The sequence below is a fragment of the Solanum lycopersicum genome, chromosome 6 (assembly GCF_036512215.1).
Source record: "Solanum lycopersicum chromosome 6, SLM_r2.1".
Taxonomy (NCBI): Eukaryota; Viridiplantae; Streptophyta; class Magnoliopsida; order Solanales; family Solanaceae; genus Solanum; species Solanum lycopersicum.
Window position 1 is genome coordinate 26,092,442 of NC_090805.1, and position 71,763 is coordinate 26,164,204.

The 71,763-nt window shown below is 33.4% G+C and overlaps 6 protein-coding genes across 9 annotated transcripts; 3 read left to right on the forward strand and 3 right to left on the reverse strand.

Annotated features, from left to right (window-relative positions):
• Positions 1 to 4,108: 4,108 nt before the first annotated feature.
• Positions 4,109 to 9,032, forward strand: APS1 (acid phosphatase). The gene is made up of 3 exons (NM_001247142.2): positions 4,109 to 4,525; positions 5,363 to 5,572; positions 8,496 to 9,032. The coding sequence occupies exons 1-3, from the start codon at positions 4,146 to 4,148 to the stop codon at positions 8,671 to 8,673; spliced, it is 768 nt and encodes a 255-aa protein (NP_001234071.2). The 5' UTR covers positions 4,109 to 4,145; the 3' UTR covers positions 8,674 to 9,032.
• Positions 9,033 to 9,771: 739 nt separating this feature from the next.
• LOC101250123 (uncharacterized) lies at positions 9,772 to 17,369 on the forward strand. Its single transcript, XM_004240715.4, has 5 exons — positions 9,772 to 10,110; positions 13,416 to 13,557; positions 14,433 to 14,659; positions 16,188 to 16,445; positions 16,829 to 17,369. Exons 1-5 carry the CDS (start codon positions 9,901 to 9,903, stop codon positions 17,144 to 17,146), a joined length of 1,155 nt encoding a protein of 384 aa, XP_004240763.1. The 5' UTR covers positions 9,772 to 9,900; the 3' UTR covers positions 17,147 to 17,369.
• Positions 17,370 to 17,673: 304 nt separating this feature from the next.
• LOC101249274 (uncharacterized) lies at positions 17,674 to 19,595 on the reverse strand. Its single transcript, XM_004240761.5, has 2 exons — positions 19,122 to 19,595; positions 17,674 to 18,907 (listed from the first exon to the last, which is right to left on the reverse strand). Exons 1-2 carry the CDS (start codon positions 19,510 to 19,512, stop codon positions 18,123 to 18,125), a joined length of 1,176 nt encoding a protein of 391 aa, XP_004240809.1. The 5' UTR covers positions 19,513 to 19,595; the 3' UTR covers positions 17,674 to 18,122.
• A 2,153-nt stretch (positions 19,596 to 21,748) lies between these two features.
• Positions 21,749 to 24,137, reverse strand: LOC101248980 (B3 domain-containing protein Os01g0234100-like). Its single transcript, XM_004240760.5, has 7 exons — positions 24,010 to 24,137; positions 23,872 to 23,925; positions 23,562 to 23,596; positions 23,330 to 23,480; positions 23,037 to 23,243; positions 22,747 to 22,837; positions 21,749 to 22,663 (listed from the first exon to the last, which is right to left on the reverse strand). Exons 1-7 carry the CDS (start codon positions 24,064 to 24,066, stop codon positions 21,921 to 21,923), a joined length of 1,338 nt encoding a protein of 445 aa, XP_004240808.1. The 5' UTR covers positions 24,067 to 24,137; the 3' UTR covers positions 21,749 to 21,920.
• An 882-nt stretch (positions 24,138 to 25,019) lies between these two features.
• LOC101249827 (8-amino-7-oxononanoate synthase) lies at positions 25,020 to 32,147 on the reverse strand. Of its 3 annotated transcripts, XM_004240714.5 has the most exons (11): positions 31,868 to 32,146; positions 29,702 to 29,841; positions 29,496 to 29,603; positions 28,489 to 28,727; positions 28,368 to 28,409; positions 28,002 to 28,089; positions 27,535 to 27,668; positions 26,786 to 26,874; positions 26,341 to 26,491; positions 26,190 to 26,258; positions 25,020 to 25,355 (listed from the first exon to the last, which is right to left on the reverse strand). In XM_004240714.5, the coding sequence occupies exons 1-11, from the start codon at positions 32,082 to 32,084 to the stop codon at positions 25,226 to 25,228; spliced, it is 1,407 nt and encodes a 468-aa protein (XP_004240762.1). In that variant the 5' UTR covers positions 32,085 to 32,146; the 3' UTR covers positions 25,020 to 25,225. The 3 variants fall into 3 exon arrangements, with proteins under 3 accessions (XP_004240762.1, XP_019070041.1, XP_010322011.1); XM_019214496.3 differs by lacking the exon at positions 28,489 to 28,727 and having other exon boundaries at positions 28,368 to 28,426; XM_010323709.4 differs by lacking the exons at positions 29,496 to 29,603; positions 29,702 to 29,841 and having other exon boundaries at positions 28,489 to 28,705; positions 31,868 to 32,147.
• Positions 32,148 to 38,054: 5,907 nt separating this feature from the next.
• On the forward strand, positions 38,055 to 46,966 carry LOC101249556 (autophagy-related protein 3). 2 transcript variants are annotated; one of them, XM_004240713.5, is made up of 10 exons: positions 38,055 to 38,453; positions 38,885 to 38,955; positions 40,061 to 40,177; positions 40,266 to 40,432; positions 41,336 to 41,421; positions 41,529 to 41,580; positions 42,697 to 42,762; positions 43,858 to 43,985; positions 46,585 to 46,701; positions 46,777 to 46,966. In XM_004240713.5, exons 1-9 carry the CDS (start codon positions 38,293 to 38,295, stop codon positions 46,679 to 46,681), a joined length of 945 nt encoding a protein of 314 aa, XP_004240761.1. In that variant the 5' UTR covers positions 38,055 to 38,292; the 3' UTR covers positions 46,682 to 46,701; positions 46,777 to 46,966. The 2 variants fall into 2 exon arrangements, with proteins under 2 accessions (XP_004240761.1, XP_069155230.1); XM_069299129.1 differs by lacking the exon at positions 46,777 to 46,966 and having other exon boundaries at positions 38,078 to 38,453; positions 46,585 to 46,725.
• The last annotated feature ends 24,797 nt before the right edge of the window (positions 46,967 to 71,763 follow it).

The window sequence follows — 71,763 nt, forward strand, 5'->3', positions numbered from 1 at the left end:
GCCTTATTAGTTTTGCATATTGAATTTTATAAAAACATTCATTCATAGTATATTTTTCTCAAATTCTTGATGGTTTGTTGATATTTACTCGTCAATTTCTACAATTGTTAGCTTATGTTTGATCGCCTCTTGTATTGTTATTCAATTTTATTTGGGGTTTTAATTTTGAAATTGAAGGTTATATTTAATTTAGGTAAAAAATTATGTAATAGTAATTAATTGTGGGTATGAATCGTCGTGTTTTAGAAAGTTTTATTCATAAAATAGGAATTTTGATTCTAATTTTGTGGATTCTCCATCCATAACTCTAAATTTTATAGCCATGTGAGTTCTTCTCGTTATCTGATTCGACTTGTGTGTTTTAGATCGAGCATTTCATATGTTATTAGCAATCCTCATTTTATAAAAAAGAATCTGGAATGTATACAAATTTCGAGAAAAATGAATACATGGATATGCATACATGATCATGATTAAATTTATTTTTGTCTTAAGTCATATGTGGCCCCTTAAAGTTGTTTGCATAATTTATTTAGACATCTCAACTAGGGTTTGTACCTATTAAACACCTCTACCCTTTAATACATGTTTCTATTTAATACTTTTTGATAACATGACATTGTAAGTGTAATACACATTTAAGATGCGCGTGAAGCCAAAAAAATCTTTTTTTGGACCAATAAGAAATGAACATGTCAACAAAAGAAAAATCATAATATGAACTTTTTAAAGAAAAAATTGTTGGCAGTACTTTCCAAATTCATCTTTTCCGATTGGACTTTTCAGTTCAATACTATTACCTAGAACACTCTTCCACCATTCCTTTCCCACCATCGACACACCCCTTTCTCAAATAATCCCTCATACTTTCTTTTGGACATCATTCCATCATCATCAATATTGTCGTTGTTGTTATCGTCATCGAAAAAACATCAATTAAATATATAACATGTCAAAACACAATAAATTAAAAGAGTTTGTTGATAAAGATTTCCATTTAAGTTACGAAAGAGAATTTCATCAAAAACAAAAATCAAATTGAGTTAAAAATAATTCTGACGAAATTTCATTTTTTCCGACAAAACTATTACGAATATGAAATTATTTTCTTTAAAATATTTAAAGATTCATAAGTGGAGTGAGGATGATTATCGGAGTGCAAGTAATTTTGACCCGCGAGGATTTTGTGTGTTCGAACACAAAAAAAGGGAGAAGAATGGACATCGGAGGTGGGTGCGTTGTTTTGGGCATATGCAAAGAAGAAAAGGGAAAGAAAGCCTTTTATTTTATTTTTTCTAAGGTAAAATGCATAAGTACCCCCTAAACTAAGATCGAAATCTCAGAGACACAAAACTAGAGTTCTATTACCACTCCCCCCCCTCCCGAACTAATTTAAAATGGAATAAATACACCACAAATGCTGATATATCATAGAGAGATGTGCAAGCTCTCTTGAAGGCAAGTGATGAGTGCACAAATTGGACACATGTTATTTTTTAATTGATCATTTTGTAATTTGTTAATGCACATATCGATTGATAATAAAACTTTTATATATATATATATATATATATATATATATATATATATATATATATATATAAAATTACTTTTGTTTTTTTCTTTGTAAAATATTTATTTTAATTTCTTTTCACTTTAACTTTTTTTCAACTAATTTATTATCTTTTCATATTTAATTATTTTTAATAAATTGTGTGTATTCAAATAAAAAAAATTAAAAGTGTATTTTAATTTAATGTGTTAATATTTTTATGTTTTATTTGATTTTCTTCACTTATTTTGACATCCATTTAAAATTAACTTATTTTAAATACAAGACATTTGAAATCGTATCAAAACAAAGTCAAAGAAAATAATAATTAATAGAAAAATAAACGAGAAAAAAATGAATGTAAGTAACAAAAAATTTATTTCTATACAAGGTAAACAAATGTTAACTTAATTTAAATAAAATATTAAAAATAAGAATATTTTTCATTATAAAAATTAAAATTCTTATTTTTTTAAAAAAATTATGAAATATTATTTTAAAAATATTACGAAATATTATTTTTAAAAAATTAAGAAATAGTTTTTGATTTTTTTTTAAAAAATAATTTTTAATTAAAAAAATTATTTACACACGTGGCGTGCGAGTGTGTACAAACACAACCGTCTTGGGTCGTTGCAGGTGCCACATCAGCACAAAAGGTGAACAAATAATACGAATAAAATGAGTTTGGGGGGAGGGGGGTGGGCGGGGAGGGGGAGGGGGAGGGGATGGGTAATAGGATCTTAGTTAAGTTTAGGTGTGTTTCTGAGATTTCGGTTAGGGGGTACTTATGCATTATCACTTTTTGTAAAACATAGTTTTTAAGTATTTCCTAATTTACTTTTACTAATTATTATTATGGCTCAATGCCACGTGTCAATTTTTCATTAGATATTATGCAACATCAGTGGCGAATGTATTACACACCATCTCTAATTTTGTTTATTGTCAAAAAAATGTTCGATATGTATTTGTTTAACTAATAAAGGTGTTCAATTAGAACAAACCTAAGATATGGTGTCCAAATAAAATATGCGGACAACTTTAATCGGCCACATGTGACTTAAATCTTATTTTTATAATGCAGTGTACACATATTATAAGGAATGAATACAGTAATTATTTAATTTTTCAATATGTATACACTGGAGGGGATAATAGAACTATAAGGGGTCGTTTGGTACCAACATTGATAATACAGGGATTAATAATGCATAGATTAGTAACACAAAGATTAGTAATGCAGGGATTAGTAGTACAGAGATTAGTAGCGCAGAGATAATTTTTTCAAGTGTTTGGTTTCCACTTAATTTTGTGTTTAATTTATAATTTCACAAAAAATTCTTTCTTATTATACCCTTGTGTTATTATGAGTGTTTATTTCATTTAGTTGGGTCAAGGTAGATAACCGAATACTTTTTTTAAAAGAATTATTTATTCCATTTCATTAGTTAAATCAAATATATATATACATAAAATTGTTAATTTAAGGTATGACGTACCCCTAAGAAGATCATAGACGACACAATGTATTTCTAATTTTTTGTTGGTCAAGTATATATCTTAAACTTAACATAGATTTAAGACTACTTATATTGTTCATACCTAAAGTTTATTTTTATCATAAAAACAAATAGTTCAAATGAATAATCGACAAACCATCTTGAAAATTAAAAAAATCAAAAAAAAAGTGAAGATCAAACGAATTTGGAGAATTTAAAAAGAAATTTATAACCATTCCAATATAAATAAAAAAAATTAAATTAAAAAAGAAATTTAGAAAAAAGAATAATGGATCAGTTTAGTCATTTAGGGGTCTTATCCAAGGTTTAACAAATCTTGGATTAGTTATCTCTCCATTTACTAGGGATAAGATAATATCACATATGATGGATAAGGAATTCATAGATTAAATTAAATGAAGTAACCAAACAATGTATTAAATGTATTAAATTTTAATCCATGAATTATTTTTTACCTAATACCGTCTGCCAAATGGATCCTAAATGTATACTAATACTAAGTGAATGAATACATCATTTATCTATTTATATAAAATAATCAAGTATGCAATTAAAATATTTTTTATTAACAAATAAAAAATATACGAAATTATATAATTTACGTTTTTAAGCGGTTATGTATTATATATATAATTTTGTATGTTTCCGTTATTTTTGTTGTTTAGTGATATAGATTATACGAGGGGAAAAAAAATATTAAACTGTCATTTACTAATTTCGGACATTTTGTGCTTATTTTTTCTCTCGCTAATTATGACTATTAGTATATATCATACTTTAAGGTACAAATTTCTAAAAATATAGTATTTTAATTTTTTTTTATCTTTACGAACTTTTTCACCAAATCTGACATTTAGAGACGTGGGTAGCATATGAGAATGAAGATTTTTATTGGTTAAATATTATTTCCCTTTTACCACGTGGTAAAGGAAATGCACGAATCACGCCAAAGCCCAATTAGAATTAAGTAATCCACCTACTCTTAACACAATTTCCTCTACGTATTCTTTATCTCTGGTATTTCATTGACTCCATTACTTCCCTACTATCATTCTTGAAGAATTTACTACATGAGGATTTTCGTGTTCTTGGCGTTGTTGACTGTTGCAATCGGAACTGAAAATCTCAATTCTCATGTGTTTCCAAGGCCATTGATTATTGAGTATCCTGAAAAACAATTGAGGGATGAGTTGAAGTGTACGACTTGGAGGTTTGTTGTTGAAACGAATAATTTAAGTCCATGGAAGACGATTCCAGAGGAATGTGCTGATTATGTCAAGGAATATATGGTGGGTCCAGGTTATGAGATGGAGATTGATAGGGTTTCGGATGAGGCGGGAGAATATGCCAAAAGTGTTGATTTGGGAGATGATGGAAGAGATGTGTGGATTTTTGATGTTGACGAAACTTTGCTTTCGAATCTTCCTTATTATTCTGATCATCGTTATGGGTATGATTGATTCTTCACTAAGTTTCTTTGTATTTTTTGTTAAATTTACTTCATTCTTGCACTCCTAAACTGTCTTGTTGGGTAACGCCAATATTGGGGTCAGAGTCATAATTGAACATGACCCTAGTTTGTTGGATTCAGTTAAAGAAATTAAAGGGCTATACCTTTTCGCATAAGCTCAACATGTCTACTAATGAAAATGTCCCCGTTGAGTCTGTCGAATAAGGGCTTTGGCCTAATTCATACCCCAAAAGCTGAGCTCAAAGGGAGGACGGTGGAAGATTGCCCAAATCATGTAAGGAGCCCTCAAGTCCAGATTGGGACATTCTTTACCCGGGGTTTCACTGTTTGATTTGATGTGCAACTGTCTAGGATCCTGAGTACCCACACATTGGATCGGGTGTGGATTTGATACCACTGATAGGAAAAACAGATTAGAGAAGAAAAGTGAAAATAGAGTAGACAAAGAAGTGGTGAATGTGAAAAGAAATTGCTTGACTAATTTCAACTATGCTGCAACTGCAGTTGCTTTTTATAAGCAAAAACATAGCAAACTAAAGCTAAAAATTTAGCAATTACCCCATAACGTTTTCTCCTATAGACTAGATAATGAACCACATCAAACTACATTTTCTAAAGACTAGAACAAACCTAATCACAGTCTTAATCCATCATGTAAAAGGAGATAGATTGAGCATCATTTTTGTTAATATCCATTTTGAAGGGGATTTTCTCTGTTTTACTTGGAATTGTAGTTCTGCTTCATATTTCTTCTTAGGCATTATACTATGTGTAATAGTAAGCTAATGGTGATTTATATTGATCTCAATATTGTAGATTGGAGGTATTTGATGATGTGGAATTTGATAAATGGGTTGAGAAGGGAACGGCGCCAGCCTTGGGGTCCAGCTTGAAGCTTTATCAAGAAGTTCTGAAGCTGGGATTCAAAGTTTTCTTGCTGACTGGGCGCAGTGAAAGACACAGAAGTGTTACTGTGGAGAATTTGATGAATGCTGGATTCCACGATTGGCACAAGCTCATTCTAAGGTGAGTAAATGAGTATGGTTTTATGAATAAAGTTTGTTGATTTCATTCCTGGTGTTACCGTGATAAAAATGGAAAACATATATGAAACATTCAGAATGAAATTTGTTTAAAATCTAAATGTATGCTCTGAGTATTGTCACGACCCAAACCGGGTTGCGACTGGCACCCACACTTACCCTCCTATGTGAGCGAACCAACCAATCTAAACCCTAACATTTCAATGTAATAACAACAGAAAATAATGCGGAAGACTTAAACTCATTAATAAAACCAATTCAATAACTATTATTCCCAAAACCTGGAAGTCATCATCACAAGAACATCTACTTTAAACTACTAATTCTAAGAGTTTCTAAAAGCTAAAAATACATAAGAAGCTAGTCCATGCCGAAGTTTCAAGGCATCGAGACATGAAGGAGAAGATCCAGTCCAAGATAGACGCGTTAGCTCACCCTGAAGCTCCGATGTGACGAAGACTGGCTTGAGTTACTATTGAGTCGAAGATGACGGCACGTTTGCTGCACTCCACAAATAACAAGAAGAAAAACATAAAAGTAGGGGTCAGTACAAACCACGGGTACTGAGTAGATATCATTGACCAACTCAAAATAGGGAACAGTATGTATTAAGCAATATCATAAAATCAACTAATATCCTTAACATGCAGCATTTATAGTTACCATAACCCTTGGTTACAATACCAAGCACATCAATGAGGACTCACACCTCCTCATCACACTCATTTGGGAATTTAGTTCATTAGATTGGATATATTATCATATTTCAAGATTCATTATCTTTATTCCCCTCGTGTCGGTACGTGACACTCCACTCCTCAATATACTATCCTGGTACCGGAACGTGGCACCCGATCCATATTCTATACTGGTGTCGGAACGTGACACCCGATCCATATTCTATCCTGGTACCGGAACGTGGCACCCGATCCATATTCTATCCTGGTGTCGGAACGTGACACCCGATCCATATTCTATCCTGGTGTCGGAACGTGACACCCGATCCATATTCTATCCTGGTACCGGAACGTGGCACCCGATCCCCTAATCTCACTACTTTCATTCATCAAGCCTTCTTTCATACCAAGGCATCATCATTATCAAAGTAGATTAGGGTTTCTTTTCAAGATTTGGGATTCAATAGCTTCATCATGCTTATTTATTCATAATTACATAATCACATCATTCATGCAAGCATACAATTAAGCATATAGAAGGTTTACCATACTACTAACACATATCATTCGCTATTAAGAGTTTACTACGAATAGCATGAAATAACCATAACCTACCTCCACCGAAGAGTTGAATCAAGCAAGAATTTTCCCAAAGCTTTGTTTCTCCCTTCTCGTTCGATTCCCTCTCTTTCCCTTGTTCTTTCTATTTTCTTTATTCAAACCCTCTTTCTTTTACCCTAATTAGTATATAATTACGAATAAAAGATGGCAATAATACCCCACTAATTAACTTAGGGTTACCTCTTTTAACCCCTTAAGAATTTTAGTTATTAATATAACCCCACGAAATCTATAATTAAGGAAAGAATAGTCAAAAACGTCCCTTAAAACTTAACCAGAAATCCGACTCCAACTGGGATTATGCAAACTGTGACGGGCCGTCGTGCCTGCGACGGTCCGTCCTGCAGGTCGTCGCAGAGTTCAGAGACCCAAATTTCCACCAAGGGTCTGTGACGGTCCGTCACACCTGTGACGGTCTGTGACGGTCCGTCCTGCCATTCCGTCACAAAGTTCAGAGAGTCGATTTTTAGTACCCAATTTCAGATTTTCTAAGTGTTTTGAAACGAGACCCTGCGACGGTCCGTCGTGCCCTTGACGGTCCGTCGTGGGGTCCGTCGCTTTTGCTAGTTTTTTCCAGAATTGAAGTCTGTTGCCAAAACGACTAAACAGGTCGTTACAAGTATACTGCTCACTTACTTGTATGTGCATATATTTGCTGCAAAATCATACTTCATTCAGTAGTTGCCAATGTTTTTCAATGTGTTTCTCCAATCACAATGTGATTTCACATTGATGAACATTGGCAAGTAGATCTAAGTAATGCATTTTTCATGTTGCTGTACTGCAGATTGTTCTTGTAAAGTTCATTTTTTTAATTTAGTCGGGTACATTTTACTTATCTCACCTATCCATGACATGTCTGATGCCAGATGATGATTGATTAGTGTTGCAGATGCATTAATCTTTCTCATTTTCTTCTTGCTGAAAAACACATGATCAACTCATTTTGTCTGGATCTTTAGATTTGTTCAAAATGGAGTTTGAATATGTTTGATATACATCATATTCATGATTAGTTATAGAATGGGACATATAACTCAGAGAAGGGAATGTTTGTGGACTCTGTAAATCTCCATGGTTATGCTTAGTATTTGAACACATCTCTTGTTTTTTCCTCGTCTGACTCTGTAAATCTCCATGGTTGTGCTTATCCCAGTCTGGGGACTCTGTGAATCTCCATTGTTGTGCTTACTATTTGAACACCTCTTGTTTTTTCCTAATCTGGACACAAATCAGTGCTAATGTAACTACGATATCATGCCGGGGAAATACTAACTACCCCTCAAACTAAAACCGAATTCTCAACTACACCAATTATGCTTTGCGGGGGTGGGGGTGGGGGGGAGGCGGTCCTACTACCCCAGATTTAAAAATAGAATTATTACCAACCTGAAAAGCCACAACCAGATGTGTGTTACATGAGTGATATACACATGCTTTACACGTTTACGTTACTGCTTTAACTTTTTTTTTTAGTACTTGTTTTGCTTATGCTTCTTTTTGTAGCTATCTTCCAGTGTGTTGTTGAAAATTCAATCATAATTAGAAGAGGTTACTTTTGCCTTTTCACCATAGTGAAATTTTGCTAATGATTCTGATTCTATGCAGAGGCTCGGACGACCATGGCAAAACAGCAACAACCTATAAATCAGAGAGACGAAATGAGATGGTAGAAGAAGGTTTCCGCATAGTGGGCAACTCAGGAGACCAATGGAGTGATCTGCTAGGCTCCTCTATGACTTATCGCTCATTCAAGCTTCCAAACCCGATGTATTACATTCTTTAAAGTAACTAATAGGTTTGGTAGTCCATGTTGATGCAACATGCCAATGATTATTTCTTTTCACTGCAATGGAACTGTAATTCTTATAATCCCTTAAACTGGAGATCATTGATGATTCAATTAATGTATGCCGTAGCAGCAACAATTGTGCATAACCACCATTTCCGTCTGTGACGACTCTTTTGTTTCTAAACCACTCTTTTAGTGTTTTGTTTAGTCCCACTGCCATATCATAGCCAAGTTATGGGGGCTACTCATAAAAAGGTTTCCTACTTGCAAGACTAATGGAGAGATATAAACGAAAGGTAAGTAATATTTGTACAACGTTGACAAAAATAAAATATCGTCATTTGATGGTCCTGTGTTTGTAAATTGTAAATACTTTTCAGTATACAAATTTTATACTCTTCTCACTTTTTTTTTCTAATTACTTGTTCACTTTTAAATTTTCACATCTATTAAGAAAATAACTAATGTCATAATGAATTTACTATTTTACCTTTATTAATTATGAAGTGAATGAAAAATTCTACATATTTTAAAATAATTAATATAAGTAAAACAAATTTATCCATTTTTAATTTATTAAAATAGATAAATAATTAAAAACATTATAACAGAAAAAATGGAGAAGAAGTTTAAAGGACAGAGGAAGTGTATATGACTAATGGGATATTTTGGGTGTAATACACAATTAATTGAGTACCAAAAATTGATAATAAACTATTTTTTTATGATCTTTTAAATATTGATATATAAAGAATAAGGACAAAAATTTAATATTTTTTTAAATTTGTTTTGGCATAATATATACCTCGATACCAAGCTAGTGTTTCGTCATAGATTTCTAAATATTTTTGGCAAATATTATTTGGGTGAAATTTCACCAGGTAATTTGGCCATAATATTTGAAAAATATATTTTATTTTTTAAAAAAAATATTATTTATATACATAAATTTTAAAAATATCAAAACTAACCATGAGTTTGTATTACAAGTCAATTGAATCTTTGTTATGATAATAACAAATAGTGCCCATTCATCACTATTTTGGAATTAATATAAAATATTATATAATACAACATAAACAACAACTATAAAAAGTATTTTTATAAAAGATAAAAATTCAAGATAAATTTTTAATTTAAAAAAAAATTCAAATAATGACTAATTTTTTCAAAGTTTTTTCTGGTATTTGGGAATCTGGCACCTCTGTTGATTGACAAATAATGCGATTAACTTCACTTCGTTGCTACAATCTTCTTCTACCTAATTCTTTCATTTCTCGCTTCACAAGAGCTATTACTACTAGTAATCAAAAAGGCCGCAAGTGTATTCCTTTACAAACAACTACTGTCAGATTAGCAGTAAGAGCTCACTCTGTATCACCAGCATCAATGGTCAAAGCCATTAGGGTTCATGAACTTGGTGGTCCTGAGGTCTATTTCTTATCTCTCTCTCTATATATTAAAATTTGTTATATTATCAAAATAAGAAGAAGAATCAAATGCTAATGGTTTTTAATCTGGATGATCATGATTACATTATGCTGAATTAAAAATTCAATCTTTGCAAAAATTAGTTGAGGTGGCTGAAAGTTGGCCGGGACACCACAGTCGTAAAACGAAAGGTTGCATGTACAATAACATTTATATAATTAGATTTAAAGAGTATTAACTCTCAAAGAAGTTACTTTTGTTATAGATTTGGGAGTTGTCATCTATCTAGTTAGTAAGATGTTGAAAAGAGTAGGAGAAGGGATCATTTCCACTTGAAGAGGCTTGTTTGAATAAGAAGTTGGACACTTGATTGGCTTCCCTAAAAGTGTGAAATCTTCATATTTGCACCATTTATATCTTTGAAGATGTCTCTGATACCTTTGAGTTTGTGATAATTAATGATCTTGTTATTGATCATGTCAGTAATCTTTAAGGAGTCCAATTCAAGGTCATGAGTTTTGAATCTAGCCTGTTTGTACCAGTTAGCATCATACATAGTGGCCATTGCCTCTGTCTGATTGTTGCTTTTATATTGAATGGAACTGAAATGGGCATGATCAGGCTGTCAGAATCATTCCTCACCGTGCCACCAATACGTGTTGTGTTATATTGCTGGGTGTAGTTTCCATTACCATCAGTGTTAACTTCAATCCTTCCAAGCATTGGTTTGGTCCAAGTACAGACACCTGATGACTGATCTGAATATTTCAATTCCTTGACATAGTTTTATTTTTTTATTTTTTTCATAGAGTAACTTTGTATTCATATGAAAACAATCATCCAAAAGTGATGAGATGTTAGTTACAAGTTACAACCCTCACTGGACATTGCAAGAAAGAGACAGCCCCCAAAACACCTTGCATTTCTTTCCTTCCATAAGATCCACCAAATAAAGTCTGGAATCAGTTTCCACCAGTCTTCCTCAGAAATTCTTCTTCGAATTGTCTCCCAGCTCCTCAGCAAATCAGAAGTGTTCTAAGGAATTGTCCATCTTAACTCCAAGCATATATAAGAACATTCTAAGGAATTGTCCAGCTTAACTCCAAGCATATATAAGAACAGGCTCCGCAGATTTACAATTGTTATGCAGTGTATGGACTAGGAAGAGGTGGTTGTCTACCTCTGCTTCCTTGTCACAAAGAAAACACCTTGAGCCTTTTCTATATAGTGCTTCATGGGTTAGGCAACTTCTTCTATGTCAATTCTTTGACATAGTTGAGTTCAGTTGCCTGAAATATCACAGCTAGGAAATGCCACTGATATGTCTGTCTTTTTGTTCCATAGGTTATGCATTTCCTTATTGGAAGTAACAAATCTTTTCTGGTTACCATATTCACAAGAAGTCCACCATATTCATAAGAAGTCCAGCTCCTCCAAATTTCCCAACAACAACATACCCACTGCAATCATACTTCCTCCAAATTTCCCAACAAATACAAATAGGAACTATTTGTTGAATCAGTTATTGATAGTCTAAACATCCCACCACATATTGAAAATTCCTTTACAGCACAAGAGTGATGTCTAACTCCCAGAGGATTACCAAAGAAGTTCCAAACATAACAAGCAGCCTCACCATCAATAAAAACATGATTCATTGTATCACAAGTAGGTTTAGCACAACAAAAGCATCTAGAGACTGATTGTTTATCAACATTATGGAGAATCTCATCGAAAGGTAATTTTAAGAATCAATCTCCAAGTAAGAAATGAAACTTTAAAAGGCAAACATTTATGCCATACCTTGTCAAGAGTGATGTCCTTCTGCCTATGTTGTCTGATGATTTGCCATGCTGACAAAGTGCAAGAGGCCACTGTGCAAGAGGTTTGGTCCATTCATGGATGGAACTTAACATATAGAATGATGATACAAGACTGGGAGGTGGATAGACTAGCTGAATTTTATGGCACCTCGGACCATTTTCGAGGATTGGAAGAGGGAGAAGACACTCTTAGGTGGATTCATCATAGCAAAGGTGTCTTCATAGTTAGCTCTGCCTACAAGAACCTGAATCAAATGGGGACTCAACTCAGATTTTTGCCTTGGAAGCTTATCTGGAAAGTCAAAATTCCATATAAGGTGGTAGTTTTTACTTGGTTGGTAGTTAAAGAGGCGGTACTAACACAGGAAAATCTAATGAAGAGGGGAATACATGTGTGTCCTAGATATTTTTTTTTTGTGAGCAACAGGCAGAGACAATCAACCATTTGTTTATTCATTGCAAGGTGGTTAGACAACTGTGGCACTTATTTACCATATTCAGGGGCACAAACTGGACCATGCCACAAAGGGCAAGTCAGGCTATAGAAAGCTGGAACAATGAAGGCAGTGGTAGTACAGACCAAAGCAAATGGAGAATTGTCCCAACAGTGATTTGGTAGACCATATGGAAGGAGAGGAATATGAGATGCTTTGAGAGTGTTAGTAGTCCTTTACGCAGGATTAAAATGAACTGCACAATCACTTTTTGCTATTGGTGCATTTTGGAGTATGTAGATGATCCTATAGCTGTTAGAGATATCCTAGGTCCTTTGTTGATGAAGTAGGAGCTAGTTTAGTTTTGTGTAAGTACACGCAACTGTATGTAGTTCCATGATGTAAATATGGGACCCCAGCCTTTAGTGCTGAAGATTAATACACAGTACTGTTACCGTTGTCAAAAAAAAAAGTCATGACTTTCTTGATCTCCAATGGGAATCCCCCCCCCCCTCCGGCCCCATGCTGCAACAACCATCATCGATATTCCAAAGAATGTCTTTTTCAGTGTTCTCCCTAGCTTTAGTTAGAGATTTACATACCTGAGAGGTTCCACTTGTCCATGCCTTGGACACTGGATGAACCCTATTGCAATATTTGGCCCTCATGAAATCAGCCATAAAGAAGGCTGAGTCCTGAACTTCCACCATCTTTTGATGGCTAAGGTGTTGGAGATGTCATTCATGTTTCTGATAACAATATCACCCTCATCTTTAGGAAAACACAAGTTATTCTAAGATCTCCAGTGATATTTTGCTTTGTAATCATTGGATCTGCTGTCACATTCACGTTCGTAAATTAGAATCTTAATTGATGGGTCTTTCAATTCTTTGGACACAATACTAAATTTTAGTGTGATAAATTCTATGTTCGCTTTTTTGTGTTTAGAGGAAGCAGGAGAATAAATATTAATGGCAGCCTACTTTTTTAATTTGCATCAACAGAAATTTATTAACCAGTTATTTACAACAAGCCTATTGTTTTGTAGGTCCTCAAATGGGAGGACGTTGAACTGGGAGACCCAAAAGATGGAGAGATCAGGGTGAAGAATAAGGTCATTGGCCTCAACTTCATTGACATATATTTCCGGAAAGGAGTCTACAAAGCTGCTGCATTTCCCTTTACACCAGGTGCTTTCAATCCCCTCTCTCAATTATTTTCTATTCTTCTACATGTTTACGAACATTTCAAGTATAATATGATCCTATTTTAAAGAAGATTCTATTGGAGCCCGCTGGTTTTAGGCATCCTGTAACTTGAATATCTTCTGCTGGTTATGATTAGCTTTGGAACTGCATCATATGCAAAAAGAAAAGCCTGCATCTGCTTCGGCATGAATATCTCAACCAAACATGGGATGCTTTGTTATTTGAAAGTTAAATCGGTTTTCTCTATGTGGAGGACCGGAGGTTTGCCCTATTCGGGAAGCTCCAGATCTATGCTTAGTTTCAACTCCCTAAAGCTCATCGTTGATTACTATCTCCTTCCACTCAAGCCTATTATCCACTTTAATACTAGTTTTAAGTACTGAAAATCTGCCATTTAGCAATGATTCACAATGCAGTAGACTAAAGAGGTGAAGTAAATTAGATGCGTAAAGATTCTGCTTTACTGCAAGTCTGATCCATATACTTATCCAACCAAATAAATAGGGGGGATTGTGTACTTCTCATCATCACAATCGACACTTAATTAGTGAGGTTCTTGTTTTTTCTAGAGAGTATTTGTTTTTTGTGTATCAAGTTATCAACTGTGTGTATTTGTACGGTTTAACCCCTTTATCATCTCTTCGTCCTAGATTCTAAAATATGGAGTTACCAACTTTGTTTTTGTTTTGTCGGAGGAAAAACGATATTCAGTCAGGCCTATGGCTGGATCCTTTTAGATCTAGGGGCCGGCAGAACATGATAGAAGCGTTTCATTTATAAGGTATCGAAGATCATAGAAGTATTATTTAGGTAGCATTCAGTTGGAATTGAAGCTAGAATTAAATTCTTTATGCCAGGTATGGAGGCTGTAGGGGTTGTAACAGCTGTTGGTCCCGGATTGACTGGGAGGAAAGTTGGTGATATTGTTGCATATGCTGGTGGTGTGATGGGTGCATATGCTGAGGAACAGATCCTTCCTGCTGATAAAGTTGTGCCTGTTCCTCCCTCAATTGACCCCATTGTTGTAGCATCCATACTTCTCAAGGGCATGACTGCTCAGTTCCTACTGCGCCGCTGCTTCAAAGTATGTACATCATAATCTTACAGCAGCCGAGTTTCCTCTATTCTTTTTTTCCATCTGTTCCTTCTTTAGTTAAAGTAGACATGCTTATATTATAAACTAGATGATTTAGATTATCTAGTGCGGAAGAAGTCCTCAACTCTTACAAATTTACCAGTTTTAAAAAAGAAGTCCTCAACTCTGACATGGGCATGATTGAGTGTTTGTTTTATGATTTAGATGTTTTTCCCTACATGTTAATCAATGTGATCATATATAGGACAATTTAAGGGAAGATACAAAATATTTGATTGTCTCTTATTACTGGAAATTCAATCTTTAGATATTGACTGGAGTACTAATGGATGATTAGCAATTAGACGCATATCCCATGATTGAAGTTCCTTTATCCATACTCTCCTTTTTTAAGTAAATTAATCTATTTCTTGGTGATTCACAGCAGGTTGCTAGGTCCTATTGCTTTTGACTACTGCATCATGTGTTTCTCTTAGTTATTGCATGAGTAATTACAACTTGAAGAAGTAAACGTCATAGTCCCCAGTGATATGTCTTGAGAAAAACCAATACCGTTGCTTGTGATATTTGGTGTGTAATTTAGAAGTTGAGGGCTAGTAATCTGGATGCGCATATGGATCTTTTCCTCTTCTTCATTTTGAAGATTTCCAGCTTTTAAATTTCATATGATTGTTCTCTTGATAATGGAAGACTATGTGTCCTATCAGTGTTACAAAGCCATAAGCACCATCATTACTTCATTTTTGTCTCCAGGTATCGGGCAGATCTGTGTTCTGGATGGCTGTGCTCTTAAAATCTTGATATTCTCTGTACCAAAGCAACTTTGGGAAACTGTGAAATGGAAGATATTCTTTAATTTCCTGCTGGTTTAGTTGGTTGTTTGCAGCTAGTTAGTGAAGCAGATAAAACATCAGAAAATATAAAATATGACTAAATTGAATGCTTGAAAGCGCGAAGATTATGGAATACATTTTATTATGAGTGCATTGTCTTCCAGTTTCTACAAGGTTAAGCAGTTAACATAAAGTATCTCCGCTCTCTCCTGATCAGAATCAGGTTCCCCATAAATTGGATTCTTAGAGATTTACAGAATTACTTGGGAATCCCAAACCATGGGAAGGGGGACCAAAGGCTTCTAAACTAAATCTGGAGGTTAATGCAGTCCAGTTTGTAGAATAGTGTGCTATAATAAATACAACATGCTGAACATGAACCCGCTCTGCTTCCCAGATTGGTAATTTTAAGAGGGCTGAAAGGAAAAGAAATGACCTTTCTAGCCTCATTGTTTCTCAAAAAAAGAAGTGACCTTTCAATGGTTTTGGCATGTAATGTTTGTGCAACAAATTGCAATTTGCTGTCTTCTTGGAATTTCATCCATCCATTTCCTTTTCATTCAAACTTAATTCTTTTAAAATTCTTTTAATTGAATAGATTTTCCTCTCATTTGCATAAATTCAAACTAAGATATAGCTTCTTTACTTTCGTCAAATTTATACTGTCTTGCAATGTGTTACAGGTTGAACGTGGGCACGCAGTACTTGTTCATGCTGCAGCAGGTGGGGTTGGCTCCCTATTGTGCCAATGGGCAAATGCCCTTGGTGCTACAGTCATTGGGACTGTATCAACTAAAGAGAAAGCAGCCCAAGCTAAAGATGATGGGTGTCATCATGTCATAATCTATAAGGAAGAGGATTTCGTCACTCGTGTCAATGAGATCACATCTGGCCAAGGAGTTGAAGTTGTGTATGATTCTGTTGGAAAAGATACTTTTCAGGTATTGGTATTTACATTCATTCATTCTTTATCGACCAAGTTAGCCTAAATTCACAGAAAAGCTTTCAGAAAAGCAACACTTTCATCAGAATGGTGAAGTTTGTTCATGTAGGTTGGGGTTTAGTTTAACAAAATCCCTTTTAACTGTTGGAGATTGAAATTATTTTAAAACAATCATAACTTGCCAAATCATTAATGATTAACGGCGAACTAGCAATAAACCAACTATCCAGGGGAAATTTAATGCAACATCTTTAGCCTGTAGGAAAATGAACAAGAAAACTATGATGGGACAATACTTGGGTGACCAGGATTAAAAAGAATTTATTGTGCTTATTAAGTCCTGTTCCTATGTAGCCTTTGATTAGAAATTTTTTTGATCAGGGATCATTAGACTGCTTAAAAACTCGTGGATACATGGTGAGTTTTGGGCAGTCATCTGGCTCACCAGATCCAGTACCTTTATCAGCTCTTGCAGTGAAATCGCTATTTCTGACAAGGCCTAGCATGATGCACTACACAATGACGAGGGATGAACTACTAGAAACTGCCGGAGAGGTATTTGCTAATGTGGCATCAGGTGTCTTACGCGTCCGTGTGAATCATACTTATCCCCTGTCTCAGGCGGCACAAGCACATACCGACCTTGAGAGCAGGAAAACATCTGGATCAGTTGTACTGATTCCAGATGATGCTCAGTAGTAGTTTACTTTGTATACTGCCAACATGAAATATATTAAAGGCATACTAGACTTCAAATCTGAGCTGAACCATAATAAATGCCTATGTGCATCCTTTGCCGATTTGTACTTCTCATTGTGTAACAATAGTGTGTTGTATTTGCCTGTTGTTGTACTGCGTGGATGCTGTGTTCAATTTCCAGCCTTCTGCAAGTGAATGAACAAGTTCCTTCAGGTTCTTTCTAGCTTACTCTGAGCATGAGAGCTTATTTTGTCTCATAATCATAGGAGCATCTGTCTGTGTGTGTTAGATAATTGCAGGTGGAACGATTGAAGGTCCTTAACAAATAGTTTTGCTGATTACTATTTTTAACCAAAGTCCAGCAGGTTTTATAACTACTTAAGTTATATACAATGGCATTGTTCTTTTGAGGCTGGTAAAGATTTATGCAACCCTTCCATGGCGTAATTTGCTGAAGCTCATGGAGAAATGGGACTGGTCATTTTGGGTTTTATCGTTTTAACAATCTCTGCTAGTAGTCCAAAGAGTTACGAGAACTTGGAATTATAACTGCTATTAAGTACTTAGGCTAGCAGTTAAATGATCCAAAACATTTTATAATGTTAATAATGCACTGAAAATCAACACATACCTAAACTATCACATTGAGTTACATATCTTAACTATTCAATCTTCCCATTACATACCTAAACTATCACTCCATGTGAAAAGAGAGTTCTTCTTGCTCATAGCTTAATTTATTATAAGTTGAGAGATATGATCATTTGACGTTGGAACATTTTCAATCCTTGAACAGTTTGAGTTTATTTTAACTTTCTTCTCCTCACTACCTTCAAAACACAAGATTTTGGCACCACACACCTCTACATCACTTCACAAATTATTCAAAGATTGCTATGAGTATCTATCCTTATTTCAACGATATATTGATCATGATTTCTTGAGGGTATAAATTTCATTAGTAATTAGTTATATTCTATCGCTTGCAAACAACTCCACTTTCATAAATTCCGGTAGTGCACCTCAAGCTTGGCAGCTCCAAAGCAAAACCAGTTTCATTATCAGATTCTTCTTCATTTGTTTGAAACTTAGTGACATAACAATCAGCATCAAAGAGTCCTGATGTTAAAAACTCTTTGTCACCTCCCATTACAGGCATCAATACACCCATCTTAACTTTTCTCACATACTTCTTCTTATACGTTTGTCCTAGAACACCATCTACTTCGTCACTCAAAGAGAAAAACTTGAACCCAAGTTCAAGATGAGCAAAACAGTCATCTTTTGGTATACCATAGTTGTGAACTCGAGATTCTTGTTCTGTAATAGGTACAACCTTAGCAGTGATCTTGAAAACATTTTCAACTTCTATGACAATGTCGTTTGTGTTGCTAGTTCTAGTAATGGAGGCCATGGGTACAGTTTCATCAGATTGCCACCTTGCTCCTTCCTCATCACGAAGAAGTATGGGTGTATCGTTGAAGTGCAGGGAAAGGCGGTCAATGTAATCATCCCATGTTGATGTTTTTACTGCACCTATTGAGATCCTGTGAGAACCATAAAGGATACCAATGGATTGTATCCAAGTGAAGTCCCTCTTCATGTTCCGATTTCGTCTTCCTATGAAATGAGCATTGATGTGGAATTTAGGGTCTGAAACTAAGCAGAAATCTTTGTCCTTCTTGCCATGGAAGTAGAAGGTAACTCCATCGCCACCGATGAAACGAGGATCTTGGCAAACTGCTCCAGGTATGTCACACTCTGCATCAGATAAATGTACATCATTTAGTTGAACAAAAGGCTTGAAGAATTTGTATATGTTCTCTGTTTCATATATAACATACCAAAATGACCTTTGGTAGTTTTGGTAGTCTAGTAAATGTTAAACATTGAGCGGTATGAAGTTGATATTAAAGAGTTTCCAAATCTAGATATGTCGTTGTATAATAATAGAATAGAGAAGGAAGTAACTTACTACAAACAGGTTTGCAAGAGACACAATCAACCAAACAACCACTAGGACAAGAGGTAGGGCATGAAAATTCGAGATTATAACAATTATGGTAATACTTGTTCTTGCACTTAGCCTTCCTCGGGGTTGGTGAGGGTGGAGGAGGAGACGCGGGTGACAAAGTTGGTGGCATTGGGCCATTGATACAAATAGGCTTGCAAGAACGACACTCCGTTATGCAACCAGTAGGACAGAACATGGGACATACATGAGGAAGATTTTTACATTGCTTGATTTCATCATCTGAGCAATGAGAATTGCTAGGATGGTAAGCTATTCCTGGGGGAGTTGCCTCTACCTTTGCTATAAACATTAACAAGACAATGCCTAGATCCACAACAATAGTGAGGGCCATTAGTAGCTATTGAGAGAAAGATAAGTGATGGATTATAAATTGTTATATAGATATCTTAGTCAAATACACATGCCAGTTGTAATTTCTTAAGAGACGTGCAAAGTTCAAACCGAACAAGTAAAAGTGGACGAAGCTCGGGACTAAAAATAATGGTATGTTTGTTTGATAAGTTACCTTTCATGTGCTCCTTTTCCCAAGTCCAGTATTCTATTCAATATTTGTGCTCTTAACAGGAGTATTATACTTCAACACACATGTGGTATCTCACTTTGTCTTGGCCATAAATTTAGATACAACACTTTCCTTATAGTTTTATCTTCTTCATATACACGTATCTTTCTTCAAGTAGCTTCGAAATAAAATGAACTATGATTATTATTTCTCTGCCAGGAGAATAAATATGTCGTCTGTATTATGATTTACTTTTCTAAAATTGAGATTATTTATAAATATATTCTATCATCCATAGGATAAAACTAGCACGTCTTACTAAAAGAAAAACAGAAAGGTTCCCAACCAAAAATCCATTGTAATAGCATATTATTTATCATTTTACCTGATTACAAATAAATGTTTATAAAAAAAATTACATCTAATTATCTACAATTGATTTGATTGCACAAATACTTTTTCATACCATATATTGAAAAATCTCTACACTCCAATCAATATGTATAACTACTAAAAATTATTCTTTTTGCACGAAAAAATGATCGATGACTATTTCCACACATATTTTGATTAAATCGGTTTAATTAAAAGGAAAAAGTAGCAAATTTCATATGGAAAATTCAGGAAGCTTCCCACTATTTTGGTAAAAATTTATTCCACCGTACATTTTCACAATGAGCTGATTCAATAAAAAGTAAAAAAAAATAAATTATATTTTATAGTACAAACTCTTTACTGATCCGCAATGAAATAAGTCTTTAATTTTTAGTAGTATGTGTAGCCGCTAGAATCACAGTATCATATGCTATTTATTTTCTGCGTCCCTCTTTTATAACTTTGCTTTGAATAATGGTATTATTATATTATTTTTATAAATAATAAGTATAATGGTTTCGCTACTGAAGTTGACATAATTGTATATTTGTCTCCACTCTCGGAGAAAGAGGTTCTATTTGTTTGCCACTCAATTTTGCGCTCTTGCATAAATAAATCTAGAATATAGCTAGGTGGAAGCAAAATGAATATAGAATAGGGCCATTACATAGATATCTACGTAAAAATGGTACAAAATATATATTAAAAGCCCACAAATAGACAAATTTACATAAGAATCAAACTCCAAACATAGTGTTATCGATATAAGAGTTTAAATCTGTCTGTTCAAAACATAAGATATATAGACAACGTAAAAGAGAGAAATCAATAAGTTTCTGGATGTCAAGAGCTTACCACCATCCAATCGGAAATCAGCGAGGGTGGCTCGTACTAGGCGGTGCATCAGAAAACGAGATTCATAATTACCATATATATATATGAGTATCAAAACATTATGATTGTATTTGTTCATAGGATCTTTAGTGCTAACTACTTTCATGTATTTTATGAGGTCTACTAATTGAATACATACATACAATGACACGAGTATAAAGTAGAATATGGTAAATATATACTCACATTTCGTATGTGATGATTACTACTCCATGTAAATAGATTTCTACTGTCGAATATCAATATCAAGATATAAAACAAAAAGAATATGACAATCGTTAACTATCTGATTAAAATATCCTATATTGCCAACTTATCGATGATAATCCATTTTGTTAAATGGCTTGAGAGTTGAAATCAAAATACATCTAGCTTATCATCCATTTTGTTAAATGGCTTGAGAGTTGAAATCAAAATACATCTAGCTGTTCTACCTGATTTTAAAAGGGTTTAGAATCATCATCTAATTTTTAGGAAAATATTTATATGTAAATTCTATTTTGATCTTAGTTAATAAGGAGAAAGCACTAAATATTCTTCTAAACCTATTCAAACGTACTCCTTAAACTTAATTTGGTCAATAAGGAAATCGCTCTTTTTTTTCAATTAATACGTGTTAAAGGAAAATGTTTAAGAAGTTGTAATTTAGAATAAAGTATGGGAAACAAAGTAAACCTAATTTTAAAACCATTTGAAGTTAAAAATATATAAGAAGTAATGAAATGTGGGAGTGTGATACAGGGGTGTGTGTTTATATATACACACTTGTAGGTCTTCTCAGACAATGAACATACGATTCGATATAAATAAATATTTAATTTCAAATATTTACAAAAAGTTTAGTCAATTACACTAGAAAAAGGATATGATGGCTCATATAACCTCACAAAAAATAGCAGAACGAGTTATATATTGCTGCTAGGAATCTCAAAAGGCTTCTTCAATAACTAATTATAACCAATTTTTTTCTACCATGGAGAAGCAGCCAATGCCTTGAACTTGAGCTCAAAGTTCGCATCTTTCTTTGTTAAGGCCTCAATTTCAGATTCTACATTCTTCATCACTTGTTTCACTTTCAATACCTTTTCTTCAATAATCCTCATTTCCTCTTTTGCTTCAGCTAGCTCAACTTTCTTTGATTCAAGAACGTCTTTCGATTCACTTGATAAACTATCAAGCTTACTTATCCTTGCACGCAAAAATCCAACGTTCATTCCTAAACACTCGAACCCTTTCAATGTATTGTCCCAAGTATCAAGATACTCACGAGGAGTCCAACTCTCACAGGCTCTTATGGCATCAGCAATGTTCACAGTTTCAGTAATCATTCCAGCAGCTAACTTGACATTTAGGCCAGCAAGTAAATGGTCATGGAGAAATGAATTTTGGGCGCGACAAAGATCATAGTATTTGGTCCTAATGTGTAATGCAGGAACCTCGGAGTCAATGGTCAGGCCATCAACAATAATGTTGAAACCAGAATAGTCCTTCACATCTTTGAATTCGACTCGTGATTCTGAAAATCTAATGCCTTCTAAAACATCAGAGCCGTTATCGCTGTCATTTCCACATTGATCAGCTATAGGGTCGTGGTCCGAGTTAGGTAACAACATGGGTTCCTCAATTTTGTCATCTTGATTAATATCTAGGACAGGAGGCTCCAAGTATTTCTCCTCTTTTGCTTCAAAAATTTTAATCTCTTCATCGTGATCTATCGAGATAATAATATCAGTAAATCGACAGATAGTACATCTTGCTTGCGATAGAAATTAAATATACTGATCGTAACCATACCAGATTTGATTGGTCGAGCACGAAAATCCAGATTTAGAAGAGTAATAGCACCATCAATTTCTGTCAAGCAATTTTCTCTTACTATGTATACCTAAAACAGGGGAAAAAACAGTAAGGCCTTTGCTTTACTGTCATAAAACTGCAACATACAAAGAATATTCACATTGTCACATTAGGATAAAAAAGATAGTTCAATGCACTAACTCGGGTCTAGAAAAAGATCGAGTCACATTGTGTCTATTGTACGCGATAGATATTGTAAAAATGACAACAAATATAACATGTGTTACCTTAAATTTGGAGGGTTGAATCAATTGGAAGACTAAGACATCCCCTTCGAGAAGGTTATGAGCAATGGAGAAACCTCTCCAACCCCCACTCAATCCGTTCTTGTCAATAAGGTACTTGGTAGGAGATTCTTCGTCATTTTCATCCACTAAAACAACAATGGCATCATGTTTTGGCAAATGACAATCACAAAATCTCTTTGGGAAACCCTGTTATATTCACACCAAAAAAAAAAACAATAAGACCATAGTACTAACAAAAAGTTCTAATTTTTTCAAGAAAATTTTGAACTTACCAACCAAAATCCCCCACTGACATGTGAAGGGAGCATATACTTAACAAAACTAGGAAATTGACAAGGCAAATTTGCTTGGACTTCTGCAGCTCGCAACATTGCGGATGAATTTACATCAACAGAGCTGTGTTTCAGTGTCTTTTTTTCAAGGCTAGTAAAATCAAGAATCAAAAGCATTATCAGAGAGATAACAGAACCTTAAAATTTAAGTTTTTGCATTTTTGACACTGACCATATTTGAACCTTCTTTGTACCTCCATTTACCACCTGGCAAAAGAATTTTACGGATACATTTATTAGTGCTAATAGAAGAACAAGGGGCATGACCAAAAATTCAATATTTACAATATACATTCAAGAAATGACACCTAAATGACCTTGGAAGTGGAAGGTCTTGAACTTTTGACCTTTGCTTGCCCCGTGGGGAAAACTTGAAGATCAAAAGTCAAAACTTGTAGTTATAAGCCGGACAAAAGTTTAAGATCACCCATCTCGAAGAACACTTATTTATGAACAAATAGAGTAAAAAAAATGGTTGTCACCTTGTTGGTTTTAGTAGGAGCCAAAGTCTTTTTCTTGATTTGCTGTGCCTTTTTCTGGTTAAGTCATCAAATGAGAGAACAAATTAGAAACATGGGCTAATCATTATATGTAAATATAAATAGAAGGAGATTGAATACCTTTGAGGAAGAAAGAGCAGGGCTTTTCTTAGAGGAATATAGAGAAGAAATTGCCATTTCAAAAAAAAAAAAAAAAGGTTCACTGGAAATTCACTTGTATTGTATTTTGTTAGTAATTTAAAAATGATAGTTTATTTTAAGTGGAGAGGAGAAGTGAGAAAGGGCTAAATTGGAGGCAAAATTTGAATTGGTTGGCAGAGTACTAGGTACTAGTATGGAATGATTTGTTTCCTTTTCCCAATGCACTTTTTTACCGTTTCATTTTATGGGTTTTAAACTTTCTTTTTTAAAAGAAAAAATTGGCTTCGGGAAAGTTTAAATCTTTTTTCACTTTTTATATATATTAAAATGATTCAAAAATGATCTTAAACTATATGAAATAAATAAAAATATCTCGTTTTTGTAGTTTAAATTAAAAATGTCTTTATAATTGATAGCTTGATCGAGAAATACTCCTATTGTTTGGGATAAAATTTGTTGTTTTTTATTATTTAAAATACATCTTGTTCATAATAAAAATATTACTTTGAAATAACTTTATTCTTATTTCTTTCTTTTAAAATCACTTTTACTAATAAAAATATAAGATTTTTTTTATTCTTCTCAATCCATATTATCAGTTAAAATAGAACAATTTTACATACCCTTTAAACCGATATGTAAATTCATCATTAGTTTTTATTTAAATAACGATAAAAATAATATAATAAAACAAGAAATAGTTTCAAGTAGGGAAAAAGAAAATGGGAAAAGGGGATTTTGACTTTGTTTATTTGTTGTCAACTTGCCATTTTAAATGCTGAGACGGTCTTAGGTCCTTCCTATCTTGTAAAAATGTAAGTCAAACAACCAGAATTTTAACCAATAGAAGAAGAGGCTTTCAGGCTTCAGCTGCTCGTCTTCTAAAAATAACCAATTTTCCTTCTTAAAATAACGATACAAACTTTAAATTTTTTTTGGGTAGGATAGAACTGTTGACACACTGATTCTAATTTGGTTTTCTATGCAGATTGGATAGAATTTAGACATGTATAATTCAAGACTCAAGAGTTGATCCATCCAAAGTTTGTTTGGTTTGGACTTAAACAATGAATCATAACTCAACCAATTCGATTAAAAACTGCTAAATTGCATCGGCTGTGGGGTACACACCGTGCAAGAATGCACTATCTTTGATCAATTGAGTTCTAAAAGACAGCACTACTCACTGCTCTAGCTAAAGGCGCGCAGCATTCCAGCTTGTGCAATAGAATCCTATCTCACTGAAGTTGATACATTGAGACAGTGCAGCTGTAAGATTTTTTACATCATCTAATGTGTGAGCTGCGCTCAGAGCTATCCTTAACCTGAAAGAAAGGAGCACGAATGTGAATAAACTAATGTCCCCACATTATCGATGTACTAACTTGCAGGTAAACAAATGGAAGACATTGCTATACACTATTAGGTCGAAATTTACAAGAAAGGGACATGGGAGTGCCTTTGATGCCTTCACATACTAACTATCCATTTTACAAGTACTTCAGCGCACTCAAAAGTAACTGTTACGAGTGGCTCATGGAAGGTGCGCAACAGTAGGAGATGTGATAAGCCCTTCAAACTACTACTCAAAGCAGGAATAGAGGGCAGCTTTCTTAATAATTGAAACAGATAGTTTTGCTCACATCAAGGGAAGCTCTTCGTTAACTAGAAGCTCATTGGCTCACCTTTGACTCTAGCCTCTCATTTAACTCACTACTTCGTCAACTTCTAAGTCCCTTATGAGAGGAATGCTGCTCATAACTACTAGCTATCCATCTAGCCCGCGATAGAGAAGGCTCTTAAAAAAAGGTTGAATGAGGTCATTAACATTGAATCATCATAAAGATTTGTCGCTCATAGCCAAGGTTGCCCTCCATTTTGTTAAGTTTATCTGCTCCGCTAGAGGGGTAAAGGCAAGGTAAAATGAACCACCCAAAAATCTTATATCATATGTATAAGCTAGGATAGCAGATAGCTGCATCAGAAGTTCCTTAAGCAGACTAACTAATGCAAGAAAAGAGCCCAAAGTTCCACATGAAGAAATAAGGAGGGCAAATTGACAGAAAATGATGCAACAAAAATTGCCATAAGAGGATGCTATTAGAAAACACAACAGCAATCACTAAAAAACTCCAGAAAGTGATACGAAAGAGACAAACCTGCAAGAGTTAGGGGCCACAGTTGGAGGTCTTATTGCAGTTATGTGGAAGCCAAATTCCAAAAGATGTCTGCTTAGTAGAGATGCTATATTTAGAAAAGATTAAAATAGAGACAAATGAACCGACAGATGCTCAAAAGACAGAGGGAAACCTGCTAGCTTGCAAGGCTGTCGCTTCACTTCCCACTATAAGGGAAATGATTGGACTTGTAATGGGAATTCCTGTCAGATCACGGAAATCCTGAACCCTGTTCCATATAGCTCTTCTACGCCACATCTCTTTTTTTGCCACAATAACAGCAGCTGCGTAAGTCATACCATTAACAATGTACAGGTTAGCCACATTTTTTAATAAAAGAAATAACAGTAAAGCCACATAAAATGCAAAGGACGAGAACTGTGTGCCAGTCTCAGCTTCTACCTGGTTCTGGTATTCTGCTTCTCATATTTCTTAAATATTACTGTTTTTACTTTTTTTTTCCAAATAGTAAAAGAAAAGAAAGGAAGTTGTATAACTCTGGGATCTAGAAACACTAAAATTTTGTTTAAAGTGAAAAGAGCAATAACGAAAATCACTATTCAACTTGGTAGATTTACCATGTGCAGCAGCAGCTATGGGCACTGGGGTAGATGTTGAAAATATGAAAGAGCGGCCCCTGGACTGTATAAATTGCTTCCATTTCTTGCTGTTCATTTAGCATTCCAACCCCAAAAAAGAGAAGAAGAGTAAACAACATTTTCTATTGAAAATAACAGAAAATTCACTAGCTAAGTCGTGCATCAAGGCCAAATATTTCAGTACTATTAAGGAATTTGACTTTCATAAAAGAGAAAGGGCTGATCTAAAATTGACGTGTTTAATACTACATCAGGTTCTGCTAATTGTTGAAAGAACTCCATGTCTAACAGAACAAGCAGCCGAAAGCAAAAAAGGAAAAGAAAGTATTTCTATGGATAAGAATTTCAACTTGAACTTAAAGAGGTATAGAGCTCAAAATCCAGAACCCAAAGAACTTCCGTGTGATCCACATAAAGAAAGGTAAGGGAAATCGGTCTCATCACAAGTCTACTTCAAGTTTCTGATCAATGAAAAGAGACTGGCTCCAAATGATGTTTAACTGCCTAGTGGTTTCAACCTTAAAACTCGCAGCAGTAGATAAAGAGTAGTGCTCCTAAACTGAAGATTCGTGTCCTAAAGATTAATCAAAAGAGGACTGAACTTAAGACCTCATGCAGTCTTCAGTGAAGTAAGATATAAAAGAATCTGTCTGTGTATACACATAATATACACGCGGCACGCGGGCATGCACACAGAGAAATACAATTTACTATTACTTTTGGAGTACCTGCATGCTATGTATCCACCATGACAACCTCCTGCCTTACTCAGAGTACCAATGCAAATGTCCACACCACTTATGCAGTTGAACAACTCTGCTGCACCACCACCGGTTTTGCCACAAACAAATGTTGCATGAGCCTAGAAAGTTGAAGGAAAAAAAAGAACAAAAGTTCTCATGATGATGACACATATCATAATCAAATCAGTTCAACAATAAGTAAAAATAAACTTCGTAAGCAATAAACTATTATATTAAGGACGAAATTACAAGAGATGGAAGAACTCGAGGAAAGTAAATGAACATGGATACTATAGATCTTTGGAACTACTTCACTAGTGCTTCCCAATGAAGATACGCAATGGATATCATCGAAGGGGAAAAATTAGTATTAGATCCAAGGACCAAAGCAAGATTCTGAGGAACAAAATAAGATAAATATTGCTTTCTTTAATAGAAGTTTAAAGACTTACATCGTCAATTGCCAACAAAAAGCCATGCTTCTTACGGAGTTTCACAAGCTCAACCAGTGGTGCAAAGTCTCCATCCATACTAAACAAGCTGGTAAAAGGAGGACAAAATCAAGTGGTTGCAAAAAAATTACTCAAATATAGTAAATGCTCCCCCAGTTGCTGTATATACACCACTTATCCATCATTGTACAGCTAAAAGATCATAAAAGTAACTATTTTCCTTTTTTTCCCCTTCTTTTTTGTTTTTTTTTAAACTGGTACTAAAGTTACACCATACAACTTTTTCTTCCTTCTGCTTCAGGATTTTTGGGGTCATGACAGTGCAGATGAAGTTGATAACAAGTGAAACTTTCAATCATGACTAACCTGTCAGTAATGACAACTTTTTTCTTCATTGGGCAATTTGTTCTGTTAAAACACAAATACTAAAAATGAAGAACAGAATAACATTTACCGTAAGTAGAAATCAAAATGAAGAATAACATACAATAACTCATTAAGATGGTGCATATCACAGTGCTGATAGACAAAAGCAGCTACGCTTTTCTGTTTCTCAGCTAGACGTATACCATCAATGATTGATGCGTGATTCAGGGCATCGGAAAAAACAGCAACTCTTTCATCTATTGAAGGTTGACTGTCTTTGGCTAGGAGCAGACTAACATTGCCTACAGCTGTCATAAAGGCCATATTGGCTGAAAAGCCTGTGGGACAAAGAAGGCAATCCTAATATGTAAAATCAGAGAGAGTAAGCATCAGTTTGGATCAGTCATTCACTGAAAGTGTGTCAATTTTTGGATAATAATCTCAATTTAGAACCATTGCTAGTTAAAAACATTCCATGAATTTGAAAGATACATCCACTCATCTTTATACTATGCAGAGTCCTAGATGACGATTATGGAACTTTGAAACATTTACTCCAGCATCCAGGTGGTATAAGAATAGAAGGAAGGAACACAAATTAGATGATATGATTTAATAGTTAATTATCATCAAGCAAGTGGCAATCGGTTCCTTATTTGACGAGATTTGCAGCAAGTGTGAGAACCTAGTTTAATAAACATAAAATTGTCTTTATCAAATAAATAATAAACACGCAAGTTCCGTTTTGTGGTGTACAAGACATCAGAAGCAATTGGTAAAAAGGTAACTCTTTTTTATGCTTTCTTTGTGTGTGTGTGTTGGTGTTGGTGTTGGTGGTGGGGAAAATAACATGTACTGTAATAATTTTTCTATGACAAATTCTTCTGAGAGTAATCCTCCTTCTTCATGTCCAAATACAAGGTACAGAGTGACCTTGCTCATTATTAAAATCCCAATGTTATTTCCCCAATTCTAGAAGGAAAAGATAAAATGGAGAATAAGTGAGGTCCTAACACATTGCAGGCTCCTGCATTCTATTATCTCCTTACGGATAGATAATCTCCCAACTAAGCAAGTTCACCAATCAAATTATAACCTTGAAGAGTTAACAAATGAAAAAGATAATACCTCCTTGCTTTTCAACTCTGCCAGTGATGACTCTAACAATCTATGATAATTCGTATAACCACATATTAGTGCAGAACCTCTTGGACCCATTCCATGCTTTTGGACTGCCTGAATACAACAGTCGGAACAAATTTACCCAACGCGACATGATAGCATTACAAGAATTCATTAATAAACAAAATGCTGAAGAGGAGTTAATAGAATGCCTGTGTTGCAGCTTTGATAACTGACGGATGGGAACTCAAGCCCAGATAATCATTTCCAGAAAATAGAATTAACTTTCTGAATCTTCCAGCACTTGTCCTTGCTGCAGTATAAGCAACGCCACTACCACCATGGTCATCTCCTATAATTGATTAAAAGTATGCGATGAGTGCAACATCTCAGCCTGTTATGATAGTTCATACAAGAGACTGTAGCGATGCAGTATCGCAAAGTATTTCTTTTTTTGCATAACTTGTAACTTTCTTATTTGGGATCATGTCCTCGGTAAGCCGAAAATATAACATGACATGACATGTAATGTCTAATCACCTCTTTTCCTCAGTCTACCTATACTTCTTCTTAGACCTATCACTGTCAACTTATCACACCTCCTGACTAGGATCTTGTGCTCCTCCTCTTTACATGCTCAAACCATCTCAATTCTACTTCCCGCATCTTGTCTATCACTGAGGTCACTCCCACCTTACCTCGCATATTTTTGTTCCTAATCTTATCTCTCCTAGTGCACACACACATTCATCTAAGCATCCTCATATCCACTTTATTTATCTTCTGAACATGGGAATTCTAGACTAACCAATACTCTGCCCCATACAACAGCTGGTCTAACAACCACTCTGTAGAATTTACCATTATGCCTTGGTGGCACATTCTATCACATAATACGCCAAATGCAAGCATCCATTTAATCCACCCCACTCCAATTTGATGTGTAATTGACCAAGATATTTGACGCTTCATCTCTTAGGGATGGCTTGCGTATCAATCCTCACTTCCATATTTACCTCATGTGATATATCATTGAACTTACATGGATATGTCCTATTCATGTTCAACCTTGAAATTTTTAGGCTCTAGGGTCTGTCTACAAGCCTACCTTCTATCATTAACTCTGTTGTGTGTCTCATCAATCAATACTTTGTCATCTTCAAATAACATACATGATAGTACCTCTCCTTGAATATGCCGTTTCAATTCATCCATCACCAAGACAAATAAAAATAGACTAAGAGTTGATCCCTGGTACAACCCATTTTGACTGAAAACTGCTTCAAGTCTCCTTCCACAGTTCTCACTTGGGTTTTGGCTCAATGGTACACGTTCATTGGTCGCCCCGACATAATCAGGATTAGTTCTTTGAAATAGACACAGGCCTTCTCGTCCTCATCTCTACCACCCTCTCTCGAACTTTCATAGTATGGCATAGAAGTTTAATACTCGTACGGTTGTTATAATTTTGAATATCACTCTTATTCTTGCACAATAGGATCACTATACTGCGACTTCATTCTACGGGCATTTTAGTCATCCTAAAAATGACATTTAAGTAATACAAGAACTCAGTTAGCCACCTAATACCTACTTTGCATGCATTCCAATAATCCATAGGAATATCGTCTGGCCCGGTCGCTCCTCCCCCTCTCATCTTATGAATGCCCACTTGACTTCCTTATACTTCTGCAATACCCAAAATCTCGACAGCTCCCAGAGTGTTCCAAATCAACCAGCATAATATTATTTTCCTCCTTCTACTATGCTTGTCATCTTTGCTTAACTTGTGCTCTTCCCCCAGTACTTTGCCACCAGTAACATTATAACACGTTTTTTTATTGCAATTTGAAGAATTCATACAAAGAGATTGAATAACACATGATAATCAGATACTCCAACTTGCATAAAAATAAAAGGCTAAAATAAGCAAGAATCAAGTTCAGCTCAATTACAATTACAGACACAAAATAATGGTTGCAGCCTCGTAGGCTACCAAACATGCATCACGGTGAAGCAACAACTTAGACAAGCTTAAGGCATTAGAGCAGCAAATTCTGCCAACTTGTCTGACTCAATTATGGGATGTACCTAATTGAGATGTTACAACAATGTAAAAGGAGCTAGGAGCTTCCAGCCGACCCTTTTACACAAGTAAAACCAGTACAGGTAGATCACACTCAATGGATTTTCCGGCGAGTGTGACTTCTAAATAAAATAAAAATACATGAACAGTTCCATGACTTCTTTTTATATAAAAACAAAAAGAAGTGACCTTTAGTAGATAAAGTGACCACACATTACATTTATATCTTGTTTCATCAAATTTTGAAATTACGAAAAAAGAAAGGAGAAATGGGGAAAAAGAGAAAGTTTACCAGGAGAGGGAATATCTTGAAGCCATTTCTGGAATGTGGTTTCAGAAATCTCTACTTCGACTGAGGCTCTATCCCATTGGCGCAATCCATCGAAACATTCAAACTCATCGGAATGTGAATTATCGTCGGAGAGATGAATTGGCCTAAGTGAACGGAGGAGTTTACGGTACTCCAGTTTGTCAAGTGTCTGCTCAACCCATTCGTTCCAAGAGTCCATTTCCGAGGGCGTGAAGAACAAAGTGAAGGTTGAGTGCACTTTTTGGAAGGGGATAAAGGAACCCAAATTTAATTTCGTTATGTTGTTAACCTACTTTTCTGACGGGGGGGGCCCACCTCATTCTTGTCTTTTAGTTAACTAAAACTCAATTATACCAAACATTATGCTGAAATCTTTTTTATGAAAAACAAAAGTTTTTGTCCAAGAACATATAACTTATTAGACTACATCTTCAATTTAACCTATGTTCTTAAATTATTTCTCCTAATAAAAAATATCTCTCAATTATTTCAAATTCAAAAACTTTCATAAATACTTTTAATAAAATTTGACAAAAGTTAATTAATTTTTCACAAAAACATGTACAATTCACAATGCTCTCAACAAAACTCTCTAAATCACCCCAATAAAGCAAATTGTGTTCACTCTACATAAACCTAAAATAAATTACAAATTTTTAGCAACAAAGTTTTACATTGTCTTCCTTTTAATTAAAAAAAATTATTTACTTTTCATTTTATTTTATATTAAAGAATTATCAATGGAAAATACTTTTTTTTATTGAATTTGCAAAAAAGTGATGTCAATCGGAGAGTTTTACTTCTAACAATGAAAAACGAAACTTGGGTACTAGAGATCAAAACTAGATGAGTTTTGATATCTAGTTTGGAGAGAAACTAAAGTACTTTTGAAATTAGAGATGATTTCGTGAAGGATTTGAAAATTCGAAAGTTATTGATGTTCTTCATGTGTTCTTGGAGTTCTTGAGGAAGAAGAAGCAAAAAATGAGTACATTTGATTTAAAATCTCAATTTTGAAAAATGTTAAAAGTTGTTAAGGGTTTTGTTGAGGTAAAAAATTAGTTTACAAAATTGGAGTTAAAAATAATCGCATAAATAAGTATTTTCTCAAACGACAATGATATATATAAATCAAACTTTTAACAAATGATATAAATGAGTATTTTCTCAAAGTTTAATGTATATTTGAGTCTTTTCCATTAGTGTAATGACTTACTATTTACAAATTCAAAAACAGTCAAAATTTTGAGAATATGCCAATGATACAATTGAATATGGTATTATTTACCAGAAATGTGGAGATTGTAAGTTAGTTGATTACTGTTATGATGACTACAGATAAGATCATGAAATTCCACACACAGTTATTAGATATGTATGTATGCATGAAGGAAATTTGTTGTGTCTTAATCAACAACAAAAATGGACTATTGAGTACCAACAATGACTATTCAAAAACAAAGACTTGATTAATACAGTTATTGATAAATCTGAATCAATTAATGATTTATGTTGTTCCACTAAATTGTGATTATTAGTCGATAATATGTCTTATATGGAAAATTTAATTTTTATTCAGAAACAAAATACATAAAGGTGCATTGTTATCTTATTAGAAAAAAAATTGCAAGAGGAAATTAGGTTGATGTAGATCAACACAGAAATTAAATTGTAAATTTATTCACGAACAAATTGAGTATCAACAAGGTTGGAAGGATTTATATACTACTTGATAAAGTTGAAATAAAAGTTGGTGTTCAGGGAGTATTGAAAATAGTAAATTAATGATAGATTTTGGTCATTTAGCTTTATTGAGTCTGTAGCTTTTTGCTTATATTTATAATATATTTGTGAACTCGTATAGTAAGAAGTGAAAAAGTTATCATGATTACACCTATAAAACACATGAATAACGTAAATATTTATAATAGAGTAGCTTTCTTCCTTATAGTATTTTGATTTATGTGCATCATGATAGACATTTGATGATTATGTCAAAGGAAAATGATTTTGATAAGTAATGTGAGAAATAGTTTCGACTAGTGATATTGTGTTGCAGGAAAATGGTTCCACCAAGTGACATGTTATAAAGACGAAGAGAAATGGTTCTGCCTAATGATATTGCGCTTCAGGAAAATGATTCTGGTAAGTAGTACTATACAAAGTTGGTGGAAAATGGTTCGAAGTAGTGATATTGTGCCGCTGGAAAATGGTCCCAACAAGTGTTTTTTTATTGTAATTTGATGAACTTGACACTTGAGATTGATCTGCTTGATACTTGTGATTAATCTACTTGATATTTGTTGATTGTTGAACTGTGATTGTCAAGTCTTGTGAATTGTGTATTGTAAAATTATTATGTTGGGTTAATTTTTATACAAGTTTGTAATTGAGGCGATTCAGGTGTCATGAAAGAAGTGCTTGTATTCTAGCCTAGTTTCGCCTTGTTTAGTAGTTTACTTGTTGACTATCGTGTTGTTTGATACTCACTCCTTCTACACTTGTGTAGTTCTGAGCCCGGATTCATGTGACCCTTCTCCTTCATCTATTTTCGAGACTTTCTAAGGATACATTGAGAGGTTGATGTTGTCATCCTGATTGGGCATCTTGTTCCTTACATTATGTTTTGCTCTATTCAAAAGATAAAGACATTGAGACTTGTATAATCTTTCAAATTTTGTATTATTATACTAATGATGTGTACATGTGACAACCAGTTTTTGGGTTATTCTAGAATAACTAAGTTTTCCACTCTTATGCTATTGTTCACATTTCCTAAGTGTTATTGGGAGAGGCTAGCTTGTCGTGGTGAAATTAGACGAGTGTCTATTCACTTTCATTTTTGAATCGTGACGTACAATTAATTGTCTTAAGTAGGGATAAACATGGTATGGTATATATCGAATTGCCATATCGTATCGAACTTTTTAATATTGTAATTTTGATATTATAGTATTTAATATGGTATGATATACATTTTTTGGTATTCAGAAATAACATATTGAAATTTGAATACCATATTGAAGTATATAGTTACATAATTAACCTATATTATTATTAGGGAAAATACCCAAGTACCCCCTCAACCTATGCCCGAAATCTCAGAGACACACTTATACTATACTAAGGTCTTATTACCCCCCCCCCCGAACTTATTTTATATGTAATTTTTACCCCTTTTTAGCCTACGTGGCACTAGTTCGAAAAAAAAAAGTCAACCATCGTTGGGCCCACAAGATAGTGTCACGTAAGCTAAAAAGGGGTAAAAAATTATTAATAAAATAAGTTCAGAGGGGTAATAGGACCTTAGTATAGTATAAGTGTGTCTCTGAGATTTCGGGCATAGGTTGAGGGGGTACTTGGGCATTATCCCTTATTATTATTCTTATTCTTATTCTTATTATTATTATTATTATAAAACACTAACAAATATGCAACCTAGTATTAGTATAAACTAAATGATTAGAAGTTAAAACTTTTACTATTCTATTTTGACTGAAAATGTAATTATATATAATTGATTAAAAAAATAAGTTGTTCATACTTTCTTTTGAATATATATTTCTACATGTGTGATATATTAGTATGATACAATTGATACCTTTTTTTTGAATTGTTGAAGTCATAACATTCCATAATACGAGTATATATTTAATCGAAGTTGAATAAACTATAATTGTCAATTACCATACCGCAAAATATCAAAATTAAACTTCAAAATATCAAACCATATCAAATTAAATTAATATGAAAATGATATAATATTCTAAAAAATTAAATATCAAAATTGTGCTACCAAAATTTCAAATACCATATCATATCATACCATATCCACCCCTAGTCTCTAAGTATAGAAGTCAGAAAACAAAGTACTAAAAAGGGCAATATGGATTCCACATATATGAACCAAACAATATGTTTCTAACGCAATAAATTTATTGACTTGAAAATCATTACAAGCCGGGAATGCAGAAATCCAAAATAGTCATAAACTCAAGAACTTGTTATATTTACTCTTTACAAAGAGTACAAATTTTTCATTTAAAAAAAAGTTCAGAAGAGGTAATTACAAACCTCATAAATGTTAATCCATATTTGAAAAAATCAACACATTTTTTTTAAAATAGGTAAAATCCGAACCTTGAGAAACAAAAAAAGAGTTTATCTTAGAAAATTAAAATCGAACTTAAGAAGGTAGATAATGAGGTAGATAATAACAATGACAAATGAAGGTAACAAAAATGGAGATTGAAATTAAAGCAAGAGATGGCGGTGAAAAAAAGGTAAGAGGTGAGAGTTGATTTTTGATTTTTTTGAAAGAGAATTGTTTATTTGAGAGAGAAAAAGTTAGAGTGAAATAATCAAGATTTAGGGTCCGTTTGATCATGTGATATAAAATTATGAGATGAAATCATGATACAAAGTTGAAATTTTGTTTGGACATGTGATTTGAACTTTTTGTTGTATATTTTTTTTTCCATAAACATAAAAATCTCATAAGTTGTAAAATTATTAAAACCATCTCAATTCTTTATATAATCTTACCAAATAAGCGACATTTATTAAATCATATAATACACTATCACAAAGATATTCTTAAAAACTACAATATTTATTGATTAAGCTTTATTCAATTACAAAATAAAATGAAACATTAATTGTGGTATACTAGTCTTTAAAATAATTTCCTTATAGTACGAACAATCTTCTCACATTGAGCTTGCATTTCTCGTTCATATGACTGAGAAGACGAATCAACATTGTTACTTTGAGCTATTTGTTAGTCAATTTAGTCGGTAAATAATTTTGATAAAAAATAATTAATTTAGTGAATAGAAATAGTAAAACAGAAATTGATTTGAAATGATACTAATAAATTCTATGTTAGTGAGATTAATCATTATATAAGATATAAATGGTAATAAAAGTAGGGATATGAATTATAAATCTTATTACATATGATAAAAATGGTTAGAGGATATAAATGTGGATTTATTTTATTTACAAAATATAACCTTGTGGATCAAATTCTATATTTGATTTTTTTTTTCAAATCATGATTTTTAGAGAATTTGAGATTTCAAGTGTGTTTGGTACGAAGGGAAATGTTTTTCTGAAAAAAAGTAGATTTATTACTTATTTTTTCATATTTGGTTGGTGAGTAGAAAATATTTTTAGAAAATGATTTTTAATATTTGATTTATGAATGAAAAATATTTTTGAGAAATATCTTTTATTTTTATTAGAGTATAAAATATTTTTTGAAACTGTGTATGTGTGGAGGGGGAGGGGGGGCTGTTGGGGGTGGTGTAGGCTAGGGGTGAAAAAATAAAATTTTTGAAGTTGAAAATACTTTTTAAAAACAAACTGATTTGTTTTGGGAGGTGGGGTGGGGGTGAAAAAAAAATTAAAATTTGATGTCGAAATTTTTTAAAAACAAACTTAATTTTTTCAGAGGGGGGGGGGGGGGTGCCGGGGGGTCCGAAATTGGGGTGAAAATATAAAATATTGAAATTGAAATAATTTTTTTAAAAACAAATCTATTTTTCAAAACTTTTGTCCCAACTAAACATGAAAAAATTGGAAAACATTCTCCAGAAAATGTTTTTCTTCACCAAACACACCCTTCATCTCATGATATAAAATGATGAGATAAAATCAACATAAAATCGCATGTTCAAACATTAATTTCATTTCATAATTTCATATTGTGATATAAAATTATATATCCAAACGCCTACTTAAATTTATTTGAGTAGTTTTAAAAATTATATTTCACACCTCAATTGCTTCTATCTTTAACTAATTTTTTTTTGAGTTAACTAGATCAAGCTTGCCACTAATTGTTATTTTAACACTTAATTGTCTCCTATACTTAATTCTCTTTAAGTTTATATTAAAAGGAAAATAAAATTTTTATTCACTTTTATGTGTCATAATTAAATTTTGTAAATTCATTAAATAAATCAAAGAAAAAATATTGCAAATAATCCTAAATTCAATGTAAATTACTAATTTTATTCTCAAATTATTAACAATCTTAAATTATTTTTTCTTCACTTATATTATAAAATCAGAGTATATCTAAATAACGTTGATCAAATAAAAAAAATATTTTTATGAATATCACTAATTTTATAAATAAAATTAATAATTTACATTAAATTTCATGACTATTTTGAATAATTGTCTTAAATAAAAGTGAAAGAATTAGTAGCATAATATAATTCCTAGAAACCTAGAGATAGCATTAATCATCCCAAATCTAGAAGAAAGAAGCTCAACAGGTCGTCTTTTCTGTCAACTCCGGGAAAGAGTAGAAAAGACGGAAGCTGTTGTTTGTGTATAACGCTTGAATCGATCATCAAATTCAAAACTGATTCTTCTACAATCTACTAGTATAGTATATGATGGTGCTGTCACAGCTTCACGGAGCATTCAAGGGTACGGTGGAGAGAATCACTAGCCCTCGTACCGTCTCTGCTTTCAAAGAAAAAGGTGTTCTCAGCGTCAGCGAATTCGTCATAGCTGGAGATAATCTCGTCTCCAAATGCCCTACCTGGTCTTGGTAATTTTGCTTTTCTGAATTAGATCTAATTTGAAAAAGTTGTTAATAATGTTAATTTTTCAAGGGCAACACTGGATTTTATATGTATATAGCCTTATTATTATGTTATATTTTGTTCCCGGTTGACATATGATCCAACTTGTTGGTCATTATCTTATATAATAGATTTAGAGTTTGTTTTGATGCTAAAGTGAAAATTGATTGATCGGACTATTGATTTCTCAAATCGTTGAAGGTTTATGCACTTTCACTTGATATGTTGATCAATTTTTTGATTTTAGAACATGACAAGAAAAAAGAGTGTGCTTTCCAGGATTTTATTTATGCATTGGTCAACCTAATGTTACGTTTTTCTGCTGCTTGTAAAGTTCTGATTGGATTTATTGCTGTTGCATCTAATTCTTATGTCATGGTTCATGATTCATTAACAGGGAATCAGGTGAGCCTAGTAAGAGGAAGTCTTATTTACCAGCCGACAAGCAATTTTTGATAACTAGAAATGGTATGTATCTACAACCATCATCCTGCTAGTAGTTTTCATAGAATTCAATCTGTTTAGGGATTATATGAGTTAGCCAAGTGATAGGTGCATGATGAATTCATTCTTTAACTTAATAGCTGATAAATTTACACTTTTTAACAGAATAACTCATTTAATTTAAGCTAAATTAATCCTTAAAATAAACAAAAAAACTAAGAAGTTCTGGTCAATAGTTGAAAGTTGACAGTCTTAACACATTTGATGTATCCATGTAACTTTTGGAGATGTTATCCTCATGTTAGATATCCATCATCATCAGAATCCAGAACTGATAATCTGTAATACTAACTTGTTAAACCTTTCTATGCAATTTCAAGAGCTTACTGAGAAAGGGAGGTTTAATAATCTAATATGAAGAACAATACTGATGCGTATGGATGTAGCCATGAGCTAAGGGAGCATGAGGACTCACATCTTTATTGTCCAACACATGTTATGCTCAGTGTCTTATTGTTTCAAGTGATATCATGATAACCTTGAGAAGTAACTATGAGGTTAGGAAATAGGACTAAGAACTGTATTGTCTAAGTCTCTAAGATATGTTACACACTGAATCTATGCGTTTCAGTCTGCTCCTTGTATATCAATTTAAGCATCTTGCTAAGGATGCTTCTGTTGCCTCGTGCTGTATCCTCTTCCAACCTAGCTCATTAATCTTCTCTTTGGAATTGGTAATTTTTATTTTATTTTGAGATTTCCAATCTTTAACGACTTCTTAAGAATTTTAGCACCCCATACCACTGAAAGAAGGTGGAACTATGTATGTTGTAGTTCTCTTGACCATTCTTTCAGAGATTTCTTTATTCATAGGCGTTCTCTACTTGTCTCATACTCTCATTTTAAAAAAAGCTGTCCGATGCACAAAGCAGCCTCGTTAGCTGGGTCGCACCCCAAGGATTGTGATGTAGAAAGCTTACCCTAATGCAAACATTAGTGGCTGCCTCCATGACTCAAACCCGTGACCTATAAGTCCCATGGTGACAACTTTACCGTTGCTCTAGGGCTCCACTTTAAACTTTTGTTATGTGTCAGCACAAGTGATGTGCCACTTTAACTTTGTACACAGTTCCTTGTCTGAGAAGAGCTGCATCAATAGAGGAAGAATATGAGGCTGCTGGAGGTGAAGTTCTTCTTGATAATGAAGATAATGATGGTTGGCTGGCAACTCATGGCAAACCAAAAGGTATCTAGTATATCAATACTTTCCAGTAACAAATTGAGTTTTATTTATCAATTTTGCCTCGTGACATTTCATCCCATTTATTTCTTAGAAAACAATGGTGCTGAGGATGATAATTTGCCATCTATAGACGCATCAGAAATCAACAAGAAGAACACTATCCAGTCAATCCCATCATACTTTGGAGGCGAGGAAGAGGAGGACATACCTGACATGGGAGATTATGAGGAAGCTGACAATCTTATAGAAACAGACCCTGTAAGAACTGTCTCTCGCTGAATGCATTATTGTTTTAAATCTGTGTAATCTTAACAGCGTATTGTTTCACGTTGTATTTGATCATAAAAAGTCCCACCACAATGGTTTCGTGCAGAGTCATGATCCAATCTGTTGGCTACTTGTCTCTAGTGGTTCATGCCCATAATCTAAAACTCCTGATGCTATTTCTTCATGGTCTTTGATAATGGATTTCTTGGTGCTCTGGTTGAGTTTATGTAAAAAAAATTCATTTCATTTGGTGAATTGTTCCTATAAGTGTCACTATCACCAACCAAATGCCTCTCCTTATAGTGTCCGTGATGTTTATAGTTAAATGTTCTGTTCTACTAATACTGTATTTTTGAAAAAGAGCTGTTTAAAACTGACCGTTTGTTATTGGTAGTTTTTAAACAGCTAAAGGCAGATACTGAATAGTTTAGAAGTGTAATGACTGCTCAGTCATTCCTCATTAGTGAGAAACTGTTAGCATCTCATTGCCCGAACATTGACCTGAGCAGGTGTACAGGATTTTAGAATAACTTGATGGGCTGATGGATCCTTTGGGAATCTTTCTTGATAAACAAGAAAAAGAATCCTTATTTCTTTTCCTTTTTGTACCCAATAGTTGCCTTCAATTTGACCTTTTTCCTGGTATAGTTTAAATAAGAAAATTCTATTTGGTACTGTTATATGCAAGGAAACTCTTTCCAAACTTTCTGGAAGCTGTCTTTCAGTTCAATGACCATTGGCTACATTCACATTCTTTTCCAAAATAAATAGAAAGAATGCTGCTCTGATCTTTGTTTGGGCTCAAAATTCAGTTTGTTGGATCTTTGTAAATTATCAGCTTTGAGATTATTCCATGTAGTACCAAAATGGTTAACTTCTCATGATTTACTGCAGGCCACCCTTCAGACTACATATCTTGTGGCCAATGAGCCTGATGATGACAACATTCTAAGAACACGAACCTATGATGTCAGCATCACGTAAGATTTCATTCATTAGCTTTTGTAATGTTGGCTATTTCATGCACTTCTGATTAAAGAGGAGTGCTAATAACTGTTACGCCAACTGTCCATATGTACTTTTGTAGGTATGACAAATATTATCAAACACCTCGTGTGTGGCTCACTGGATATGATGAGGTCAGTCAAAATAAAACCTCCTGTTATTGCCTTGAAGACTACTTTTTTCACCTTTTTCTTATAATGGAAAGAGTTGCAAGATGGTCCCGACAAATTCATGAAATAAATAACTTAGTAACCATACATTTGAAGAAATGGATGATACAGCGAGAGCTCACCTGGATTTATGGGTGTCCTCTTTTAGCCGGGGGGGGGGTAGTGGAAATTGTTTTTTTCCTGTTGCCTCAGGTGGAACTCTGTCAGCTCGAATAATTTAAGAGTGCTATATTATCTTTTCTTTCTGATATCACTTTCTTTATGTGCTCAGTAAACACTGACCTTCTCATTATGCTATATTATACATTATTCTTAGTCTTATCCAAATATGGGAATGCAATATTTTGTCAATGTAAGTAAATGTGATACTTAACATGAGGTTATTTTTCTCTTCATATTACACGCAAAAAAAATCTTTGTGCTCATTTCTAAGCAAAGCATGCTTCACTCTTCTTAGTCCTAATTCTGTTCACACTATGCAACATCTGCACAAAGATGAAATTTTGAACCAATGTGGTTCTCCTTGTCGAAATTTGTTGAGATCCCACATAAGTAGAGGGATGGTAATCTCCTTATATGGACCTGGACAAACCTCCTCTCATGAGCTGGCTTTTGGGGTTGAGTTAGGCCCAGGTGCCATATCTTTATGTTGTTCACCGATGTTGGCCCCCATTTAGAATTGTTCACGTTCTAGTTGAGGTCTGGGCGTGCGAGGAGTGTTGACAGGTCCCATTTCGGTAGAGGGATAGGTATTCATTCTCCTTGTATGGACTTTGACAAACCTTCCTTCATGAGCTAGCTTTTGGGGTGAGTTAGGCCCAAGTGCCATATCTTTACAAAATTCACTGAAGTTTCTATTCCTAAGATACTTGGAAAGATCCTTGTACAATGTATTTCCATTAAATGTTGCTTTCAGAAAAAGTTCCTCTCTTGTTTAGATATGCATCGTGGTCTTTTGGGGAACTTCATGTCTGATTGCAATACAGTACACTATAAGTTTATGCATCTGTGAGGGGTGATCTTTTTCCGTAATAATATTCGTCATGTGCAGTAAGCACTATTTTTGATTTTATGTGACAGTCAAGGATGCTTTTGCAACCAGAACTCGTACTTGAAGATGTCAGTCAAGACCATGCACGCAAGACGGTGAGATACATCTTTTAAGTCTTAATGTATTTGGGGACAAACTTAAATGGGTTTCTCCTTACTGTTGTTTGTTTGTAAATGAAATTGCAGTAGTTGGTCCAAGCAATGTAGAACATTGCTCCTTGTCTAATTTCTTGAGAAGTTCTAACCCAGATGGTATTGTTGTTTGCTTTGCAATCTCAGGGCTGTGTATTATTCAGTTACAAGGAAGAAACTCACTTAGTGAATCAGTTTCAGCTTACCTGTTTTTAGTTATTGCACACATCCATGCCAACCTTTAAATAAGAAATTGCATATGATGGTGTGGTGAGGGTTTTTGAAGTTATCCATTAACTGTGTGAAAAATATAATATCCTGCAAAACCTATATCAAACATGGTCTGGTAGTTTGGTCATAAGTGGTTGGATTCTTTCTTGCTAATTGGCATCTGGAAATCAAGTCCAAGTGCATGCATTCAACTTATCAACTTTTCCCCATGTTATTCTCTTTATCATTGTTGTTCTTTTATTTAAATTTTGTTGTTCTTTTATTTAAATTTAAATTTTGAAGTGAAAACTAAATGTGGCATAGTTTGTCAAAAGTTTGTTGCTTATACCTTTACTTCCTTCCCCACTACAACCACTTGCCTCCTCTGAACTCAGAGCCTTGCCGCCTAATTGGATAGCAATCAAACATTCCTAAAGACACTCTCTATCCCTTTCTTCCCCATCTCTTCTCTCCTACAAGCTTCCAATTGAACCATATTCTAAGAAATTCAACTAATGAGGCAATGATTTGTTTCACATTTGACCACTATAACTCTTTTCAAGGCCCTCTTGTTCCTTATACACAATAGAGCTTGAATGCTTGCTTTGATGCGATATCTATTCAGTACAAATCCAAACCCACCAAGGACTATTTCGGTTGACGAGCACTATCCATTTTAGCTGACTAAAACTTTTGTTCATGAACCAAATTGTAGATCTAAGCAACTGAATGAACTGTCACTTTGTTATCAACTTCCTTTCCTTTATAGCCCTTTCTCTTATTTAACTACTACAACTATTTTGTCGATGAATTCATTTTAATCTTTCCTTCTCAACATTGTTAACTCAGGTGACCATTGAAGACCATCCACATCTTCCAGGGAAACATGCTTCTGTGCATCCTTGCCGACATGGGGCTGTGATGAAGAAAATTATTGATGTTTTGATGTTGAGAGGAGTTGAACCCGAAGTTGACAAGTACACTCTAATTTCTTTTCTAGTATCCTTGTGTTTTCCATTAAGCACTATGCATAGTTGCACTTACATAAGACACATACGATCTGTTTACATGGGGATACTTGGGGAACATTTATTTCTGTTCGCATGTTTCATTCAAAGAGCTATACTATGCAGGGACGAACCAGAGGGAGGTTCTGTTCATTGTGGCATTTGTTTTTCAGGAAAGTTGATGCTTTGGCATTCAATTTTTAGGGATTCACTGGTGTCTCCCGTAATTGGTCTTCGCATTTAAAAACAATGAGAAGGTTTCCTGCTGCTGCAGCAGCATATTTTAGCTGTGGTAGACATGGAAGCAGTATCAGTAATAATGACTGAGACATTGTTTCAATCCTACCCTCCTCCATCTAGCTTTTATCAATGACCTCAAGTTATTAATTTGACAAATGGAGGAGTATACTTTTGGCTTCAATGGAATATTTTGGAACAAGAACTAAGTTGCGCGGGCTCTTCACTTTTGATGCCATACCCGTGTCTGATTCTCCAAAAATACTCTACTTTTGGAGAATCAAACACGCCACGTTGACATTTTTGAAGAGTCTGAGCAACATAGACAAGAATCATTATTGATACTTCTATTCAAGTGAATTTAATTCCAATACTTATTTTAAGAGTCAGGATTTCTCCAAATCTAAGTTACCCTTGTGTGGTTAATTGATTAATCTCAACTAGTTTGTATCGCCTACATGGGATACTTTCTTTTTATTGCGTTAAGTTTTTGTTAAGTCTATTGATGCAAAGTGATCTTTTATCTTTCTCATTCCTTTTATGAGCTTAAATCATCATTTTTAACACCTAATAATGGTGCATTGGAAGGTTCGCGTAGGACACGAGCTAACTATCTAACCCGATCTCTCATTTTATCCTCTATGTTTACTACTTGCACCATCTGTCTGATGTAATTATTTCAAATCTTGTCATATTTTGTACGGTCGTACATCCAATTTGATATTCACATTCTACAACAGTCATCTTATGGATCTGTTGGGCCTTGAAGGGCAAGTCTCCCATATTACATTATAGGTCTCACAAAAACTTGCTTTCCATCTTGTTAGGTATCTTTTTATAGTGTAACAAAACTTATGTGAAACTCCTCTATCGTTTTTTGATAATTGAGAGTCTCCTTAAGGTTTAGATGGCCCAGCTACAGTTGGCTGTATAGGTTTGAAACTCAGAGGGGTATGTGCAGCTCCTCTATCATCCTCCCATTTCAATACCGGGCTTTGGTCCTCATGGGTTCAAACTTGTGATGTGTGCACACACTCACAAATATACTGACTTTTACTGTTGAGCCAAATCCCTGGGATGTAAGATATTACACATAATCAAAATTGGATGGTTAAAATGGAGAGTGCCCTGGGTATTCTATAATAGCTAACAATGTGAAAGGTAAGTCTATAGAACAGTTGTAAGACTAGCAATGTTGAGTGAATATTGGACTGTTCAACACATCCTCAAGATGAGTGTTTCAGAGATGCAAATGGCTGGATGGATGTGCGTTATGAGATCAGACAAGATAAGAAATGACTACAATTGGCCTGAAGGTGCACTCACTACACGTGAGGTAAAATGAGGGGTCATTTGAGATGGTTTGGTCATGTGTAAAATGAGGGGTCATTTGAGATGGTTTGGTCATGTCCTAACTCGACCTCTATATGCACCGGTCCTTAGGTGTGAAGTTATGTAAAGTGAAGATGCTTGGGTAGATCTAAAATCACATGGAAGGAGGTTGCCTTGAAAGACTTGCCATCTTTTGAAATCAATGCGGACTTAACGAAAAATAGAGAATAATAGAAGGAAATGATTTCTATAAGCAAATAATACCGATTAGATGAGAATATACTTTAGTCATTTGTATGTAGCACACATTTAGGTCTTACGCTTTCTAGGAATCTCTTAGCGCTGTTAGAGATTATTATGCCAGTGGGAAATATAGAAACTTATGTTACTTTCCATATACTTATAAAAAATTCTTATATTGCTGTTGGTCTGTGATGAATTTAAATGGAAACTATGGTTGGTGAGAATTCATATAGCCAATCCGAACTTGTTTAGGATTAAAGCGTAGTGTTGTTGTATATCATATCATCATGTTATAAACCCAAGCCTATATATCTGATATTACATTTAGGCACCACAGTCCATTTAATCTCACTTTATTTTCATCTATGGGAAGTACACTTGGAGTTATATGCTCAATTTTATTTCTACTTATCCTACGAAGTAGATGCAGTGTTCCTCGACAGTTTCAAGTTCTGGTTGACTTTCCTGCTATAGTCATGTTGTAGCCACTTAAAAGAAAGAAAATAAGAGGGTTTGTACCCAATGATAGTGATTTCGATGATTCTTACTGTAGCCGCTGATTCTTTCATTATCATCAAAGGTAATTCGAGTAAGCTTCCTGGAGTAAAATGTGCTTGTTTTAGACTGAAGATTTGAGACATATGTGACCCAACAACTTAAATGCACGAACTTCCTAAATTTGAATCTCCTTTTAGTTTCTCTACTTGCATCAGGTTTTTGTCTCCTCTTGAATGTTGATCTCAATCACCATTTGCAGGTATCTTTTCCTGTTCTTGAAGTTTGTGGCTTCGGTTATTCCAACAATTGAATATGATTACACCATGGACTTTGATCTTGGTAGCAGTAGCACCTGATTTGCTGTCAACTTCCTTCGGTCAGTAACAGTGGTAAAATTATTTTTTAGCCTAACTAGCAAAGATGATATGGATGTTGTATTTTGTTTTTTCAGATTGATGCTGGCATATAACATGTCAACCAGTCAAATACTCTAATGGCAATACCTATTTATAAATTGTACAGTATTTATAAATGTTCTTCTAGAAATGTGGAGCATGCATGATGAATCGTCAGCATGCCTTGTTTATTTTGTATATTAACAAAGAATAAAGGTTATTCAAGTTTGCACTTTGCACGATCCACTGCAAGGCTGAAATTGTTTATTTAAGTTAAAGTTAGCAGGATGAAAGCTACATGAATAGTAAGTGATGATGTTTGTTTTATGCATCAAATGTCTAGGAATAGCATAAAAATCTCCATTTTACTATTTCCCTTCATATTTCAAATATTAATAAGACTGTAAATATAGATGCATTTACACAATTTTAGAGTTGCATTGTTTCTTACCTATCCCTTGTTTTTAGTATTTAGTGCTTTAAATGATGTAAAAGCTTCAACTTCATATTGAATTATTATTTATAGAACTATGGATTAATTCTAGTTGATGAGATGTTTGGAAATTTGTCTGCAATACATTACTTTGGATGTTATGGTTAATGACACTAAAATATTCAACAAAAAAATAAATAATAAAATTGCGTAAAATAAATATTGCAAATTAACAATTCATAATGAAACTAATCATAATTTAAAGTATTAAATCAATGCTAAAATAAGTTTAGTAAGTACTAGTTATATGACTAAATATTAAAGGAAAGTAAAATTAGATCATGTATGTTAATTGTCTAAATATATGTAAAATGAAAAAATAAATATTCAATATTATTGTCATTTTTAGTGTTAAATTGATTTTTTTTTGCATTAGTATTAACTAGGGAATTTGGCCGCGCTTCGCGCGGTCTTTAAAATAAATATTAAAGGATTACTTTTTTTAATTAATTCTATAGCTCTCTTTATTTTCAAACGTAATATTATCACTTTATTTTTTTTACTTATATATTAATTATGAATATCGTTTTGAGATGACGATTGAAATGAAACTTAACAAATTTAATATATATAATCTATTAAATGATGGATAGTACATTATCAATCAACATGTCAAATGTCAATATATATTTTCTTAGTAATTTTTTTGTTTGGACATGTAGTTAATATGTCACTTTCTACATTTTATTGGAATATCAATGAGTTTGAATCTTTATATTACAACATATACTCCGATGTAATTTTTTTCTTGAGTACATAAGAATTATATCATAAATAACTGAAAAATACTAATAAAATACATCTACACGTCTTGTTATCCTTTTTCATATTGATATGATAAAACTCATTTGAATATTTCATTTTTCAATCGTTTTTGTTTCTTTTTCAAATATACTATTTAAATTTGTAAGATTTTTGCATGAATCACATCTATTGGTATTTTAGATTCTTTAGCTGCACCTATATCAAAGATAATTGTTATCATTTGTCAAATTTATTTTTTAAGGATGTTATCCAAAATGTTACGCTATTATTAAATTTCAATATAATCAACCTCGAATGAGAATATGTTTTTTCAAAAAAATTATTAACTTGTTTACTATATTTTAATCTATATCTTTTATATGAAATATAAAGATAAAAGATTCATATAAACTACGTAAAAATATTTGATAGATAATAAACATCTTCACATATTATGTGTATAGAATAATAAAATTCAAAAGTTAAATAAATTGAATACTCTGATAATATGTTTCATTTCAAATATATTTCTTGCATTCTCAAATCAATGATTGCACCTCTTTCTATATAAAATTAATACATGAACACCGTAAGATATATATTCATTACTTAGTATATTAAAATAATTTAAAATTTTAATCATACTTTTGTGTTTATTTAGTCAATTCATATGGAAAATTTTTATGTACAAAAATTTTGTGTTTTATTTTTAAAAAATATATTAAAAATCCAATCAACTTACTTAGTCATTTGTATTCATCTTTTATTTTAAATTTACAAAAGATACATATTTAATAAAAATAAATTAATTTATCAAATGCATGAATAAACTTTTTTGGCATATATGTTTGTCCTATTTTTAAATTTCATAAAATGTATATTAAATATTTATATTCACTATTTTATTTATTTTGATCTATATTTAATTATACTTCAAAAGAGTTACAAAATTGATTTTCATAGTATATCAAATATAAGTATTTAATATTACAAAATATTTGCATGGAGCGCAATTAACATATAAGTAAACCAAAGCAAAAAGAGAACAATTTTGACTAAAAAATTTACAAAATCTTCAATTATGAGATCAATATTTTCATTAATTAGATTTTATTTTTCAATTAATTCTAATAAAACGTGAAATAAAGAATAGATAAACTAAAGTGAGTTTAAAAAAACAATAAATAAAATCACAAAAACATGATTCATCAAATTATACTATTTTTTTCAATTGTTATTTTTTATTTTGGCAAATAAATTAAATATCTTCTATCATAGTTCATATATATATATATATATATATATATATATATATATATATATAGCATTTTCCTCATCATGAGTACATCAAATGTGAATTAAAATACTTTAACATTTGCCTCAAAAGGGTTGTCTTACAATACACATTTATATAGATATTTATTAAGAAACACAATAAATTATCATAAATTTACACATTTAAAATTTGAGAGTTACGAGGAGTTATAAAGATTATGAAAATATAAATTTTAGAGACTAAGATTCAGATTCTGTGGTCAAGAATTGATCTCTTGAACATGACTAAGTAAAAAGCAAGAAAAAATCAATATACATAATTCATAAGATTTTCTTCTATCATGAGTACATAAAATATGAATTAGAATACAATAACATTTGCTTAAAAAAGGATTGTCTTACAATACACATTTATTTAGATATTCATTGAGAAACACAATAAATTATCATAAGTTTACACATTTAAAATTTGAGAGTTATGAGGAGTTAGAAATTATAGAAATATAAGTTATGAAGATAAAGAGATACATATTTCTTAGTTTAAGAAGGGAAATTAATGAGATTAATTTTAGGGAATGATAAATCCAAAGTTCCAATTATGTTTGTAAGATTAGCTTCTCTCTTATCTATTTAATAGGAGAAAATGAAGAGGTAAGAAACTTAAAATGTTATTAATAACAAATTACAATAAAAAAGATCTCTAATCGAAATTAATTTTATTAGTCACACATTTACATATATTCTCATACGGTTTCATTACTAACTTAAAAAATACAAACTTTATATGTTTAATTAAAACAACAACAATTTAGTGTATTCTTACAAAGTGATACCGGGTGTGCTCAATTAAAATATATCATTAAAAATATTCAATACTAAAAAAAATATTTATTCATTTATTTTTTGATTGATTACTAATATAATAGACCATATCATATATTTTTAGGGACAAAAATATTCAGTAGATATTAAAAAAGTGTACCATAGATCATATACCTTTAATTCAACCATGGAAAAATCTAAAATATTATATATATATATATATATATATATATATATATATATATATATATATATGGAATAATCATTTTTTTCATCTTCAACAACAACAAAAATGACTGGAATAATCATTTTTTTGTTCAAAAATGAAGAAATAAAATAAAAGAGAACAAAATAATATTAGTTGAAATCAAAATAGTACAACAATGAATCTTCAAAATGTTTGAAAATCAATTAAACTTTTATACTATTGCAACTCTCTATGCATGAATCTCCAAGATAATTAAGTTTCTTTCTTCATTTTGTTGAACTTGTACCAAATAATGTGATGAATCTTTCAAGAATATAAAAATGATCTTCATCAAAGTGAAGATCATATCGTGACATTATCTTTTCTATATCTTCTTTTTTGATTACTTAACTACATGATTGATGAAAAAAACGATGAAGAAAATAAAATTAAAAGATTATACTACTAAGAAGATGGAATGAAAAAACGGAAATGAACATGCAACATCTCCATTGTTGATTGATATTTATAGATAAAATAAGTCATAAAAATGGTTAAAAGGGAATCGAAAAGACATGCTATTTGAGTAGAGAATAGCAATAAATGAGGTTTTTTTATAACTCATTTCATATGATTACAATATTAAATATGATTGAATTTTATAATTAATAAAAAAATATTTTATGAAAAGAATTTTAAAAAAAAGAAGAAGAAACAAATGGAAAAATTTAATACTAAAAATAAGATTTATTCATTTATTTTGTGATTGATTACTAATATGATAGACCACATCATATATTATAAGGGGCAACAATATCCAGTAGATATAAAAAGAAATGTACAATAGGTAGTATACTTTTAATTCAATCATGACAAAATTTAAAATATTAATTAGCTATAGATTGACGTATATTTAAATAATAAAAAAATGTGCATCTTTTCATCTTCAACGACAACAACAATGAATAGAATATTCATTTTTTTTGTTCAAATCAAAGAAATAAAATAAAAGAGAATAGAATAATATTAATTGGAATCAAAATAATACAACAATGAATTTTCAAAATGATTGAAAATCATTCAAACTTTTATACTACTATGACTCTATCTTCCGGAATCACCAAGATAATTATGCTTCCTTCTTCATTTTGTTGAACTTATACCAAATAATGTAATGAATCTTTGAAGAGTATATCTATTATCTTCATCAAAGTGAATATCATATTGTGACATCATCTTTTTTATGTCTTCTTTTTATTATGCACATGATTGATGAATAAAAAGACAAAGAAAAAAAATTTAAAACCTATACTACTAAAAAGAAAAAAGGAAAAAATGAAAATGAACATTCAACATCTCTATATATGATAGATATTTATAGATTGGATAAGCCATAAAAATAGTTAGAAGAAAATTGAAAAAACAAACTATTTAAGTGAGAATATCAATAGATGGAGGTTTTTTTGTAACTCATTATATATAATTAAAATAATAAATATACTTGAATTTTTTTAATTAATAAACAAATAATTTCATGTAAAGAAAGAAGGAAAAATGTCAAAAAGAGAGAAAAAAGAAAAAAAAGGAATGGAGGCCATAGAGAGGTGCCACATCATCTTGTCTATGGTCCTCATTTATATTATTAATATATTCTTAAAATATTGAGAGCTATTTTCTTACATAGTGTTAAATTTAATTTAATTTTAGTATTTGAATTTTACGATTTATTTTTAGATGTTTAGTAGATAGAGCTTAAATGAATTAAAATTTTTTATCATTTGAAGTTTATTAAAATGAAAAGACTAATTTGTATTTAAAAATTCATATTATGATGTTAATACAATATATTTTTATTTTAATATAGTTTAAATATATGTATTTAGGAAATAAATTATTGATTCATCAAACGATAAAATTTTGATTAAATAATCTTTTCCGTTAGATTTTTTAAAATATATTTTATCCTTTATTTGTCCTTGTTATATATATATATATATATATATATATATATATATATATATATATATATATATATATTTTGTTATTATTTTTCTTTATTCTACTTACCAATAATTTTTTGAACAAATTTGAAGAAAACATAAATGATACTACTTATTGCCATAAGAAATACCATAAAAAGAGATATATTTTAACATTTAATATATATTATTAAAATTATCAAAATATTGTTTGAACATAGGTGAGTTTTTATCATATTCTAGACAAAATTACAATAACTAATTTGTATCTAACAAAGGTACATATTTGTGACAATAAAAAATTCATAAAACTTCTAACATAATAAAATTCATGATAAAAAACATAATGCACACATCTTTTTATGACTTTAATCATAAGAACATAGTGAAAAGAATAATATAAATTAATGTAGAAATTTAAAACTCTTATCGACACTATTTTCGACAAACTAATCAACAATCAAGAGTCTTCTTCACCGAGTCAAGCATAAGAATTTGATAATAATAATAATAATAATAATAGTAATAATAATAATAATAATATTAGCAAAACACTACTTCAAATATGAAGTGAAAAGAATAGTCATGAGTAGAAATAATAAAAACTCAATCCAAAGAAATTAAATGAAAAGAACACACATCTTCCTTAACCTTAATCACAAGAAAATAAATGAAAAATTGAAATATAGATCGATGCACAGTTTTTTTGAACTTTTGTCCAACATCCTTTTCGACAGACTAATCAACATTTAAAAGTCTTCTTCATCTAGTTATGCTAAAAGATGAATGTGATCCTATAATAATAATAATATTTATAAATATTAACAATGAAATTAAAAAAATAATCTTGAGTTACATGGAGAGAACACACAACACATCTATCTTTCTTAGTTCCTTAGGACCTTAATCATAAGAAAATACATAAAAATAATAATGTATAATCAATGCACAATTTTTGTTACTCTTATCCGACATCCCTTTTGGCAAACTAACATTCAAGAGCCTTCTTCGTTGAGTTATGCCACAAAATAAATTCGATCCTACAATAATATAAAGATTAACAATGAAATTAAAAAAAATCTTGATTTACATGGAGAGAACAAACAACACACATTTTCCTTAGGACCTTAGTCATAAGAAAACACATGAAAGTAATAATGCATAATCAATGCACAATTTTTGTTACTCTTATCCAACATCCCTTTTGACAAACTAATTAACATTCAAAAACCTTTTTATCAAGTTATGCCACAAGATAAATTCGATCCGATAATAATATAAAGATTAACAATGAAAGTTAAGAAAATCTTAATTTACATGGAGAGAACACACATTAATCACAAGAGAATACATCAAAATAGAAATACAGAATTAGTGCATATTTTTGAAACTCTTATCAAAGAGTCTTCTTCATCAATTTATGTTGAATATGAATATATGATCCTATAATAATAAGATGGGATTCCCCATTCCCATAATAATAAAAAGATTAACATTGAAATAAAATGAATAATTTTGAGTTGGGATCCATGGTACAAAATATTATGAATTTATAAAGGTAAAATTTGAGAATATATCATAAAGTGTCTTAAATATTGTAATTAAATACTTGGGGGTTATGAATATGAAAATTTAATATTAAAAGAGTTATGATAGTATTAAAAGTAGAAATTTAATAGGTGTAAATTATAAATATGAAATTGTAAAAATAAATAAAAGAGGAAAAGAATAAACATAAAAACGAATAAAGGAGATGAAAGAAATAATTTTATATTATATATAACTATATCTTTTATGGATTGAATAAGTAATAAATATTTTAACAAAATCATAATGTGTTTTTAAATTGAAATAACAATAAATGTTGCGATAAAGTCTAAAGATAGCAATTCAACAAATAATTCTTTATGACAATTTCAAATTTGAGGAGTGAATAATTTAAAAAAAAATTGATTTAAAATCTATTTAATTTGGGTAATTAATGTGATGTTAGTGGGCTGAGTTTTAAATGGGTTGGACTGCATTTTTTGGGCTATAACTGAGCAAGTAATTAGTTATAGTATTTAGTGTGATGTTTTTACTCGTTTATGTATTTGTTTTGAGATAAAAATAAAAAATAAATCAAAAAAAAGATAAAAATAGATATTGGCAAATGCTGGCCATTGGAGGGCGCCACATCAGCGGATCAAGATTCAGATTTATATATATATATATATATATATATATATATATATATATATATATATATATATATATATATATATATATATATAGATTTGATTTTTATTTAAACTTTATTATAATTACCAACATGTATGGACTGTAATCTTTATTAGATCAATTATAACTAACTTCTAAAAATAAATATATTAAAAGATAAAAACTATGAAAAAGTATAAGAGATATTTAAAAATTATATCAAAATAAGTATTTTTACGTAAAAGTAAAAATTTAAATTATATATATAATGTCGGGTTGGTTTGGTCTCGAGTTTTTTTTTATTGAAACCAAACCAACCAAAATATAGTCGGGTTTCCTTTTTCAACACCAAACCAAGTCAAACCAAATCAACAGTCGAATTTTTTTTCGATTTGACTCATTTGCGATTTGATTCAATTTTCGATTCGATTTTATACAGCCCTATGTAACACCATTTTGTTTATAGGTAATCTCCCTTAGACCTACCAAATTCCTCCTTTGTAATAATTTGTAGAATTCAGATAACGAGATCCCTTTTCCAATGCATGCTCAAGTCTCTCTCTTTTTTTTTCGCGCGCTTTTAAGCTAAAATCACTTTTAAACATTCTGCATAACTTAAAATTCGTTTATGAGCATTTAGTTTTAAGCTAAATAATAAAATAAAATAAAAATCATAAGATAGAAAATCAAACGTATTAACTTTTGGCTTAAAAGTCAAAAAACAATCCATACAGATTCTTTAGTTGAGTAACTTTTGGACTATGAAATAAAGTAGAGTGACTTTCTAAAATAAGACTTTTCATAAAATGCTTTTGGGTGATAAAACAAAGTTACTTTCTAGACATCAAACCATTTATAATTGAGTGATTATCTTTGGTATAATCTCTTTCTTTTTGTTTTGTCTTTTGTCAATATCCAAATTGTGTGATATATGATCTTTTTCTTTTTTGTTTGATCTTTATCATTCTCCAATTTGCGTGATATATGATCTCTCTCTTTCTCGATTTATCTTTGTCTTTCCAGCAAACTGATGCATTAAAAAAAAGTGCAATATTTATTGTCTATCATATTAGGGGTATACATAATTGGATTGATTTCACGTTTTTAAAATATCAAATCAAATTATTTGTATTAAAATTTTAAATTTATAAACAGAATCAAACTAATAAAATTTGGGTTTTTCAAACACCAAACCAAATTACTATGTCAAATTTTTGAATTTTTAAATCAAACCGAATAAATAAACCTTAAACTTTTTTAGGTCCTTGAATTTTTCCGGTAAAGTATGCATACAAACATATAATTGATTTGTGCTACATATATTTCTTTAGTCCAACCAAAATACAATTATTTAAGGTACTTCTTAAGAAAATAACACAAAATATGAGATGAGTAATGATACTAAAGTATTCAGTAAAAAATAATAATGATTGCAAAGTCATCGTAAAGCTGATCATAATTTAAAAATACTAAATCATGCTATAATAAGAATTAGTTATAGATTAAACATTAAAGAAACTTAAAATTAGATTATATATTTTAAATGTCTAAATCAATATAAAACTAAAGAATAAATATTCTATATTATTGTCATTCTTAGTGTTGAATTAATTTATTTTGTCAGCATAGTATTGATTTGATATTGAATTGAGCTTTATTAGAGTTGCTAATACCTGTGAACTATAACCTTCATTGGACCATTCATAATTCTAAGTCTCAAAAACTTTAAAAAATATGTTAAAAGATAAAAATTATGAAAACGTATAAGTAATGTTTCGAAATTACATCAAAGTAAATACTTTAATGTATAAATTAAATTGTAAAAATTATATATATATATGTAAAAATTATATATATAAATATTATCGGGTTGGTTTGATCTCGAGTTGATTTTTTTTTGGTTAAAACCAAATCAACTCAAATATAGTTGAATTTTTTTTCCAATACCAACCAAGTTAAACCAAATTAAAATTTTGTTTTTCCAATTTGACTCAATGAACTATTTGATTCAATTTTCGATTCGATTTTGTACGCTCCATAATCACAATTGCTTATTGGGGTTTTGTTGTCACATTCTACACATAACAAATCAAGGAGAAATTTATATCTAGAAAAGAACTTGTCATATCTTGTCCCTAATTTAAAGAAGAGACAGTGTCTAACATTTGTTAGGAACAACAAGTAAAAGAGAGAACCATACGAAACTTGTAAGACTAAACAAAAAGATCAGAGTAACCACGTACATGAAAAATTAAAGAAAAACTAATTAAACAGACATTTTTTTGCACCAACATACTAAAAGAGACCCACTTTAATAGATCAAAATAGACACTTCGCTCACAAATGAGTGAACGATCCCTTAAACATCCGTCTATTTCAACTAATAAATAAAGAGAGGAGTATTAAAAATATCTCTAAATTTGGAGTGTTTTATTGCTTTAGCTCTTCAACAATTGACATACTTAAAAACACTTCTACACTTGATTAAATAATTTAAAAATATCCCTATTGGGTTACTTGGGTAGGGTTGGTTGGGGTAGTAAGAAAATTATTTTTCTAAGAAAAAAATGGTTCTTCTTTTCCTCTTCAATTATTAAATTCTTAGCATTTAATTACTTAAATGTTATATATATATATATATATATATATATATATATATATATATATATATATATATATATATATATATATATATATATATATATATATATATATGTCACACAAGTAGAATATTCCATACACATGCTTATATGGGCGACAAGTGGCATAAGAGGAGTTTCTAAATTACTTAATCAAGGAAGATGAATAGTTGGAGAACTAAAGTAATAATCTACACCAATTTAAGGAGTTTTTTCAATACTTATCTCTACAACACAAAATTTTTAAGGGGTTTGTCCATACATGAATGAACTACAATTTTCTTTATTAGATTTTCACGTGAAGGAATCTTTGTTCTAAATTGTAAGTCTATTGTTACATCTAGTTTGGTAGATAGAATCGTGAGCTTCTAGAATAATGAGTATGCATTCTTATTCACTTCAAATTCTCTCATTCATTTTTTATCTTCTTCAAATTACATAGTATTTTAATTTTTGAAAATTGATAGTCATGTCTCAACATTCAGAAGGTTTTTATATTCAATAGAACTAGATGTATGTAAATGAAAATTGATAGTCATGTCTCAACATTCAGAAGGTTTTTATATTCAATAGAACTAGATGTATGTAAATGTGAATAGTATAATGAAAACCTCAAGCATGTTATCATTCTCAGGCTATTTGGAATTCAAATATGAAAAATCATATTAACAATATTCTGAGAACAATGGCCTGCTCGATGTTTTCATTTTACAATATTCTTCATGTTTATATACGTTCACTTCAGTTGTATACAAAACTTTTGGATTGTTGAAACATGACAATCAATTTTCAAAGATCAAAAAATTATATTAGTAAAAGAAGATAAATATCACGATTCAGACTGTCGTGATTAACACCCACACTAACCCTTTGATGGAAGAACCATTACTACAACCCAACCAAACAACTTATACGAAATTAGAATATTTAAAGATACGAAAGTAGGTTTAAATGTTTAAAGAAAATTGGAGTTCCCATAAACTCAGAAAGTTAAACAAACAACTACCAAGCATTTGCGAAAAAATAACCCCGAGAACCTTAAAGTCAATGCACCAAAATTCTAATAACGACAAGTCTAAGAACAAGAGGTGTAATCCCAACAAACATAAGAAATATCTAAAGAACCAGACTAAGTCCGAAGAAAATGGACTAAACACAAGAGAATCCATGGAAGCTTGGAAGAACCTGGCTCACCCTTGAATTCGGTCTCGATCAGTTATCTCCTAGCTGAGTTCGATCAATAAACAACTGAAAATATCCTGTACTCAACAAAGAACGAACAAGTGCAATATCAGTACACAACCACAGTATAGTGATAGGATCACGTGAATACTCTAATAAGTGAAACGTTGGCAAGCAATTACAACAAGGTATACAAACATATACATAATAAACAGATTGATTATCCTCTCAAGAAAAACATACGGTTCCCAATATCAACGATAATTAGAAACGAATATATAATCATAGTGGTCCTCTCACAGAACCCACATCCAAACTTCTAGTGTTGTAACGTGACACCCGATCCAATATACATTCATTTGTTGAAACATGACATCTGATTCAATATATATGTCAGAACGGGATATCTGATTCAATATATGTGTTGGAAAGTAAACCTAATCCAATGTATGTATCAAAACGTGACACCCGATCCAGTCAGAACAACCACAATCACAATCACACCCATAATAAGCAATGCTCATAGTCATACCATCAATCAAGGGTTTCATGGGATGTAATTGTTCATATGTATTTGGGAAAATACATAAAATCCCCCCTGAATTTGGTGGGAAACTCACTTTAGCACTTTAACTTTACGGGTAATTATTTACCCCCTAATATCTTTTCAAGTGAATTAAAATACACCCTAATATAATAATACTAGTCTCACAATGGCAAGTGCATTCCACACGCGCAATGTCATTGATACGTTAGCGCCACATCAACGTCACGTCATTGCCACATCAACATCCCATTCAACATATTTAAATTTCAATTTTTAATTCTTTTTTGTTTCTTTTTATTTACTCACAATTTTAGAAAGTAAAAAAAAATCTCAAAAAATAAGAATTAATATAAGAAAAATAATCTCAAAATAAATCAATTGAAAGAGATTCAAAATCTCAAAACCAATCTCACAAAAACATTCAATTTTTAAGATACAAAATTAAAACAAATAAATAATAACAACTAAATATTTGATTTGAAATGAAAATTTTTTAGAGTTCCATTGAAAAGAGCTTCAAGTTCATCACATTCAAACCTTGCCATAAAGACTAATATTAATTTGAAGCAAGAACAAATTGACGACTTTCCAATTTTTTCTTGGTCATCACATTTTTTGAATTTATTGATAGGAATTAGAGAGAATGAGGGTGGATGGGATGTCTTAAAGAAGAAGAAAGAATATAAAAAGTATAACAAAGAAAAAGAAGAAGAAAAGTGTGAAGCACCGAAATTGGAAGACAAATAAAGAGGGTAGGAGTAGGGGTTCATTTTGGGGGGGGGGGGGGTGTCGAAGAAGAAGAAAGGGTAGTGCAAGTGGTGTTGAGGGTGGGACGGGTGGATTAGGTGTGAGGAAGATGAAAGGACAGGAGGTGGGGCTTTGGTTGGTGGTACTAAAGGTTGGGGGGTGGTAGGGTATGAAGACGATGAAGAAAAAAATTATTGGATAAAATAAAAATAATTAAGGTCTACTCATTCTTTTTTTCCTCAATTTTTGATCTTTACGCGCCTCATTTTTTTGACTTGTCATGTCAGCGATTTGAGTGTATTCTTTAATTCACTAGACCTCAGCTGACTCAAATTTCGTCCAAATCTGAACTAGGCTACAGTTTTTCAACTACTATATATACATAAAATTTTCCTGACTCAATTTCTTTTGTCATTGACTTTTTCATAACGACGGGAACCGATCGTTAAAATAAAAGATAAAAAGAATGTGAATATTGTGGAAGTAGACATGCGTTAGCTAAAGGTTGGGGGTGGTAGAGTATGAAGACGATGAAGAAAAAAAATCATTGGATAAAATGAAAATAATTGGGGTCTACTCATTCTTTTTTTCCTCAATTTTTGATCTTTACGCGCCTCATTTTTTTGACTTGTCATGTCAGCGATTTGGGTGTATTTTAATTCACTTGAAAAGAGATTAGGGGGTAAATAATTACCCATAAAGTTAAAGTGCTAAAATGAGTTGTCCTGCCAAGTTGAGGGGAGATTTTATGTATTTTCCCTATATAATTACCTATTTGCATTAGTTTCAATTTTAAATTTCCGTAACATGCATGCATACAACGAAGCAATTTACCTGTATATATCACACAAATAGAGAATCAAACCATCACCTACCTCGAAATCAAGCTTTAATTCTCCTAAGATACTTGAGTCTTTTCTTTTCAGATTCTTCTCATTTGTTTTAGATCTACAAAAGATTAATATAATGCAAGGACCAATAATTAAGGTCTAATTTACCCGGATCATACCAAACCTAATAACCAAAGACCAAACCCATGATCCTAATGTGTAGCTAGGGCTTTTCCCACCATCAACTTCAGACCAAAATCCTCCCTCATGATAATTACCCAAGAATCTAAGTTCTACGGATTGAAAAACGAATGAGGGGAGTAAAAAATTCTTACCTTTAATACCAAAAATCTTGGAAAATTGTCAAGAACTTGTCCTGGGTCGTCTCCTAACTCTTAAGAATGAAGTTTGTAGAAAAATAATAAAATAGAGATTTTTTCTCGATTTAATTTGCGGCTAGCTTGCTACGATGAACTCCAACTCGCCACTGCAGCTTGCATAGAGACAGAAACTCGAAGTTTTAGTTCCAAACTCCCATTTCACAACAGACTTTCAAATCAGGACGATCTAAAACACCTTTTCACGTTAAGAATTGTTTCGAGAATTCTACTTGCTTGAATTTGATTCTGTAAAGACGTACAAACTCCTTAATGCTATTTACTCATGTGATCAAATTCATAATTAGATCCCTATTCATCACCAGATTTCCCTAGACCTTAGCTGACTCAAATTTCGTCCAAATCTGAACTAGGTTACAATTTTCCAACTACTATATATACATAAAAGTTTTCTGACTCAATTTCTTTTGTCATTGACTTTTTCATAACGACGGAAATTGATCTTTAAAATAAAAGATAAAAAGTATGTGAATATTGTGAAAGTAGACATGCGTTAACTAATAAGGGACAATTCACTCATTCATTCACTCATTCATTGACGAAATGTCCATTTTGATAAATATTTTAAGGGAGAAGCCCTTTTAATTCTCATTCTATCAAACAATTGTTGTTTACTATACTATTTTGGGATGTCCAACCATAGTTGTCCACTTAATAAAATCAATGGATAATTTTACACTTAGTTCCTAATTTACTGTTTTCATCAATTATATTCACTTCCCTATTACATTTTTCAAGACATTGTATTTATTATGTTCAAAAGTTTATATAGTCAAAATTACTCGTCTATTTATGGTTTCTTAAAAAGTGTGCACAGTCAATAGTAGACAAGTATTATTGAACAAACAGAGTATACTGTACCCAAAAAAATTATCCTCTTCAAGTCGACTCATCTATATCTATCTATACTGCCTTAAAAGTATGAACTCCTAAACTGAATGTTAAATTATTATAATGCCCCCAATTAAAAATACTCAACTTATTTTTATTTATTATTTTAGTTATTTGTATTATATTAAATTTAGATACCCTTTCATATTAAAGAGTTGTAATTTTCTCGAAGAGATGTGACTTCTCCAACGGATTACGACTTTTTTGATGGGTTTTGACATTTTCAATGAGTTTTGACTTTTTTGAAGGGTTATGATTATTTGAAAGGGTTGTGACTTTCCTAAGGGTTGTGTCTTTTTCGATGAGTTGTGACTTTTGCAAAAGGTTGCGATTTTTTCGATGAGCTGTGATTTTTCGAAAGGTTGTGACTATTTTGACAAGGATCAATTAACACCTATTAACACTACTATTTGTTAGCTATAAATAGAGGTTTCCTCTCACTTTTAAACTACAGTTTTCTAAAGTTTTATACTCTTCTTCTTCTTAAAAAAATCTATGGATTATGTGGAATTATTGATTAAGTTCAAGATAAAATATTGAAATATTTATGGTAATCCTTATTAGTGTCATGCACATACTAAATCTGAAGTATATCTCAAGAGGAAAGACTATAGTGGTGACATTTTTTGTACTGATATTTTTTTTAAAAAAATTGTTGATTAGATTTGCTTACAAAATTGAGTGATGTAAATACTAATACCACTAAAGAAATGTCACTTTCTCCACATATTAAAACTTTGAATGTATTTTGAAATTTTCAATAATATCTGGTCATTCTGATCTCAAAATACAAGCAACTCTAACAAACTGTATTAATCATTTAAAATAACTTGTCATTTGTTCTTTAAATTATAATTATTTACTAAAAAACTTTAATTTGATAAGATACACACGTACAACGCATGTGCCGTGAAAGTAGTTACTATAAAAGTAGTAGAGCATCTCATCCTCAAAATAAAAGAATAAAAATTATACAGTCATGCAAACTACAAGTTTCTCCTAATTCAACATTCCATCACCTCCCCTTAAAACCACCATACTCCATCGCAAAACCACCTCATCACAAAGGTTATCTCCTATCTTCCCAGTGGCTTCAACCACAGCTCCTCCATTACGCCACCAGGTTATTCACTCAATGCCATTGGAATAACTGGAAATCTTTAAGTCATTAGAGTCTTGGGTTTCTGAAAATGTCCTCCCACTCCTCAAGCCCCTAGAAAAATGTTGGCAACCCATTGAATTTCTCCCTGACCCATCTCTAGGGCCCGATTTATTCGCGAAATGAGTTAGGTCCCTAAGGCAGCGTGTTTTAGGGCTTTGGATTGAGTACTTGGTTATGCTTGTGGCTAATATTCTAATTCAGGAAGCCTTTCCTACCTATCAGACTTTCGTTTGATGGAGTACGCGATGAGACTGAATCAAGCCCATGTCCATGCACAACTTGGACTCGGGCATGGTGTCACGCCCCTTTTTTTACAAAAACGGGTTTTGTGCACGACCTAACAACTCTTTTCAAATTGTGAGTTTGGAGTTGCTACCTAATGAATCAAGGCGCGTTAGGGCACCTATCTAACCTAACTAAGTCTAGATAAGGTCAACGAGTCAGAAATCAAAGTAAGGGTTCAAATTACCTCGAGGGGAAGGTGTTAGGCATCTCTCAAGGTCCACAAATGTGGATCCCAACTGTATCTCATGCAATCTATATGGGGGGTTACAATTAGCAATCAAGGTCATGTGTAGTTCTATATCCAAGAGGAAATGAAACTCTTAAAAGTTGAAAGAGTGCTGAGGAATTTAAAAGGCATGATACCGGCTTGAATGGATAAGATTAGCGCAGCGAGAAGAGAGAGATAGAGAGGCTAAAAGAGCATGACAGAGAAGGAGGAAGATCATGATAGAGTGAGGTTATCAGCCTTTGAGCAAGGTTCGGAGTATGAGTAGCAAAGAATTGATATGGTCTTTGTTGTGATAGATGATAACATGATAATTGTAATCAAGGAGCGATCGATCATATCTGCCAACTCTAGATAAAATATTAGATTATAAATAGAAAAAGTATAAATAACAATGATAAAATATGAGTTCTAAATAAATGACAAGAGGTGTTAAGAAGCGTATCTGTTTTGAGATGTAGTGCAAGCCCTTGATAGTCTTTGGCTTAACTTCTTGAAGGATTTAAACCCATCACTGAAGAATAACGTCAAACTCCAATAGATCTGAGAGTATAGCGATATAATAAAATAGACGAAAATGTTTGATTGTAAGGTGGATGTACGTATGCATCCTGTGGTAAGGCAGAAGAGTCTAAATGTCATATTGTAAGACAGACGAGCATAAACATCATATTTTAAGGCAGAAAAGCCCAAACATCCTTTTGTAAGGCGGAAGAGTCTAAATGTCGTATTGTAAGGCAAATGAGCCTAAATGTCGTATAGTAAGGCAGACGAGCCTAAATATCGTATTGTAAAGCAGAAGAGCCGAAATATCATATTTTAAGGCAGAAAAAGCCTAAACATCCTATTGTAAGACGGAAGAGCCTAAATGTCGTATTGGAAGGGAGATGAGCCTAAATGTCGTATTGTAAGGTAGAAGAGCCTAAACATCGTATTGTAAGGCAGAAGAGCCTAAATATCCTGTTGTAAGGCAGAAGAGCCTAAATGTCGTATTGTAAGGCAGACGAGCCTAAATATCGTATTGTAAGGCAGACGAGCCTAAATATCGTATTGTAAGGTATAAGAGCCTATATATCGTATTGTAAGGTATAAGAGCCTAAATATCCTATTGTAAGGCAGAAAAGTCTGAACATTCCATTGTAAGACGAAAGAGCCTAAATGTCATATTGTAAGGCAGACGAGCCTAAACATCATATTTTAAGGCAGAAAAGTCTAAACATCCTATTGTAAGGCAGAAGAGCCTAAATGTTCTATTATAGTAAGGCGGGAGAGCTTAAATATATATTCAATCAGTCGTAGAAGAAAGTTGATAATAGCCTCTTCAAAAAATAATCTGAGGATAGTATGACTTACATAGTAGCTCCTAAATATGACCGTACACTCAAATATAATTTACTCCTGCATGCAGAGAAAAATCGCGAATTCAAAAGGCAAGAGATGGTCATACCTATGCTTGTTTTGCCTTTAGATTTTCATTCCGTTGTGATGAAATTTTTGAGGATTTGTCAAAAACTTCTGCCCCCGTTTAGAGTATAAGATATATACTCACTTTGTTAAATATCTCTATGAAAATTTTTGAGGTTTCCTCAAAAATTCTGCCCCAGTTTATTAGTAGGGAATTTTTGATTCTGTTTCACTCAAAGAAAAATTGTAAGTTTCAAAGAAAGTGATTGTCTTGTATTTGGACATTAGGACTCGACTTCGAATTCAAGTGTCAATTATGTTCATGGATTGTCAATTATCCTAGATATGAATTTATAAAGGAGTGTTTTGAATGACCATGGGAAAGAAGAGATTTATTTGATAGAGACCGGACCCATCAAGGGTTGCCAACGTATCCAAAAAGGAAATCAGGTCAAACGTAGTTCAGAATTACAAGGAAAATGAGGAAGGCTTTGAGGATAAGGTCTGAGAACAATAAATCCAACTTTTTTCATAACAGTCTTGTCCTTATCAATTTCTCTGATGTAATTTACGCTTCCTTGTCAAGTTCCTAATGTAAATCTTTGTAGGATATCCTTGAACGATGAATATATTTGCCATAGAAGGATTGCAATTGTTGTTTTGTGGTCCTTGTTGCACTATAATTTTTCCTTTTTCAATCATATTCTGAATCTCATTTCTCAATGCTGCACATTCTTTGGTGTCATGACCTTGAATGTTTGAATGATAGTAATAATTTTTGGATAGATCAAAATTTGAAGAAGATGCTTGGGAATCCATTCATTTCTTGGTCTTAAAAGTCCTTTATCCCATAATATCTGGACAATGTCAGTCAAAGTTCCCTTAAGGGAGTGAAGACACGAGGTTTCCTCACCTTATGTTGAGATACCCGCGGGTTGGTGATACGCTCAAACTTACTTCTCAAATGAGAAGTAAAGCGGTCGCGTCAAGTAAATAACCCAACTAGTGAGGTTGGGATCGTTCCCACGAGGAAAATAGTCTAGACTTAACTTCAACTTGTTATTACTATTGTTCGGTTGATGACTTCATTAGAAAGTAAAAACATAAAAAGGGGTTTTTGTATTTCCTAATGAGTAAAAATAACTAACGAAATTGAAAGAGACACTTAACAGTTTTGAAAGTTGAATTTTAATCAATTAATCAAAGTAACTAGGGTTTACGTGTTCCCCACAGGTTCATAACTTGATAATTCTAACTATAACAATTCTTTCCTAGTATCTTGCATGCAAAGTGATAAGTTATGTATTTCTAAATCCTTAGTCCGGCATCTAGAAAATCTCACTCCGCACCTTGGTCCGGCTACGTGTGTTGCTTTCCTAACCCTTATCTTTACCTCATATTAAGCATCGTATTCAATATTTGACTAAGTTATTACCTCGTACCAATCAATACTAGCCTATTAGATAGTATACACTAAATCTATGTTAATAATTCTTTTCCTATTATCTACCTCCTTGGTCCGACAAGTAGCATTAAGGCGAGTTCTAACGTTGATCATCCGTTAAAAAGACTTCTAAGCGAAAGAATTATTAATACATGCAAGACACTATTCTAGAATTGTTATTTTAGCTCGGGTTTATCTCATTATTTGCCTATGGTTCCCACAACCCTAGTTATGGAGTTTAGTTACTCATAGCCATAAACACAATATTCAAATATATTAAATAAGAATTCATGTACTTACTTCAATGAGAAAGAATAAAGTCCAAAAATTTGCTTGATTAATCACCAAAAATCACTTGTAAGAATCTCCAAAAATCAAACACTAATACACAAAGTCTAATAATATGATGTCTAATCTAGCAGAGTCTAACCTCAAAAACGAGGTTTTTCGAACTATTTTAAAAAAAAAAAAAACCTAATTAAACAATGATTCTAATTGCTGGTAATCTACCAAAACGCGGCTGGGTCGACGGACCACGCGACGGACCGTCGTGGTTACAACGGACCGTCATGGACTCCGTCGTCCCATACTTAGCAATTTCTTCTGCTGCTCTCTTCATTCCCCTCAACGGCAAGTATGACGGACCGTCATAGGCACAACGGTCCGTCGAGGGTCTTCGTTTCAAAATACTTCAACTCTTGGAATCTGGGTACTGGGATCACTTCTCTGATCTTCACGATGAACCTGCAGGACGGACCGTCACAAGCTTCGTAATCCCACACTTGGTCAGACTTCCCCATCTTCTTTCAGCAGCTGCACTACGCTGCCACCTACGGACCGTTACAGGCACGACGGACCGTGGTCTCTTCTGCATTTTTTCGCTCAAAATCTCCGCATTCAGCTTTGGACAGATTTCCTGCAAAACAAAGAGAAACTTAATCAAAATTAGCACAAAAAGACTTTCGGACACACTAAACTTAAGGAAAAAGTATTAATTATACCGTGAAACCACGGTATATCAACACCCTCATCTTAAATTCGTTGTTTGTCCTCAAGCGACACACTATGACTCACTACACAATCTTTGTACAATAGTATTCATGTTTTATCCTTTGCAATCATTTGACTATCAATCCCGATTAATCTCATCAAATCTATGCATGCTATCACTATTAGGCTTGAATTTTATGGGATTCGAACATGACACAGACTCACCATGCACTAAAACACCTATCCTCTTCAATTTCTCACCGAGGTGCTAACAATTCCGGGATTGCAACTAGTGTCCTCACTTCAAAACAAAATCCTCATTTTTCACACAATGATTTCAGTTTGAGTATAAGGATTACTTTTCAACACTCGCTCTCAGAACAAAGTCACACTCATTCATACCTATTGCCATAAGCTTGCGCTTATTTTCACTGCCTTAAGTTCACTATACAACCCTTAGGATCACGATAGGACTTTCTTAGCATGTAACATAGGCTCAGAGTCAGGTAGGGTATATTTAGGTATACTTTAGTGACTTTTTACCCTCCTTGACATATCGACTACACCTTCCACTTTCTATCACTTTATCTCACCTAGTTTCTCCTATTCTTTCACCTTGCTATTATCCCTTCTTTCTTCATTTGTGTAGGTTACTCTTTTCCCTCTTTTTTTCTCTTTTTTTTTATTATTTTTTTTCAACGAGTTCTTGAGTCACTTTGCTTTTGTTCTTTCTCTCTCTTTGTTCTTTCAACCCCTCTTTCCAGAGCATTCCTCAAAACAGCCACCCTCAACTCATGGCTTTGCCATGAGTCAAGGTACACAATACCCAAAGTCGGGTCAGGGCCATAACGAAGGTTTTTTATGCATTAGCCACCCTCAACTTATGCTTTTGGCATAAGCTGAGGTGCACTTGTCCAAGGAGGGACCAGGGCCAACATATTGTCCCACAAAAGATCAGTTGGGGTGAAAAAAAAAGGTCTAATAGCTCAAATTATTTGGATAAAAGAAGGATAACTTTCATTTGGTTTCTTTTATTTAGGCTAGAAATGGGCTATCTTGAATAAGGGCCTATGATCCTTTCCTAATTGTCTGTTACAGCTTACTTCTAGCAGGACTAACCAGACAAGTTCTAGCTCAGTACCAATAGAGGACTTTTCAAATTTCCTCACACTCACTTGACATCTCATCACTATACCAGATTATTAGATACCTAGTTCGAATTGAAGACTTAGGGTAATGCAATGGTGTAATTCTATTTCATGCTTAGAGCCACACAATTATCAGTTACTATGCCTAGTCATGCAACATTTTCTAGTTTTCTCAGGATATCATTTTAGCCATCATGCTTCAGAGTTAAACTATGTACAAAAGATATAAACATGCCGGTTCAACAGAAAAAGTAATCAGTCTTTTGGGGAAAAAGAACACAGGCAAGAAAACCCCAAAAGAGGATAGTGAGTTGGGCTACTCAGACTTCACCCTACACTGACTTTCCATTTACCCCACCCCCAACAAAAAAAGCATGCAATTGTCCCCAATGCATAAAAAAATCTAAATATTAGAGTGGTAGGTGAAGCAAACATGTGGCGCAAAGCGCCATCGATCAGCAAGATGGTGGGTCTAGTTCACTGGAACCCACGTCCTCTGCAATCTGGACATCCTCAGTGGTGTCCTCAGCAACACCCGCACCATCAGTAGTGCCTCCTGCTGTCTCTACAGTGCGGGAGCTAGACGCCCCAGCCGCTAACTGTGATACTCTGATCTGGTGCGCCTCCTCCTCAGCAAGTGAGGCTCTCCTTGCAGCCTCCATCTCTCGGCGCTCCTTCTTCCTTGCTCGCTCCTCATCCTCTACTTGACCCCTACGCCTCTTGGCAGTCTCTCGAGGGGGATGTGGTGGAATGTCTGAAGTAGTAAACAGGGCTGCTAGCACGGTGTCCTCAGCAGGCTCGACAGAAGGGGCCTCAGACTTCGGCATTCTCGCCTCTAGGATCGTGTCGATTTCGGCATGAAGACTTTCGACTGCAGCCTGAAGAGTCGACACATCCACCGGAGGGCCTGGAAGGTCTAACACTCTCAACTCAAAGGCGTCCAAACGCTGGTTGACCTCCACAATCTTCCGCTCTATAAACTGCTGCATCTTCCTCTCTAGACGCGCTTCAGACTCAGTAATCGACTTCTGCATCCACGGCTAGATATGATGCAGAAGAGTGGCCATTTTTGCCTCTAGTTTTTGTACCCTAGCAAGCGGGACCAGTACCGGTAGAGGGGCTGTGCAAGAGGAGCTCAGGGCTGGGCTACTACCCGGGATAGAATCGATCGGGGTAGTGTCAGTGGACGCCTTTGTAGCTGCACGGGCCTGGACTACCGTATCCGCAAGATCATCAGCAAGTGGTGGCAGCTCTGGACGGGTTCCTCTACGTGGGGCTAACTCATTGGCCTCGTCTCTGATGAGGCCGACGTCAACGGTGCCCTACGGGGTCTTCAACTGATCTATGTGCCATATGGGCACACCTACGGACCTGCAAAGGGCAAAGATCATACACGGGAAGGGGTAAGTAGTAGTGACCTTGAATGACCTCTCGTGCATGACTTCCTGGAGAAGCCATGCGAAGTCCACCTCAAATCCATATATCATCGCCACCATCAACACTACTCGATCCCAGGTGACGATGTTATCAGCAGCTGTGGGGGAAAGGTAGTGACGGACGAGCAGCCACAAGAACTTTGCGACGAACGTGAGGTTGGCCTTCTTGATGGCCCCCTTCGGCTCAGTGACCTAATCGGCACCCTCTCCATCTACTGAAAGGTGCAGGGCCATCCACCTCTTGGTGGTCTCTCTCAGTGCTGCCTCGCGCAAGAACTGTCCATCCTTTACTATCTGCCAGCGGTAGTCAAACTCGGCAGTGACGGGGGTCCGAGTAGCATCTGCACTCTCGCCGTATAGAAAACGGCGGATGGCCGGCAGGGAAATGTCAACCTGCACGCCCCGGACTCTAACCTGCTCCAGTAGGGCCTTTTTAGCGGGAGCTGCCCGCCTATCGATCTGTGACCAGAGAGTCGCTACGTAAGATGCGTAGAACTCTCGGATCATTTCCTCGCTGTATCGTCCCAACGGACGTGCTGTCCACTCTAAGCGATACCTGGTGAAGAGGTTGTGAATCTCCAGCATCGATGGGAGACTCCCTGTAAGTACCCGCCGCTCCAAAGTGAGTGTCCCGACTCATTACTCCTTTATTGGTCAGGAACTTGGCATCGGAGTAAACTTGAAACTGGCCGTCGACACACCACCGGTTTGGCTGACAGAGGCTGGTGTGAGGACCTGAGGTGGTGCGCCGGATGTAGAGTCTTAACTGTCAGCCTCATCAGACGAGGCCGACGCTGCACAGTGGCGGGTGCGGGAACCTCAGAAGAGCCTGAAGCCTCTTCGGACCACGATACTCCTAAGGAGCCAGACGCTCCTTCCTCATTTGTGGCTGACCCATAGGGTGTGCCGGTCAGTGTGCGCTCCTCATCAGACTGGGAGGCAGTGACTACGCCGAACGCCACCTTTTTGGGTGTGGCTCTAGGAGCACGTGCAGCACGAGAAGGGGCGGAAGTGCCTGGGGGCACATACTCAGGGTCCCGCTCATCATTAGAGCCAATGATCAAGCATGCAGACGGGGCAACAGACTTTGATCGCCCGCGTGCGTAGGTTCGGTCTTGCTTGGGTGCCATAGTAGATAGTACCTGCAAAGGATCACTATTAGTACGAGTAGTGGAAAACAAGACAAGCGAAACCATACGATATAAAACAGTGAAAATAATATGTAACTGCTGTATAAACAGTGACACACGAAGGGCCTGGTGACGGCTCGTCGTGACTATGACGAACCGTCGTGAGGTCTGTCGTGGTGTACTTGGACTCTGTATAAATAGAGAACCCTGAGAGAGGATCTCTGACTAGCATGAAGGTGTGTGCAGGACGGACCATCATAGTTATGATGGTCCGTTGTAGATATCCGTCGTAGGACACTTGAGAGTAAAAAATTGAGACCCTAAGGAGAGGGGTCTCTGACTGCTATGACGGTCATGCAGGACGAACCGTCGTGGGTACGACGATCCGTCACAAGTGTCCGTTGAAGGAAACTTTTAAAAAAATGGAGACCCTTAGGAGAGGGGTCTCTGTCTAGCATGACGGTTATGCAGGACGGACCGTCACAGTTACGACGGTCCGTTGTAAATGTCCGTCGTAGGGCACTTGGGAAAAAAATGGAGATCGTTAGGAGAGGGGTCTTTGACTGTTATGACGGTCATGCAGAACGGACCGTCGTGGTACGACGGTCCATCACAAGTGTCCGTTGAAGGACACTTGAAAAAAAAATGGAGACCCTTAGGAGAGGGGTCTCTGACCGATATGACGGTCATGCAGGACGGACCGTCGTGAGGATGATGATCCGTCACATGTGTCCAGTAGGACAGGGGTGCTAGGGCTTGTGCAACGGACCCTACGACGGTCCGTCGTGGCTACGACGGTCCGTCATCGGGGTCTCGTTCTGAATGACAGAGACAGAACTGTAGATACCCTAAGAAATCCCGATGAACCCACATGGTCTTGTAGTG

What these genes read in the sequence shown, in the direction of transcription:
- APS1 (NM_001247142.2), top strand. Translation starts at nt 4,146, where the DNA reads ATGAGGATTTTCGTGTTCTTGGCGTTGTTGACTGTTGCAATCGGAACT. An exon ending in TATTCTGATCATCGTTATGG is followed by an intron (nt 4,526 to 5,362) that starts GTATGATTGATT and finishes TCAATATTGTAG; the next exon opens with ATTGGAGGTATTTGATGATG. An exon ending in TGGCACAAGCTCATTCTAAG is followed by an intron (nt 5,573 to 8,495) that starts GTGAGTAAATGA and finishes GATTCTATGCAG; the next exon opens with AGGCTCGGACGACCATGGCA.
- LOC101250123 (XM_004240715.4), top strand. Translation starts at nt 9,901, where the DNA reads ATGCGATTAACTTCACTTCGTTGCTACAATCTTCTTCTACCTAATTCT. An exon ending in TACTGCGCCGCTGCTTCAAA is followed by an intron (nt 14,660 to 16,187) that starts GTATGTACATCA and finishes AATGTGTTACAG; the next exon opens with GTTGAACGTGGGCACGCAGT. An exon ending in TTGGAAAAGATACTTTTCAG is followed by an intron (nt 16,446 to 16,828) that starts GTATTGGTATTT and finishes TTTTTTGATCAG; the next exon opens with GGATCATTAGACTGCTTAAA.
- LOC101249274 (XM_004240761.5), bottom strand. Translation starts at nt 19,512, where the DNA reads ATGGCCCTCACTATTGTTGTGGATCTAGGCATTGTCTTGTTAATGTTT. An exon ending in CTCTTGCAAACCTGTTTGTA is followed by an intron (nt 18,908 to 19,121) that starts GTAAGTTACTTC and finishes TATCTGATGCAG; the next exon opens with AGTGTGACATACCTGGAGCA.
- LOC101248980 (XM_004240760.5), bottom strand. Translation starts at nt 24,066, where the DNA reads ATGGCAATTTCTTCTCTATATTCCTCTAAGAAAAGCCCTGCTCTTTCT. An exon ending in ACAAAGAAGGTTCAAATATG is followed by an intron (nt 23,481 to 23,561) that starts GTCAGTGTCAAA and finishes TGATTTTACTAG; the next exon opens with CCTTGAAAAAAAGACACTGA. An exon ending in TTCAACCCTCCAAATTTAAG is followed by an intron (nt 22,838 to 23,036) that starts GTAACACATGTT and finishes CCCCTGTTTTAG; the next exon opens with GTATACATAGTAAGAGAAAA.
- LOC101249827 (XM_004240714.5), bottom strand. Translation starts at nt 32,084, where the DNA reads ATGGACTCTTGGAACGAATGGGTTGAGCAGACACTTGACAAACTGGAG. An exon ending in CAGAGTTGAAAAGCAAGGAG is followed by an intron (nt 28,728 to 29,495) that starts GTATTATCTTTT and finishes TTTACATATTAG; the next exon opens with GATTGCCTTCTTTGTCCCAC. An exon ending in CATAGCTGCTGCTGCACATG is followed by an intron (nt 26,492 to 26,785) that starts GTAAATCTACCA and finishes TGACTTACGCAG; the next exon opens with CTGCTGTTATTGTGGCAAAA.
- LOC101249556 (XM_004240713.5), top strand. Translation starts at nt 38,293, where the DNA reads ATGATGGTGCTGTCACAGCTTCACGGAGCATTCAAGGGTACGGTGGAG. An exon ending in ACCTATGATGTCAGCATCAC is followed by an intron (nt 41,422 to 41,528) that starts GTAAGATTTCAT and finishes GTACTTTTGTAG; the next exon opens with GTATGACAAATATTATCAAA. An exon ending in GGCTCACTGGATATGATGAG is followed by an intron (nt 41,581 to 42,696) that starts GTCAGTCAAAAT and finishes TTTATGTGACAG; the next exon opens with TCAAGGATGCTTTTGCAACC.